At 38.2% G+C, this 72,089-nt stretch overlaps 2 protein-coding genes across 2 annotated transcripts in view; one reads left to right on the top strand and one right to left on the bottom strand.

Moving 5' to 3' along the window:
- The window catches only part of GJE1 (gap junction protein epsilon 1), a 4,108-nt gene extending 1,388 nt beyond the window's left edge, over positions 1-2,720 (bottom strand). The window contains exons 1-2 of the mRNA XM_036316944.1: positions 2,682-2,720; positions 1,848-2,030 (exon numbers count right to left, since the gene is read on the bottom strand). Coding sequence (XP_036172837.1) covers positions 1,848-2,030; positions 2,682-2,720 — 222 coding nt within the window. The remainder of the gene's footprint in view (positions 1-1,847; positions 2,031-2,681) is intronic.
- Positions 2,721-40,950: 38,230 nt separating this feature from the next.
- NMBR (neuromedin B receptor) lies at positions 40,951-58,779 on the top strand. The gene is made up of 3 exons (XM_036316176.1): positions 40,951-41,372; positions 55,580-55,928; positions 58,378-58,779. Exons 1-3 carry the CDS (start codon positions 40,951-40,953, stop codon positions 58,777-58,779), a joined length of 1,173 nt encoding a protein of 390 aa, XP_036172069.1.
- The last annotated feature ends 13,310 nt before the right edge of the window (positions 58,780-72,089 follow it).

Raw genomic sequence — 72,089 nt, 5'->3', positions numbered from 1 at the left:
AAATAGCCCTCAGCTCCTTACCCAGACTGGCCAGGCACCCCAGTGGGGACCCCCACCCTGAAGGGTGTGTGACCAGCTGCAAACAGCCATCATCCCCTCATCCAGGCTGGCCAGGCACCCCAGTGGGGACCCCCACCCTGAAGGGTGTGTGACCAGCTGCAAACAGCCAGCATCCCCTCACCCAGGATGGCCAGGCACCCCAGTGGAAACCCCCACCCTGATCCAGGACACCCTTCAGGGCAAACCAGCCAGCCCCACCCATGCACCAGGCCTCTATTCTATATAGTAAAAGGGTAATATGCCTCCTGGCACCGGGATCAGCGTGACAGGGGGCAGCGCCCAAACCCCTTGATCGCCCTGCGGCTCTGTGTGTGACAGGGGGCGGGGTCACAACCTCCCTATCCGCCCTGCTCTGTTCGTGACAGGGGAAGGCGCCCCAACCTCCTGATCAGCCCTGCTCTGTGCCTGATATGGGGGAGCTCCCCAACCCCCTGATTGTCTTGCGGCTCTGTGTGTGACAGGGTGCAGTGCCACAATACCCCCCCCGCCCCCCTCACGGACCCTGCTCTGTGTGTGACAGGGTAGAGCCATAACCTCCCCATCGGCCCTGTCCTGAGTGTGAGAGTGACGAAGCCCCAACCCCCAATCAGCCCTGTTCTGTGGGTGATAGAGGGCGGCGCCCCAACCCACCCCCCCCCCCATGGGCCCTGCTCTGTGTGTGATGGGGTAGAGCCATAACCTCCCCATCGGCCCTGCCCTGAGTGTGAGAATGGCGGCGCCCCAACCCCCTGATCGGCCCTGCTCTGTGGGTGATAGAGGGTGGCACCCCAACCCCCTGATCCGCCCTGCTCTGTGTGTGACAGGCGGCGGTGCCCCAACTTCCCTATCGGCCCTACTCTGTGAGTGACAGGGGGGAGCTCCCCAACCCCCTGATGGGCCCTGCTCTGTGAGTGACAGGGGGGCACTCCCCAACCCCCTGATCGACCCGACCCTGCTCTGCTCTGTGCGTGACAGGGGGGAGCTCCCCAACCCCCCTGATGGGCACTGCTGTGTGCGTGACAGGCGGGGAGCTCCCCAACCCCCTGATTGACCCTGCTCTGTGCATGACAGGGTAAGGAGCCCCAACCCCGCTGATGGGCCCTGCTCTGTGCGTGACAGGGGGCAGTGCCCCAACCCCCCTGATTGGCCCTGCTCTGTGCGTGACAGGGGGTGGCGCCGCAACCTCCCCATCGACCCTGCCTTGAGTGTGACAGGGGGCGGTGCCCCAACCCCCCAATCAGCCCTACCCTGAGCGTGACTGAGGGTGGCATCGCAACCTCCCGATCCGCCCTGCTCTGTGCATGACAGGGGGCGGTGCCCCAACTCCCCAATAGGCCCTGCTTTGAGCCCGACCAGGGGCTGCACCTAGGGATTGGGCCTGCCTTCTGCCACCCGGGAGCAGGCCTAAGCCAGCAGGTCATTATCTCCTAAGGGGTCCCAGACTGCGAGAGGGCACAGGCCGGGCTGAAGGACCCCCCTCCCCCCCGAGTGCACAAATTTTTGTGCACCGGGCCTCTAGTTATCTAATATTGTTGAAATACTTTATTTTAGTAGCTATTTAATTTCCATTTTCTAATTACAGGCCTGGAGTATAATTTTAACATCAGTAGATAATAAAATGTTGGAAGAAACTCTCAATCAACTCAAATTAATTTACCTGAAATAAACAACTGGTTAAAAAGAGTAATAATTCTAGAAATTATACCTATTAAGGTATTTTTAATTTCATTATGGCATTAATTTATATTTAAAAGGAAACAATTTTATCTGGTGTAGAGTAAGGCTTATGGGCACACAGAAAAACTTACTTGTGGAGTGATTGGCCTGAACTGATTGTAACAGAAGAGGTTTATTTCTCTCCTGTCTGGATCACAGCTGAAGTGCAAAGCCTCATTCCCATAGACTGCAAAGCCTAACACCCCAAGAAAGAACATTCGGATGGATCCAAAGAAAAGGGTGTGGAATTGACCAATCACAGTTGGAGGCTTCACCTATTATAGTTTTAGGAGAAAAAAAAATCTTTTGAAAACAAACATTAAAGGAGGACATTTTAAAGGCTTTTATTCATTGTCACATTTTTAAAAATTTAAGATTCATAAAGTTTTGAGGCAAGAAAGAACCTTAAAGATTATCAAGCCCAATGCAAATCCTGTATTATGAGATTTCACCCCTTTTCACTCTGAAAATATGAAGGGCAACAGTGACATGTTACTAATCAAATGTATAATTTTGGAAATACTTAAGAAGCTTAACATTCAATTAATATCCCAAATCCTTTTGTAATAAAATCAAGAAAATGTTAGAATATCTAGGACCTCTTTTGGAAAAGTAAATAACAAATCTAATAATAAACTCATACACTAACTTAACAACCAAATAATGTTTATGTCGTTTTCATTACAGTCTATTTCCTACTACTTTATTGAATTGCAAGACAGTGAGCTACTTTAAACACCAACAGCTAAAAGTACTTCCTCAAATATCCTAATTATAGTTTTAAATTCAGAATATTTTGAAGTATATGGTTAACCTTTATATTACTCTCCATATATGTAGAGGAACTTATTATTCATTGACAAAAGAATCGTGTTAAAATACACAGACTGGACTAATACATTTTTTAAAATTTGTATAATACTTACACATCCTTCATAGAAGTTTTTGATGTAATTTAGAGACATGTCTCAGGAGATGTTATCCTCGCATCCCTGTAGGTTAATTCTTGACCCACATTGCCAAGTTTGCTTCTGCCAGAGTCAAACTCATGTTGTGTCAAGACTTTTACAGCAGAAATCTCTTATCACTGCACATTTCTTTCCCCTCCTCCTTCTTTTCTGTGTGTTTTTTTTTTTTACCCCCAGTCAAATTTCCTATCTCTGTCCCAAAACAAAGAAACAACAGCATAGGGCATGTGGTCAATCTAATAATAATGCCTTGATTTACACTGTCAGCACAGCCAGCCAGACGGGACTGCCAGCAAAGCAGTAAGCCAGACTGACAAGGGCCCCAAGCATTCAATGCTTCTCAATTACCTGGGAATTGCTCAAATGTAAATCAGCAAACTGTGGCTTATAATTTTCTAAAAAATATATCATGATCTAGTATTATTTTGGCTTTCATTTATATGTGTCTGAACAAATAAGTACAAGGAAATATTCTTGATTCATTCTTGTTTTCTTCCATGGAATAGACCTAATTTCTGGGAAGTTTAAGAAATTATAATATAAGTTATGATAGTTATTACTTCATTAACTATTACTGATATATTGCTATATTTTTCTTTTGGCTAAATGCTTACCACAGATATGGGAAAATCTGAAGTTAGAGCTCTGTTCTAAGGAAAAAGATAGGGTACTGCTAACTAGGATGAGACCAGGATCTAGCAGAAATCATGTGAATAATTCCCCTTCTTTTGCCTTTCAGTAGATATACATCATCTGCTAGACGTTGTTACGGGTGCTGATGGTCAGCAGGGACCAATATAGATAAGCAGTTGCCTTCGGATCGATATATCTGATTAGTATCTTCCATCTACCCAGAATGTCATGCAGCCAATGGTGGGTCAAATCTGCTTTCTTCACCTGCCTCTCTCATCTTTGTTTTGTTTGTGATCTGCAAAAGTTGTGACTACAGAAAACTTCGTTGCTCTCTTCACCAAGTGGAAAAATGACTACATAACACATGTAACTGTCACCAACGGGCAAGGGACAGAGGCCTTGTTGAATCAGTGTTGTCTTGGATAGAAAAAATAAATAAAAAAGAACAACATAATGATCTTTCAGAGCTGTTGGATAAGCAGTTTGAGTATTTCTCCTCTTCTCAGAAACAGAATTATAAGTTTGTTATGTGTTGATGTCTTCAAGGGGTTCCCAAAAGTCACAACAAACATTTGCATGGAAGGAATTCTGTTGGATTTCTACCATTGTACAGTAATGAATTTTTTTGTTTAGACAAATATATACCAGTGTCAGACATGTAAAAACCATCAGTCTTCCTGTGTTCTTTCAGAGATAAACCATATAAACCTGAACCATAATTGCATGTGTAGAAGAGAAAAATGCAGCATCATTTTCATTGTTGGTAACTGTGAAGGACCAAGTAAATAATATCAGTCTTACTATTATAGAGCATTATCCAACTGAGTTGTAAAACAGAGGGATATGGCAGATATCACCTGATTATACTCTTATTACCATGAAGATTAGGTTGGAGGAGAGACATGGCTTGTCTCTTTGGGAAAGTGTCATTCTTAGATGCCATGCACACCTGGTCAGTGCCATATCATGGCTTCCTTTGCTTCATGGAATGCCTCCCTGACTGTAAGATTTATGCATGAAAAGAGCAGAACAGAACTGAAGACACTTGTGGACAACTTGTTCCTAAGGGGAAAGTGCTGCAAAATAAATGACGCATGCCCAGTTTTACCTTCCAGATGTAAAGTTAACTCACCATAGAAGATAGCAATTAATAGTGAAGCTGGCTTCACATGTATGGCAATTGGTAGGGCTGTTAATTAGGATAATAACCTTAGCTTCTTTACATGTGAACAGCTGCAGGGTCTAAAAGTAGAAAAATAGGGCAACTCTAATGTGCAGGCATTACTTAATCCTTTGCTTGCTTCATGTCTGCTATTACATTAGGCAAAGCAAGGTAGTGCCAACTCAGATTTAAGAAATAGCTTCTGCCTTTTATACAGTCACATTGCTTCAGGGATTGTAGCTAATTTTATATTTTACCACAGTGTGCCCTCTGATCACATATATTCATATCACTCCCACATGTCTTCACCCTCATCCCTGGATGTCAAAACTCTCATCTAATTACAGCATTAGGATTGAAGTCCAGGATTTTGTGATTTGTATCACGTTCAAATCTGGATATGACTCAGGTGTGGCTCTTTATCCAGAATCTAATAAAACAAAAGGAAAAGTTATCTTCCACACAAGATCAATGTATGATGGTGAAAGAGGGCTAGGATGACTTCAATAGACACTTTCTCTCCAAAAATGGAAGAGCGGGAGGCACGCTGCTATCACAAGTTTATAATAATTCTGAAATCTTTTGGGGACGATATTGCTAGTTCTTCCTTCTCTGGAGGGAGGGGAGTGTTCCATGAATGAGGCACAGTACTATTCCCTGAGAGCTGCTCTCTAGTCTACGGTACTCCAGTAGAGCAGGTGGGGTAAGAATAAAAACAAGCTAATCTGTAAATGCATTATGTTTATTAAATGGCCTGCATTGCTAACTAGTGTTTTAAACAAATTATCTCCCTGAATTCTTACAACTCCATGAAGTATACACTCTTACAGGTCTATTTTGCAGACAAAGTTTAGAGGGTTTAAGTAATATATTCAAACTTACAATTAGTAAGCGGCAAGACCAGGTAGTGACAGATAGTGACTGAGTTGCGTGTTGTTAACTGGTAGGCTACAGGGCACAAGAGAATATTGTTAGTTTGATTTATGGAGCCTTAAAACATGGGGAGTTAGGGAGAAATAAGCTCAGACTTTCTTCTGTGAAGAGCTTAGGGGATTATTGGGGTATATAGCATCTGGAAAGGGCTGCAGAGCTTGGCCCTTTGCCCATGCTCCTGGCCAGATCTCATGTGAAAAGGAAAGGCCAAACAGAGAACTAACTAAATATCCTATGTGCCAGGGTGCCGGGGTCCAACCCCAGCGGGTCCAGTGGTCCCCAAAGGTGTGGACGGAGTCGGCGAAGAAGGAATGACACGGATACAGCATTCAGTTGATCAGCAGCCTAGCCAGGATCTCTAGCCAGGATCTCCAGCCAAGTTCTGGTCTGGATCTCCAGAGAGGTTCTGCTTAGGATCTCCAGCTAGGTTCTGTGTCCATGTTCTCTTGCTAGGTTCTCCAGCCAGGTTCTGTAGCCATGTTCCCTCGCTAGGTTCTCCAGCCAGGTTCAGTCACCAGGTTCTAGTCAGGTTCTCTTGCCAATTTCTGTAGTCAGGTTCAGTCCAGGATCTTTTGCCATGTTCTCTCCAGCGAAGTTCTTCTGTCTGTAGGTTCTGGTTCTAAGCTCTGTATTCTAAGTTCTGTGTTCTAAGTTCTGTCTCTCTTGGTTCCGTATTCTAAGTTCTGTCTCTTGCTGTCTTATTACATCTGTATTTATACCAGTTGACTCAATCCTATCAATCTCTATTACAAAGGTTAGGGCGTTTCTTATCTCCATTCCAGGGAGTAAAGATTATGTAGCTTAAGCATGATTGTTTGTAGTTAAAGTGATTAATTACCCACCTGGCACTAGTTAAGAGGTTTTATTCCCTCCCTAACTTCAGGGGAAAATCCCTACCTGGGGAAACAACCTTTCTCAGAGACCTTGTTAAAACACATAGTGCCAAGAAGGTGAGCAAACATATTAAGAACAGTATGCCATATATGCCAGGTCCCTTGAAACAGCAAGCATGGACCGGCTCCCGGCAAATTCCCCCTTTTTTATTTTTTAAAAGCAGGCATTAAAAAGAAAAACCCCAAATGCTCTCTTGTATCCATTTTAAGAGTAGGATTGGCGCTTTCCGCTATTACCTGAGTCCTGATCTATCACCCCAGGGAGAGCTTGCCAATCCTGCACTTTCCCGGGGTGGAAAGGCTGCAGTGGGGTTAAGGATAAGGCTCCTTGGGCCTACCTCTTCCCATGCCTTTACATTTACCTTTCCTTCCTCAGAAAAGCATGGACATACTTCTTGTATAAAACGTTCTGTCTGACTAGGAGTAACCTTAATTCCTCTGCTAGCAAGCATATGTGTTAAAAGATCAATACTGAGTCTTTTTTCTTTAGACTCAGTATGGCACATCTTCTTAATCTAAAGATCAATACAGAGTCTTCTTTCTTTGGACTCAGTATGGCACATCTTTTCAATCTAAGAATCAATACAAAGTCTTCTTTCTTTGGACTCAGTATGGCACATCTTCTCAATCTAAGTTCTGTACTATCCACCTTCTTACCCTACTTATCCTCTATAGGGGGGTCTGAAGTACCCTGGTGGAGTCCTATCCGTCCCGAATGTGGGGGTTCTAAATGGGGGGGGGCTTACCTAGGGGAATCCTGTTACAGGGCTTCCCAAAGGTGTGGACGGAGTCGGCGAAGACTATCCACCCTCTTCCTATGGTGGAGTCCTATCCATCCCGAGTGCAGGGGGGCTTACCTAAGGGTCCCTGTTCGGGCGCCAGATGCCGGGGTCCAACCCCAGCAGGTCCAGGGGTCCCCAAAGGTGTGGATGGAGTCGGCGAAGAAGGAATGACACAGAGACAGCGTTCAGTTGATCAGCAGCCTAGCCAGGATCTCTAGCCAGGATCTCCAGCCAAGTTCTGGTCTGGATCTCCAGCGAAGTTCTGCTTAGGATCTCCAGCCAGGTTCTGTATCCATGTTGTCTTGCTAGGTTCTCCAGCCAGGTTCTCCAGGTTCTCCAGCCAGGTTCTGTAGCCAAGTTCCCTCGCTAGGTTCTCCAGCCAGGTTCTGTCCAGGTTCTCCAGCCAGGTTCAGTTACCAGGTTCTAGTCAGGTTCTCTTGCTAATTTCTGTAGTCAGGTTCAGTCCAGGATCTTTTGCCATGTTCTCTCGCTAGGTTCTGTCTCTAGGTTCTGAGGCCAGTTTCTGTCCAGGAACTTTTGCCATGTTCTCTCCAGCGAAGTTCTTCTGTCTCTAGAGAACATTCTGTGTAGGGTCTGTGCCTAGGTTCTGTCTCTCTTCGTTCTGTCTTCTTAGTTCTGTGTTCTAAGCTCTGTATTCTAAGTTCTGAGTTCTAAGTTCTGTCTCTTGCTGTCTTATTACATCTGTATTTATACCAGTTGACTCAATCCTATCAATCTCTATTACAAAGGTTAGGGCGTTTCTTATCTCCATTCCAGGGAGTAAAGATTATGTAGCTTAAGCATGATTGTTTGTAGTTAAAGTGATTAATTACCCACCTGGCACTAGTTAAGAGGTTTTATTCCCTCCCTAACTTCAGGGGAAAATCCCTACCTGGGGAAACAACCTTTCTCAGAGACCTTGTTAAAACACATAGTGCCAAGAAGGTGAGCAAACATATTAAGAACAGTATGCCATATATGCCAGGTCCCTTGAAACAGCAAGCATGGACCGGCTCCCGGCACCAGGGGATCTCTTGAGAAGCATGAAGGACTTCACAGAAATGAATTCAGCACATGCTTCTTTCTCATTTGGAGTCAATGTGAGGGAAAAGGAACATATGGTACCTAGATCATGGGCTCAGGAGTCATAGAAACTATGTTTGAATCCTGGTTTTACAATTTGGCTTGATTTCAAGTCTCAAAAAAATATTGACCATCTCTGAGTCTGTTTCTCCAATGGGGGATGACAATAGTATTTGCCTCATAGGGTTTTTGTATGTCAATGACTAAAGCATTTGGGGGAACATTCCTCTTGTCTTTAATGAGAGCCTGAGCCATCTATTATTTTGTTAAAATATATTTTTATTGACTTCAGAGAGGCGAGGATTGGGAGAGATAGAAACATCAATGATGAGAGAGAATCATTGATCAGCTGCCTCATGCACGCTTCCTACCCAGATTGAGCCCACAACCCAGGCATGTGTCCCAACTGGGAATGAAACCATTACCTCCTGGTTCATAAGTCAATGTTCAACCACTGAGCAACACTAGCCAGGCGTGAACTATCTATTATTTTCTATTAATTTCCCTTTTGGTGTAGATTGCAGAAAATTAAAAAAGTAATCACCTTTCTTAAGCAAGGAAGAGTACTACTTCTCCAAAGAACCTTCATGTTTATGAGAGTACAAAGATTTGATGTCTTTTTACAATGTCTATCTATCTCTTTTTGGGAGGGGGTGTACCTTTCTTTAGAGACTATTAAGATGCCAAGACATGGACTTCTGTTCAGAATGGACTAGTGGATCGAAACCTGGGAGTGCTTTGCGTAAATTTAATCATTACAATTCTGTTTTCCCAGCCCTAAAGATTTAAAAAATGACCATAATATCTCCAGCAATTTTCTGAATAAAAGACTAACATTTGAGGAAACCACATTGGCTTGCTTGCTCAAATTTGCTAAAAGCTTTTCATTTCAGATAGAGGAATGAAGGCGAGCTCAGATCTGCCACTTCTATGATGAACACACACACACACACACACACACACACACACACACACAAATTGCTGACATTTCTTGATCACCACTATCTTCCAGTACTACTCTAAACCCTGAAAGTCACATATAGTCTTTGAATATATATTCTTGGGGTCCTAAAATTTCTGAGATTAAAAACATTTAAGGCTTGTTTGGTCTAATCCTGAAAGGGGATAGACTTCTAATTTCATGCAGAACCCAAGACAGGGTTGACTGAACTAAAAGTATAGAAAAGCACTACCCATGATGGCTAACACACGAAAATCAATCTATAAATGTTATTTATTATTGTCATTTGCAATCTTTTCTAATTAATACTTTAAAATCTAGTTACATGTATTGCTTTAGATCTATGCTTTTCCAAATGTTTGTGCTTTTTCACTCATTTTTTTTTTCATTCACCCAATAAATATTGAGCACCTACAGCCACCAGCTGCCCAGCTGCTATGCAAGGTATTGAGAATGTGTGAGAATAATGCAGCCCCTGTCTTCATGGGGCTTACAGAGCAACATATGTGCCTGAATCTATGTATGTATGTATGTATGCATATGGTTGACATATATTTTTGATAATTTGCTTAAAGTAAAACATTCATATTTAATTCTTTAGAGTATAGTCACAAACTATTTTGATTATTTTACATGTGGCAAAAAAGGGAAAATCACCTCTCTATAAGTATGCTTTTTAACATCCTTTGATTTTCAGAATTTTGCATTTTGTTACTTTACCTTCTTCTTAATGAACTACCCAATGACTGTTGAATAGGATGGAATAGAGGTCAATTTAGATAGTCAAAATAGTATGTTTCACAGAAGGACAGCTGAGATAAGGCAATCTGGAAAGCTGCCTCAATTCATACATCACAATCCTGAACCAATTCACATCTCATTGAAATCTCTGACCTGCCAAAATTGGGTTTGTCTTTCTGCATGAATAATTTATATTTTCTGCAATGAAATTGGGGACTGCTTAGAAGAGAGGGTCAATAACCAATGATGCTATTTTAAGTAAATGATACAATCTACTGGGTTGCATTTCCATTGCTCCAAAAGGAATAGACTGAATTCTACAATCTGTAAATAATTTCACAATTCTATGGTTTTATGGTTCTAAGTATTATAGCCATACTGGGAGCTAGTGTACTAGCTCTGAAATTTATTGTCTGTAATTTGTATTGTGCCAGTGATTGCTTGAACTAATACTAAAATCAAAGGCCTCATTTCCTCCTTTATCATTAGGTTTCTATTTCAAATGTTTCTAAACTACATGATTTCTACTTATAGAATGCATATGCCTTATTTCCTTTTCAAGTACTCTATCCATATAGCCAAGTTTTACAGGAGAAGAGTGTCTGTAAATCCAGAAGACCTGAGGTTTATTCTACCTGTCTTTTTCTACCAGGACCCCCCCCCCCCCCCCGGCAGAGTCCAGCCTTAAATGGAGCAATACCATGATGTTTCAGACTGGTCGTTTCTAAGCATTCTGTGTTAACTCTGTGACTCTAAACTTTCCCATCTGTCAAATGGGGAAATTATTCTTATCTAATAGAGATATTATAATTGAATAAAATAGTATATGCGATAACATCTAGCACAGCACCTGATATATAGCTGGTTTCTCAATAAATATGATTTTTCCCTCTTGTTGTGAAGACTAGACTCATACCATCAAGCTTGAGAGGAAGTATAACAAATAAGTAAAAACTTGGGTTTCAAATCATCAAACAGATTTGAATCCTAGCTTGCTATGAAAATGCCTCCGGAAAATAACCTAACAACTCCAAGCCTCAGTTTTCTCATCTGCTTGGACTTTGTTGAGCTTTCTGAACTGTGAATTTGTTTTCAACAAATTTTAAGGGGGATATCAGCCATTATTTCTTCAAATATTACTTCTGGCCCCCCCTTTTTTTTTATTCTGGGACTCTAATTACATATATGTTAGACTGCTTGATGTGGTCTCAAATGTACCTGATCCTATCTATAAATGTTTTTTATCATTGTATTTCATTGTGAATAGTTGTTATGCTACTTTCACTGATCTTTTCTTATACAGGATTTCATTGGAAGTTAATTCTATTAGGGCACTTTTTATTTCTGACATATTAACCTCTAGATCAAGAGTCAGTGAACTATTGCTCATTGATCAGACACACCCTTTGTAAGACACCATTTATTGCAGCATTCATCTAGATATTGTCTATGGTCGCTTTTGTGCTACAAGGAGAGTTAAATATGGGCAATGGAGATCATATGGCCCATAACCTTGAGATATTTACTATCTGCCCTTGTAAGAAAAATTTTTCCATACTTTCAAGAGTCAACCCATTTCTAGAAGTTGAATTTGATTATCTTTTTTTTAAATTTCCATTTTTCAAATTAGAATAATAATATTTTTCTCTACCCTAGTTCCATCATTTCTATCTTTTGTGCATGTGTCCATTTATAATGACCATTTTATCTTCATCATGGGTTTTATATTCCTGTATGTGTGTTTTTTTAACCTGGTAATTTTTAACGGAATGCCTGACATTTTGTTGGCTATTTTATTTTATTGTCTTCCTTTTAATAGTGTTAAAATTTTCTCTGGCATGCAGATAGGTTACTGGAATCAGTAGGATACCTCTGAGGTTTGATTTAAGCTTGGCTCAGATAGCTTTAGATTAGCTTGTGGTACAGGGCAAGTTTAGGCTCACAACTAAAGTAACGTGCTTCTGAGCATTCTAAAGGATGAGCATTGCATGACAAGGTCTTCCCACTCTGGCTGTGTAGACAGAACTATTCTCAGCCCAGTATATATTTATGAGTGTTTCTTTCTCAGGCAATGGTATCATTTTCTCAGGTATGAGTTGGTCAGTACATAGCCAGAGCCTCAAGTGGATACCTGCAGACTTCTGGAGTTCTCTCTGTTTGGCTCCCACTTCTGTAGTACTCCACCCTTCCAATTCTATCCTTAAACACTGATCTCTGGTTCTTCAGTTCAGTGCCGACACTGGGCTCAGTTAGGGTTTCCATTACCTGAGCAGTGTGTGGCCTCTTAAAGCTGGCCTTCCTGAAAGCTGCCTGAAGGTCAAAAGCTCAATGCAATCAGGACTGGCCTGGTCTGCTTTCCTCTTGCCAATGATTACAGTCCTGCTTGTCTTCTAATAGCTGTCTTCTATTTTAGAATGATTGTTACGTTTTGGATTCAGTTTTATAGTTTTTTAAAGCAGAAAGCAGAAAAGAACATCCAATTCTCTTTACTTCATATCTACCAGAACAAAAATCCTTTCAAACTGGTTTCATGTTTTTCAACAATTCTGAAGAGTTAAGATCATGTGACCCCTGAATAAATGTAATATCAGTTTTGTAATATTTGTAATATTATGAAGTAGATCTGACTTTGTACTTAAAATTAAGATGTTAACAGAGTTCTGTTCAAGCATCAAGTAGTATGTGATCAGTAATACGTCAGACTGTGTAGATCATTTAAAAAAAGTTCTTATAATGAAGACATCTGAAACCTTTCCTTTCAATTTTTGTTATCAAGTTATCAGTTGTGTGATATTTGATGCATTTCTGTTTTTAGTTTCTGGATTTAAATTTCCCATCCTTAACAAAAATAATAATAGCCACCTCATAGGGTTGCTGTTAGGATTAAATGAGAAGGGTTATTTTAAGTATTTAACACAGTACCTGGAACTATAAGTACCAAATTAACATAAAAGATTATTATTATTATCATATTGTTGTTACTGATGTGGTTGTTATTTAGAAGTTGGTCATGTGTTGTACTCATGTGAAGATGAGTCTATAAACCTTTAAGTGCCCACATGCTAGAATACACAGAAATTTTTTGTGCTTTATGTTTTGGATGAAAGCAGACCAGTTTACTTGGCCACATTAGACCAGACCAGCTCTTAGGGCACTAGCCTCACCTTATCATAAGATGCTGCAGAAGGCCAGGCCCAATGAGGCATTCTTATTTCATTGGGGTTAGCCTGACCGAGTCACAACTCCTTTCTTGGTGTGGTAAATGCTATGGTGCTTTGCCTATGCACCATCCCTCTGCTGCTGGGAATATTGGCTGCTGGAGGCACACAACATTCTTCACTGAACATGGCCTCCACTGCAGGGAACTAGCTCACCCAAGCTTATGTCCACCCCCAGAGGGTGACACACAGCCAGAAACTGCCTGATGCAGCTCTAAAAGGCCTGCTTCCATCTCATTTCAGAACAACTCGAAACAGCTTCAGGGCGACCTTTGGAACTGCTAAAGACTTCAGTTGCAACCACATTGCAGGTGTTTTTTCATCTGCTCTGTCTTACCTTCCTCATTTTCTTATAGGGTCAGCTCCTTAGAACATTCCTCAGTAAACCTCCTACACACCTGTTGTCATCTCAGAATCTGTTCCTATGGAACCCAATCTAAAATACGTGGGAAGTTTGAATGTGCGACATATGCAAGAGAGAGAAAGTTGTATTTCGAATTCAGATAATACATTACTCTGGCTCTCTCTGAGAACTGAAATAAGTCTCTGAACTGGGAGTATTGAGACCAAAAGTTGTACAACTGCTAACTTAATTTCCTATGTCTCTCTTCCCTGTGGTTCTTAACCACAACCTTTTGCCAATGAAAGAAACCTGAAAATGTTTTATTTTTTTAAACTAAAAATCTTTATAATATATGTGTTCCTGACTACATTTCAAGCCTGCTGCACATGAGCTTAAAGAGGAAGAATGGATATGGAGAAAGTGGAGAAAGAAAGGCAAGAGTTAGCCTAACTACCATAGTCCCTTCTGCAGTAGAAAAAAATATATAGCTCAAGACAGCTGAGGTGTTCATCCTTCAGGTGTTTCAGAAGATTGAATATTTCTTGGCTCTTAGATTCACATCAACTTCCCAAACACTTCTAGGTCTCCTGAATTATTTTTGAATAATTCACATCTTTCAAAATATCTTTAGACATGGACATTTCTCCTAAAAGTGATTCTGAGATAAACCTGAAGAGTTATTAAGATAACTCTTCAATTAATAGATTCTTCTAATAGGAGGTAATCTACATCATATAAACCTGTCATTGGAAGGCTCTTATCTGAAGTTTTCACAAATTGCTATTAGCAAATGAGAAACTTAGGTATTAAGCTTGGCTGCATGAACACAGTTAATATTTTAACAACTTAGTGATGATTACAAATATTAGTACATTAGTGTATACCTTCCAATATGCTCAAGTTTTCAGATTATTTCAATTTATTTCAAGGAGTTAGTGAACATTATGCACTGTAACTAGATCCTTTAGGTTTATTGGTTGAAGATAATACTTATCTTTCTGAAAAATACTGAATTTTTAAAAACTTATGGTTGCCCAGTTTTATTTTTTGCTTTCTGTGAAGCAGGTATCTATAGGGAGGTAAACATCTGACAGTCAATGATTTCTGTGAAATTATTTGCTATAGAGTCAAACTCAGAAGCTCAGGCTTAATCCTGTTCCTTTGTCGATGCTTATTCCTGCCTTCACCCCAATTTTCATCAATGTAAGTTCTGTAAGTCAACAATTTGTTATAATTCTTCAGTGTTGGACATAATGAGAAAGTATTAATGCTTTTGTTGCATGCCTTAATGTGGGGAAAATTAATGATTATTTATGTTTGGCAAAGCAATATACTCTGTTTCTTAATTTCAGTACATGTTGAAATCATATTTTGTATTATAATATACAGAGCGTTCCTTTGATTTATGAAATGCTTGTAGAATCAAACGTAAGTGTATGTACAAGGTATGTGATGAACTCCAGATTACTGAATTAAAACTCTGTGCTAAATTGCTGGGCTATCATAAGAACTTCCGTTCCTTATTCCCTTTGTGACATGTTACCAGGGAAAATTCATTGCTTTGAATAGTAATGAGCTTGAGACAAATTTAGCTTTTGAAAGCTGATTAATGTATTCCCCTGTTATGAACACCCAATATAAAACCACCTTTGCTCCCTTTTACAAGGAAAATTTAATGTCCATTTTTCTATGAATTTCTACTTATTAAGTATTAAGATGTGCTAATTTATCTTTAAAATGTTAATATAGATCTTGGGATGCAAATGTACTAGAGCTGGTTAAATATGAAACCATATGTGAGATGATTATATTAATATTCTACTGACTATAATTATTTGAGTTTTATGAGTCATATGAACTAAAACTGTCACATATTCTCTAATAGTTTCGGATGAAATTACTTTTTCAGCTTTATATGTTAAAGGTATATAGTTTTCAAGGTGCAATGAAAGGTCTTGTGAATGTCTAGTGACCTTATCATCACAAGCATTCTTGTACACTACAATGAATGAAAAGCAATCCCAGCATTTATGTTATTGAGATACAAATATTTAAGATGAATTTATGTGCTGAAGGTTTATAAAAATGTATATACGGGTAGAACTTCCTAACTTATTTTGGGTGAGGTGGCAGGTTTCTAATCATGATGTTAGAAGTTAATAATTTGTTAAAAGCAATTGTGCTAACAACAAAGGTAGTGATTATGGGGTTATTTGGATAACAGTGGATAAAATTTACAGTAATAATAATCTGAAGGGTGATTTTATGCCAATAGACCTGTTAAAATTATGTAACACTGACTTATGAATGGAAACTTGAATGGATAAGAAAATTAAAAAATGTCTAAATAATACATGGCTGAAAATTGCTAATCTATTGTCAGATGACACCGATCTTGAGAAATAGCGAAACCCTGCTGGAATGGATTCCCTTGAGTTGGTAGATGGAGTAATTTGGAATCAACTGATATCACTGATATGATATAGAGATCTTCCACTGATTCCTGATAGGTCAGAACACAAAAGCATTCGGCTTTCAGTATCTACTCAAAACCTACCAGGGTTTCAAGACTGTTAGTGGAAGTACGGTTTAAGGGTGAGTCCATAAATGGCTCTAAAAATTGAACTGTTTGAAGACATTTATCTGTGTCCACAGAAGATTTTAATAACTCAAATATCCCCTTTAAGCCAAATATTCTATGTCCAGGTTGAAGATATGTTTTTGTGTAGGTGTGGGTATATGTGTTTGAGTAGGTATATCTTTCTGTGGGGTTAAGAGGGTACAGCCTTGGACCATATGGCTCAGTTAACTGGAGTGTTGGCCTGTATACCAAAGGGTGGTGGGTTCAATTCCCAGTCAGGGCACATACCCAGATTGTGGGTTTGATCCCCGGTTGAGGTATGTACAGGAGGCAACAGATCAATGTTTCTCTCTCTCACTCTCCCATCCTCTCTCTAAAATCAGTAAAAAATATCTTCAGGTGAGGATTAAAAAATAAAAAAAGAGGATATTGGATATTAAAGTTCCTTCTTTGATTTAATAATTCTACTAAATTGCAATTCAAGATCTTTAAATAAATTTTCATGATCATTATCCCTATGTCAAATTCCAAAAGATCTTAGTGTTTTAACTTGAAACCTGCATGGACATATATTAGAGCTAATAAGTTTTAAAAAACACAAACTAACGCTCACAGGAAGACAGAACAAAACTGCATTTTTAGTATAGATTATCCCTCCTCTTCACTTCCACTACTTCTATGCTAGTGTGGTTCAGGTCTGGTATAATAATTTCTCAATTGTCTTCTTACTGCCATATTACCTGCACAAAAAGTTATGCGCCCAATATATAATCATCTTATATCTGGTTTTATTGTTTCCCTCCAAAATTCTCTATTGCTTTTTAAATCTTAATAACCATAGACTACACACCTTCATATAGCATTTTGAGTATTCCACAAGTTGTCTTTTTTCCATGGGATCTTAGATCTTTCTAGAAAAATCTATGCTTCAGCCACTTCAGACTATCTTGTATACCTTAAATGTGCCTCATTTTTTCAACAAATGGATCCTTTGAATTTTCCAAAAGACCCTACTTTACCCACTCCCCAACCCACCCACACACTGTACTCTTAATCTTCCCCATTAAAATCCTATTTGTTGTTCAGACTAAATTTATTTTTTTTATGTCTATGATCCCACTCCTAATAAACTGAGCCAATAGCAAACTTTTCTGTCTGGATTTTTAGAACATTTGGCAACGCGCAGGGCTTAATACTAGGCCACTTGAGGTCTTTGTGCAAATTGGAAAAACTCACTCCATTTGAGACAGCAGTCCCACAGGGACACAACTTAGTGAACAGACTAACTTGAAGTGAATTAGAAAAAAGGAACTCTTATTTTTTTAGAGGAATGGATAAAAAAGCTGTGGTACATTTATACAATGGAATACTACTTGGCCATAAAAAGAAGGAAATCTCACCTTTTGTGATAGCATGGATTTACCTAGATAGTATTATGCTAAGTGAAATAAATCAGTCAGAGAAAGACAAATACCACATGATTTCACTTATATATTAAAACAACAACAACAAGAAATCTTAATTCTTGCACATGCAAGGATTAGCAAGTAGAGATTCACTAGACTTCAGTTCTCTTTTTTGTCACCGTGTAGCTGGGTGACCTTCGATATATTGCTTTACCTCTCTAGATTTAGTTTTATCCCTCATAAAATAGGGATAATAATATGGGGTTCATAGTGTTGGTAAAAATACGACATTAGATAATGAATGTAAACCGTTTAGTTGGATATTTGACCTATACACTCTAATCAGTAAGTAGTACTGACCTTTACAATTATTATGTTTTATGCTGCCACCCTTAGTTTCAGGGCTAGTCTGTTGTTTTTCATTGAATTGAAGTTTCTGATAAGGAAATGTAATATATTTGTAGACACAATGCATTTTTTGGCTAAAATTTTTACTGATGATCATTATCAGGCTAGTACCTCTTAAATAAATATTAGCACAACTACATTTCTTGAACTGTGATGCATTTTTATCTGCTGTTGACATTAGCTAGACACATATGTACATATGAACCCAGGGAGAGACAATAGATATGAGGAAGGTAATAGTCTTATTATTACCCTGACCTTGACTTAAAATTATGATGGATTTTGAGAAAGACATTTGTTAGCATGATCAGTTATTCCCATTCAGCTAATGAGAACACTTTCCATTTTCTGAAAGACAATGTGTGAAAAAATATCAGATCACTGACCACAAAAACATCAAAACCACCTAGTTATCTGGGATGTGTGTGTGTGTGTGGCGGGGGTGGAGGCAATAGAGATGATTCTCCATACAACACCAAAGTAAAAGGTTTTATCCATGACCCATAGAGACTGCCTTCAAGGCAATAAGGTAATTTATTTTTTAGCCTAGACTCATTCAAATTCTTGTTTTCTCTGGCAATATAGCTGCAGGTTATATTCAGTGGACCAAATTCCTATCAGTCTTTTAACCTCTCCAGAGCACTTTGTAACGGCATATATCAGCTTTGAGTGGAGCTTTTCCTATTTTATAATTGGACTCTATATGGTGAGAAACCTTTGGGGGATTCAGAGGGGCATCCAGGAAAATTTGAATGTAGAAGGGACTTGGGAAAAGGGAAATGTCTGTTAAACATTAATATACTTGCATGTGCACAGTATAATTGACTTTAATATTTTGGCTAGGTGTTTATTTACAATATATCAAAATCTTTATGTGGAAAGGAAACATTTGGGCAAAATTGACAATCCAGGCAAAAATGATAAATATTTAAATGTTTACAGATACTTAGATGTTTCCAAATTGGTAAGCTGCTTGTTATACAGGTGGAGACTACAGATAAGAGGATATGCAATGTGAGCATTGTTTGATTTCTCAGTGTTCTACCTGCATTAGGAATATGGTAGGAAAAAATGACTGTGATGAATATCCTTAATCAGATATATGAATTATTTTATTTTTACTTTATTCTTAATTATAATGTTATGCTGTATTATTATTATTATTATTATTATTATTATTATATTACTTCAGACAAGGTCTACATAAAAGTAATGAAAGAGCTAAAGTTTGTGAGAAGAACTTTTCTTATCTAGAATCATTCTGTTTTATAAAACTCACCAACAGTTGAATATCAGTGACCTTGATACTTAACCACATTAAGTTCTTCATGTACTTCAATAATTTCACAAAACTCAGAAGTTTGAATTACTAGCTTTTCATAGGTCATGTTTGGTGTGTATGAGTCAATGCATCTTTAGAACTGAAAAATAAGTGACTTTAAGCTATAAAAATAACTCCTTTATTTTTGTTAGAAATGAAAATTTACCAACAAAGCGGTTCTAAACCATCAAATGTAAGAAGTCTCTTTCCAATGAAATGAAATATTCCAGCTTCTCCAAATGTTTAGATCAATTGAACCTAAAGTAGCAACCTAGCTTGGATAAAAAATTCAGTTGTAGCATTTGGAAAAAATTAAATAAACTTAAAATGTCACTTCATTATGGGTTACATCATATAGAATGTTTTACATTTTTAAATCCTTTGTAGTTACCAAATATTTTTTACATGCATTATTTTATATAGTTGCTATTATAAATCTGTAACATAGGTAAGGCAGGTATGGCTTAATATTTGCTTTATTCAAGCTAAAGCCTCTCTTAATCAAATTAAGTATCATACTTACATAAATGAAATTTAAAGCTAATTCTTTCCTGACATCCATTGCTCTGGCTACTGGACCTATTCTCAAATAGCTTGGATGAAAAGAAAATGCTGGAGGTATAATCATTCTCTTGTCTTCCTTTTGTTACTTCCACTTAGTTCTTTTTGGGTGTACATAGCAAGTTGACTTCTGAAATGTGACCAGCGCTCGGTAGGTGGCACTAATGAGACATAGAATACTGAACTGTCAGCTACTGTCAAAGATTTATTTGTTATTGTAGTTTAGTAATAAGGATGTTAGGGGTAAAGACAGGCTGATCGTACTGTCTCCCATTTGAGGCATGCTGATGCCACATCAAATTATTTTAGAGATTTATTCAATTCCTACTTTATACTGGATTTGAAGATAGTGTTGTCTTTCTTGTTTACTTCATAATATTTGAAAAATATATATAATAAAGCACCTTCTTCCACTGAAAACTAAGCCTAGTTGTTTGCCTACACGAACTGCCTTCTGATCACATATTGCAAGAGGGGAAAATAATTGATCACATTGTGGTGATTCCGTTAAACTCAAATATACACTTCAAATGAGGTTCTTAGGAGCTACTAACACAAAAAAATTGTAATCCTCTTTACCTCTGAGAATACCTAGCAGATTATTAGGCCAAGGGTTTCAAGTTGGAAAATTTCTTTTGATTTTTGGCTCCACAACATTCAGAATGAAAATCAGATGTTGTGGCAATTAAATGAACCTTTCTGAATAAGAAAATACTATTTAACGAGAAAGGATTGAAGTATTTGCTTACTTGGTCAATCTAGAAACACAAATAACATGCTTTTGTATCAGGTATTGCCTTGGGGGCTTCTGAGCAAGTTCTTTAAGAGATATCCCACTAAGAGAGAATGAGCTGAATTTTAAATGGGAATTCAGTGGAATTTTCTAGGAACAGACTAATGCATGTTTCTACACGGATTAAATTATCATTGACATTTCTGGTATCCTAAGGTTTAATTTTTTGCTAATAAAACCCAATGTCATTCCAATTCTATGTTCTAATTTGCATAAGGTAATTCATTTCACATTGTGTGAATCTTAATTGAAACTAATGGATAGATAATACTATTTTAAATAAGTTTTCTTTTAAAGGACAATGGTTAAGAGACTGCTGCATAAGTGAAGGTCTAGTTAATTTTTTTATAAGTAACGTTAACAATTGGAAAAATCATAGAAATTGCATTATTATATAACCAAAGCAAATTTTTTCTTACTAAGAAAAGTATTTAATGTTTTGGTTTTTATTAACATTTCAGAAATTATGACTGTTGCATTTACTGCCCCTTCCCAACAGAAATGACCTCCTCCCAATACTAGGTTTTGTTGTGTACAGTGAGTAAACCAAACGCTGTGCATCAGTGAAGTCAGGGTACAAGTATTTGTGGGCATAGCTACATATCGTTTTATTGTTTCATAGGATTCATTTGAAATAGTTTCCCTTTGAGAGGGGTCTTCTAAAAGAGTCAACCAAGTTCTCAGTGGGATTATCCTATACAATAAAAGCCTAATATGCAAATCGACCGAACAGCAGAATGACCTACAGAATGACCAGTCACTATGATATGCACTGACCACCAGGGGGCAGATGCTCAATGCAGGAGCTGCCCCAGCCCCCAGGCACCAGGCCAGCCAAGGTGGGTGTGAGTGGGGCCCCCCGCCGATCACCCTGCTGGTCGCCCCTCAGAGGCAGGCGAACAGCGGTGGCGGTGGGGGTGGGGTGGGGCTGGTAAGTGGGTGGCACCAGGCTGGCCAAGGCAGGTGCCATTGCCCCACAGATCAGCCCTGGTCACCGGCCAGGTTTAGGGACCCTACCCATGCAAGAATTTCATGCACTGGTCCTATAGTCTGAGATAAATTTACTATAATTCCTGTCCCCACATGGTCAACAATTTCATGTGACTTATTTGTATTTATTCTTTTTTTTTTTTTGAAAACATGATATTTATATGGGGGGAGGTACATGGGGATGGGAAACTGGATAGATATCTTTGATTATTTATTTATTTATTTGCATATCTATGATAAGTGACTTATATTTGCATGCTGGCTTGGCAATATGCTTCATTATTATTCATACTAGTCACAGTGACATTATGAAAGATATTTAATAACAGCAATAGTCTCCAAATGGGTTTCATACCTTTCTTGAAACCAAGTTGGTAAGGAGAATGATGTGAATTACATCCCTTATTTAGAAACTTCCATAATTTAATGGCTTCATAAATTTTCTATAAGTGGAGCAAGCAGTAAATATGATAAGTTGATGATCCTCTTCTTCCTCCTCCTTCTCTTCTTTCTTCTTTTCTCTTAACACCTTTATTAATATATAATTAATATACCATAACATGAACACATTTAACTATGAATATATTATAAAGCATTTAATTAACACATACAATTAAATGCTTTATAATATATTCATAGTTGTGTAACCATCACTACAATAAACTTAAAAATTGTTACTGCTCCCAAAACAAAACCTATACCCATTAGCAATTTTCCAAATTTCTTTTCATTTTTCCCTAGCTTCCCAGTCAGGAAAATACTAAATTATTTTCTGTCTCTATAGGTTTGCTCATTCTAGATGTTTTATATAAATTTCCTGAATTATGTTTCATATACATACTAGAGGCCTGGTGCGTGAAATTCATGCACTTAGGGGGGAGGCAGATCCCTCAGCCCAGCTTGCACCCTCTCACAGTCTGGGAGCCCATGGGAGCAGGCCTAAGCTGTCAGTCGGACATCCTTAGTGCTGCTGTGGAAGTGGGAGAGGATCTCGCCACCACCACGGTACTTGCCAGCCATGAGCCCGGCTTCTGACTAAGCGGTGCTCCCCCTGTGGGAGTGCACTGACCACCAGGGGGCAGCTCCTGCAGTGAACGTCTGCCCCCTGGTGGTCAGTGCACATCATAGCAACCGGTTGTTCTGCTGTTCGGTTGATTTGCATATTAGTCTTATTATATAGGATATAGAATCATACAAAATGTTGGTCCTCTCAAAAGTTTATTTTGTTGTATGAGTCACACTTTTCTAATTTTTGCATTTCTCATAATTTTGTTGAGACTTGGACATTTTAGATAATATATTGTAGCCACTTTGTATACTAATCCTTTCCCCTGCCACTTGTTATTGTTTGCTTATTTATTTGTTTAGTCACTATGTGGGGCCGTTTCAATGTAGTCTGTTTTCCCTGCATTGTGCAGCCTCTGATATCACTCCTTACCAGGCATAGCCTTTGGTGTATGTACAGTCACACTGGGATGAAGTGGTTTTAGCAGTGCTCTCTTTTCCTGATCCTTATGTTAAGCTATCTGCCTCTGTAGGTACAACATGGAGCTGTTAGCTTCCACTAGTTGCTGGCTGGCTGCTGCCTTGTTTTCAATAATTCCTTAATGGCATAAATCCGCCCACAGTATGTTCCAATTAAATCTGGCCTCTTTGCAAGAGCATTCTTTAAGACTTGCTTTTTATGTTTGTTTCAACTCCACAAGGATCCTTCTTCGCTTTCTCCAATTGTAAACTTGTACCTGGCTTACATTTTATTTTGCTGCTCTTACAACCAACCTCCTCTTAATTTCTTGTCACTATAATCTCCATTGTTTTTAGGAGCATCCTTTAGCTTGAATTTACCCATACTCTACTCCCAGTAAAGTCAGTTCCCTTAGGAAAAGTTTTGGAGTTCATTTTGGGGTCAGAGACTATGGCTCTTTTTCTTTGAGTGACACCCCTGATGTATTAGCATGGCATTGGGCAGGGTGGTAGCTTCTGGTCTCCTTGGCTTGCCTCTTACAGCACAGAATCTCCCCACTACAGCCACCTAGGGTGAGGTGAATTGGGGTGCAATATTCATACCTGCTGCACATGGGGTAGAATTTCTGCCCTAGTAGTAAGGATTGAGTGTGATAAAGATAGGTCCCCTGCTTTTTTCGGGAAGAGAGCCTGGAAAGGAGAAGGATGAGGATTGCTCTGTCCTGCCTGCCCCTTTGGGAGGGATACCACCGCACTTGATGGGGAGCTTTGGGGAGAGGAAGCCCTGTGTTCTTGGCTGCTCTCACATGGAAAGTAGCTTCTGTTGTGCTGAGCTGGCAGTATAGGGGATGAAGTCTCAAACTGAGTCCTAAATGCCAGATGTTGAAAGTTTTTTATTGAGATTAAGTAGGTATCTTACCTAATAATAGATAAACATGTAAATTGACTGTCCTCCTGCTACACTCACCAGCCGATCAGGAGAGTATGCAAATTAACCCAACAAAGATGGCAGTTAATTTGCATACATAGGCACGAAGCGACGGAGCGAAGACTGAAGGCTCTGGCCAGAGCGAAGGCCTGGGTCCCGGGTGCTGGAGGAAAACCGGTGGCAGTAGCCAGGGGAAGGGAAGGCCTATTGCATGAATCTCTTCGTGCAACGGGCTTCTAGTTAATGAATAAAATTTCTTCATTTGCTATATGCAGTTTGGACAATTTCTAGAGACATTAGACAGCTTCTTATGCTTATTTATAATTTTAACCAGTTCTAGATGCTTCACTGGAGCCCTTTATGCTGCCATTTCAAAAGTTGTCCTCCCACCCTGGGCTGCCTCTGCTTCCATTTGTAAGGGTATATCTAACAGCCCTGCTGGATTCAGACTACAAGTGCCTCCACTATTTTTGTTCAGCCATGTTTTCTTAACATTTATTCCATTTAGAAGAATTTAATTAAAGCTTCTTTACCAGACTAAAAAGCTTGCTATCATTTACCTGCTCCCTGGAATAGGATAACCATGGGGCATCTTCTCTGGGCAAGAAATTTCTATCCTCTTAATGTCTCTGCATTAATGGTGAATCCTGTTAGTGCTGATTTTCTTACGTCTAGTCCTACCTTCCCTAAAAGTCTTTTTGATCTGGTAGTCAATTTTGCTTTACCTACCACATATGTTGTACCCATTGTATGCTAACTGCCCGAATAAAATTATGAAATGTTATTGACACACAAAATTGTTGTGTTTTCTAAGACAAACTCATGCAGTAGTGGTTACCCCTAAATATCCCTTTATCTATGTATGCCTGAGGGTCTCTCATAGACCACCTGAATTACAGGAACTGTGGTTAGTCTCCAGTGTGAGTCCAGTTGTGTTTCTCATTAATCTGTCTTCTTGAGTAATATTCATGTTATATATTCTTTAAAAAAAAAGATAAGATAAAAAGTGTTTTGACATTTATGACCTGCTACGTAAGTGGCAGACAACTTTCAACCACAACTTGGTATTTTTGTAAGAGATGGTCATCAAAATTTATAGTTACGCAATGATCTTTAGCTCAACAATTGAATAGGCCTCTTAAGGGTTGATCAGCAGGGAAGTCATTCTTATAGATGTTCAGAAGGGTTTGTGGTAGTGCATGTCATTGGTAAATTGAGAGACAACAGGTAATCACATTAGTGTCTCTTCATTTAGCCAGTGTAAGAGTTTCTGTGGTTTTATAAAATAAATATGAACTAAGTCACTCTAATAGCAATGTTTCACAGGTCTGCTGCCCCTCAGGCCATTGCATTTTGTTTCAGTAATGGCAGAGGCTTCAGCCAAGAAAGTAATTTGCCCTGATAGGAATACAATTCAAGATTAAGAGACAAAATTATTAGTATCTTCCTAAATGTATCTCACAAGACACTGAAGTTATGTTTACTTTTTCCTCTTAAATAATTGATTTGTTAGCTCCCTTCTTCAATTATAATTCACCTTCTTTCATTAATTTGCATAATTTATTTACCTAAACATATCCTCCCAATATAAGTCCAGTTTGTCAGGTGATTTAGTTTGACAGCTGAACTACCATCGTACCCCAACTCCTATACATTTCCTATCATATGCATTAACAAATCTGTATGTCTTTTCACTGATTTTCTTGCCTTAGTGCAATATCTCTATAACAACATTAAATTAGATGTGGTAAGATTCTCTCTCTCTCTCTCTCTCTCTCTCTCTCTCTCTCTCTCACACACACACACACACACACACACACACATCTCAGGAGAAAGGCATTTAGTCTTTCATCCATAAGTATATAGGGCTCACTACAGGTATTTTTTATAGATTTTAAAAATCATATTGACATAGACCCCTTCTATTTCTTGTTTGCTGAGAAATTTTATTGTGAATAGATGTTGGATCATTTCCAATGCCCTTTTTGCATCTATTGAGATGTTAATATGTGGGGTTTTTTTGTCTGTTAATAGTGAATTGCACTGATTTTTGAAGTGATAAGCCAATGTTGCAATCCAGGGATAAATTCTACTTGGTCATCATGTATTGGCTTTTGCTTTCAGTGGTTCTCAACCTTCTGGCCCTTTAAATACAGTTCCTCATGTTGTGACCCAACCATAAAATTATTTTTGTTGCTACTTCATAACTGTAATGTTGCTACTGTTATGAATCATAATGTAAATATCTGATATGCAGGATCGTCTTAGGCTATCCCTGTGAAAGGGTCGTTCGACCACCAAAGGGGTCGCGACCCACAGGTTGAGAACCGCTGGCTTAAATGCATAATTTTGGATCTGATTTGCTAAAATTTTGTTAAGAATTTTCATATTTGTGTTCATGAGAAATTTTGGTCTACAGTTTATTTTATTTCCTTGTACTTTCAATATCTGATTTCAGTATCAAAGTAGTGCCTGCTTCTTAGAATGAGTTGGGAAATATTCCCTCCTCTTCCATTTTATAAAATATTTTGTTTAAAATCAAATCATTCCATCATATTTTCTTGACCTGATTTATTTCTTTATAGCATTTACTTTGTTTTTTTGTTTTGTTTTGTTTTGTTTTGTTTTACTTACTTGAATAATCTTTGTTTAAAATTGGCATTATTTCTTTCATAAATATTTGGTAAAATTTAGCAGTAATGTTATCTGAACCTGGAATTTTCTTGATTGCAAAGTTTTCAAATGTAATAGCCTATTTAATATAAGACTATTTAGATTATTAATTTTTTAAATGTTATCTTTGGTAATTTGTTTCTTTCCAAAGGAATTTGTCTATCTCTTCTCAATTGTTTAATTTATAGTCATAGAATTACTCATTGTATATACTTTAAAGTATCTATAGAATGTATTGACTTCATTACTGGTATTTCTAATTTATGTCTTCTCTATTCTGATAAGTCTGGCTAGAGGCAAATCAATGTAATTGATCTCAAGCATTTGCTTTGATTGATTTTTCTACTGTTCTTATATTTTCTAGTTCATTGAATTTTCTTTTACCTTGTATTCTTTCTTCTACTTACTTTGGGTTTAATTTATTATTTTTGTTCTAGATTTTTAACATATAAGCAAAAGCATTGATTCTGCTCTATTATAGGCATTTAGTGCCATAAATTTCCCTCTAATCACTCCTCTATCCTATACATAGAATGTGCTTTTGTGAATTTTATTAACTGGAATTACATTCTACTTTGCCTTTTGATTTATTCTTTGAATAAGTAATTTAGAAATGTTTTATTTTAGATAGATTTGAGGATTTTCCAAGTAACCTTTTATTATTGAGTTCTAATATAATTCCTTTGGTGTTATTGAACAGAATTTTAAGTTTTGAATGCTTTTATATGGCCTAGAATATCTTTTATCATTGTAAGTTCTCTGTAGGCAGTAGAAAAAAATGTACTTACTGCCATTGTTTAGATAAGTAGTTTATAAATGCTAATTCGTTCAAGTGGGTTGATAGTATTGCTATCAACCTACATAGCCTAATTATCCCAGTCAGTTTGTCCCAGTCAATGTTCAAGTAATATTGTACCATTTCATATATAGATAAAAACCTTGCAAGAGTATACTTGCATTTCCCCTCTCCCCTTTTTATTATTATCATGTTTTATTATATCTGTTATTATTATGTTTTACTTCTGTGTATGTTATAATTTGCATAATATGTATATATTTTACTTTTGCTTATTCAATTATCTTTTAAAGAGATTTAAATAATAGCAAGTTAATTTACATACTTACTATTTACATGATTTTATTCATATTTGAAGATAAAGATAGAATCATTTTACTTATAGCTGCAGAACTTCTTTTAGCCTTTTAGTGTGGGTCTGCTGGTGATACATTTTTGACCTTTTGTATGTGTGCAGTTATGTGTCAAATCTTGTTTTTCAAAATTATTTTTTTTAGTATAAAATTTCAAGTGACTTTTTTTTTCTTTTAGTATTTTAAACAGACTGCTCCACTGTCTTGGGCTTGCATTGTTCCCAGTAAAGTGTCTCCTGTCATTGTTTTATTTATGTCTCTGTACACGGTTGTTTGCTTATTATTTTATTTATATTAATGGATGATAGTAATATTTTTTATTTGTCATTGTGATTTGATATGATGCTTCTTGGTACAATTTTTTTAAGCCATAGGTGTAGTCTATTTAAAATTAAAAACAAACACAAGTCCCGGCCAGCGGGGCTCAGTGGTTGAGCATTGACCTATGAACCAGGAGGTCACTGTTTAATTCCAATTCCCAGTCAGGGCACAAAACAACAACAACAACAACAACATAACATCAAGTAAGGTTTCTCTTGACAGTAAAATTTAAAGCAGATAATCCTAACAAGTAATTTTCATAAAGATAAATATCTAGGTAAAATGCAGCACCTTATTAATAAATATAACTTCTTTATATTTATCTTTTTAAAATTAGATTTTAATTTTTAGAGCAATTTAAAAGCAGTTTTAGGTTCACAGAACAAGTGAGCACAAGATACAGAGATTTCCTATATGCCCTCTTTCCTCACACATGCATAGACTCCCCCAGTATCAGTATTCTGCACAGACTAGTACCTTTGGTATAATTAATGTACCTATATTGACACAGTGTCATCACCATTTGCATTAGAGTTCACTCTTGAAGTTGTACATTCTATGGATTTTGACAAATGACACATGCACCCACTATTATGATACCCTACAGAGTAGTTTCACTGTCCTAAATGTCTTCTGTGAACTGCCTCTTCCTTCCATCCTCCTTAGGGTAACCCCTGGCAACTATTGCTCCTTTTGTTCTCGCTGTAGTTGTGCCTTTTCCAGATGTCATGCAGTTGGAATCATGCAGTGTATAACCTTTTAAGATTGGCTTTTTTTTCACTTAGGAATATAGTAATACGCATTTACATTTCTTCATGTCTTTTCATGGTTTGTTAGCTCATATTTTATGGTAGAGCTGAATAATATTCCATTGTCTGAATATACCACAGTTTATAAATTCACCCACTAAAGGGCATCTTGGTTACTTTCACATTTTGATAATTATGAATTTTATAAATACCCATGTGAAGTGAAGGATTATGTGTAAAGTAAGTTTTCAACTCATTTGAGTACATATCACAGAGCACAACTACTGGAATGTATTGTAAGAGTATATTCAGACTTGCTAGAAATTGCCAAACTGTCTTCCCAAGTGGTTGTACAATATAACACTCACACTAGAAGAAAATATAGGCAGTAAAATCTTGGACATAATCTCATAGCAATGTTTTTTCTGGTATGTCTCCTTAGGCAGGGAAACAAACAAAAAAATAAGCAAATGGGATTACATCATTGTTGTTTAATTTGCAATTCCCCAATGACATATGATGTTTAGCATCTTTTCATATGCTTGTCATCTTTACATGTTCTTTGGTAAGGTGTCTGTTCAGATAGATCTTTTGCCTATTTTTAAATTGATTTATTTGTTTTCATACTGTTGAGTTTCAACTGTTCTTAATAATTTTTTCTTCCAGTGTGTGACTTGTCTTCTCATTCTGTTGACAATACTTTCAGCAAAGCAGAGTATTTAATTTTGATTAGCTCATTAAGCCATGCTTATCAATTCTTTCTTTCACGGATTGTGCCCTTGGTTTGTGCAGTCATGCAGTGCTTAACAAATGGAAATGCATTGTTAGTTGATTTTGTTGTGTGAACATTACAGACTGCATTTACACAAACCTAGATGGTATAGCCTCCATTTTCAGAATAGGGTTTTATCCCTACTGAATATTTGCTCTAGCAAGTACTTTTCTCCAAAATCAGCTTATCTAAAATTTTCCAAAAATTCTTCAGTTGCTTCTACATCAGCACTCAAACTCACCAGTCACATGCACATTATGTAATAAGTAATAATTCTTGAATTGTTTAAAGCACCCAGAACTAGCAGTAAGTCTAGCATTGTAGTCAGATCCAGACTTTTCTTTCAACATCACAAAAACAAACTTTTTGATAGTGATTGTCATGGTGCTGTGAGGGATATGTTTCTGTGTCTGGTCTGCAATCCAGGTCATTAGCATTTTGTCCAAATTTGATAGAGGATCTTTCTGAACTTTCTTAGTCTCATTGCCTTGAATGAAGCAGACCCTTTAACAGCTTCCATCATTTTCTTCTTGTTTTTAAGATCATAGCTATGGTGGAATGGGACATACCTGACTGGTGAGCCATAGCCATCACAAATTTTCCAACTTCCTAGTCCTTTATCACTTTTAATTTCACTTTCAGGTCAATCACTTGATGTGGCCTCTTACTGAAAACATTAGCACTGGATTTTGTGTGCTTAGGGGCCATGATAAACTAAACAGCACACGACTGACTCAAGCACAAGAAAAATAATGCAATCAAGAGCCATGGTAAACAAGAGATGTATGAAGTTGCTGCTGGTCCAGCATCACATAAATTAGTGTTTTACAGCAAACTCTTTTTATAGGTAGAAAAAATATACTTTAGGAGAACCAAGATGGTGGCATAGGTTAACGCTGGAGTTTGCTGCTTTGAACAACTATTTCAAAAGTGAAACTAAAAGACAGAATGGACATCACCAAGAACCACAGGAACGCTGGCTGAGTGGAAGTCCTACAACTAGGAGGAAAGAGAAACGCATACGGACACTCAGAGGAGGCGCAGTGCTGAAGGCAAATTCTGAGGTGCAGAGTGCGCGGAGCGGGCTGGCGGCGGAGGCGCGGTTGGCGTTTTCAATCGGGAGGGAGTCGCAGACTCTGAACTCCAGATCCGGGCCAGTCTCTAGGGACCCTGACTCAAACGGGAGAAGCGGGACTGTCTGGCTTCGGTCAGAGCGAGTGCAGCTTTCTCTCTGAGCTTTGCAGCGGGTGCTGGGACTCAGAGAGGCGGAGCCCCTGGGGACAGGACTGAAAGCCGCCATAACTGCTCTCTCCGGCCCACCCTGTTGATCCTGTGCGACCCGCCCCGCCCAAGCCCTGCACACAGGCATTTGCCGGATAGCCTCAGGCAAAGGCTAGATTAGCACCTCCCTAGAGGACAGAAGTTCTCTCACTGCTGACACAGCTGATTCTCATAGCCACTTGGCCTGGAGGTCAAACCCTCCCTGGTATTAGCTACAACAAGGTTTAACTATAAGACTGCGAACAAAGACCATTGGGGGTGCACCAAGGAAGCATAACAAAATGCGGAGACAAAGAAACAGGACAAAATTGTCAATGGAAGATATAGAGTTCAGAACCACACTTTTAAGGTCTCTCAAGAACTGTTTAGAAGCCGCCGATAAACTTAATGAGATCTACAAGAAAACTAATGAGACCCTCGATGTTATATTGGGGAACCAACTAGAAATTAAGCATACACTGACTGAAATAAAGAATATTATACAGACTCCCGACAGCAGACCAGAGGAGCTCAAGAATCAAGTCAATGATTTGAAATGCGAGGAAGCAAAAAACACCCAACCGGAAAAGCAAAATGAAAAAAGAATCCAAAAATGCGAGAATAGTGTAAGGAGCCTCTGGGACAGCTTCAAGCATACCAACATCAGAATTATAGGGGTGCCAGAAGATGAGAGAGAGCAAGATATTGGAAACCTATTTGAAGAAATAATGACAGAAAACTTCCCCCACCTGGTGAAAGAAATGGACTTACAGGTCCAAGAAGCGCGGAGAACCCCAAACAAAAGGAATCCAAAGAGGACCACACCAAGACACATCATAATTAAAATGACAAGAGCAAAAGATAAAGAGAGACTCTTAAAAACAGCAAGAGAAAGAAACTCAGTTACCTACAAGGGAATACCCATACGACTGTCAGCTGATTTCTCAACAGAAACTTTGCAGGCCAGAAGGGAGTGGCAAGAAATATTCAAAGTGATGAATACCAAGAACCTACAACCAAGATTACTTTATCCAGCAAAGCTATCATTCAGAACTGAAGGTCAGATAAAGAGCTTCACAGATAAGGAAAAGCTAAAGGAGTTCATCACCACCAAACCAGTATTATATGAAATGCTGAAAGGTATCCTTTAAGAAGAGGAAGAGGAAGAAAAAGGTAAAGATACAAATTATGAACAACAAATATGCATCTATCAACAAGTGAATCTAAGAATCAAGTGAATAAATAATCTGATGAACAGAATGAACTGGTGATTATAATAGAATCAGGGACATAGAAAGGGAATGGACTGACTATTCTTGGGGGGGAAAGGGGTGTGGGAGATGCGGGAAGAGACTGGACAAAAATCGTGCACCTATGGATGAGGACAGTGGGTGGGGAGTGAGGGCGGAGGGTGGGGTGGGAACGGGGAGGAGGGGAGTTATGGAGGGGAAAAAAAGAGGAACAAATGTAGTAATCTGAACAATAAAGATTTAATTAAAATTAAAAAAAAAATGTAAAAAAGAAAAAGAAAAAATATACTTTAAAAGTAATGATAAAAAGTATAGAATAGTAAATACATAAACCAGCACCATGGCAGTTCATTATCATTGTTATCAAGTGTTATTTACTATATATAATTGTATACTATTATATTAACATAATGTATTACCTAGAACATTGATTCTAATAAAAAAATCTTATTTCTTTAATGGATGTTTATTTCTGATATGCATTGATTCTATACAATTGAGACAGTGCCCATGTACTTATAGATAATTTGATGATGACTCTAAGTAATATTAACATAATTATAATAACTTTATAACATTTTAATAAAAATTAATAAGGCTATTGCTATTAAAACATTCATTATATTCTCTACTCCCATTAATCCAACACTTTGAGTAAAAACATGTGAATTCACTAGACAGGAAACAATTCAATAACCCAGATGCTTATTTCTATAATGCCAGACAGTTGGATATTTGTTAATCCAGTTTTTAGGCTCAATAATTTTTTTCATCTAAAATAAACAATTAGCATAATATGGAAAACATTAGAAGAAAATATATATGTGTATGCAGCAATTTAGACTGCAATATGTTTTCATATAAAATAGATTAAAATAAGATGGTTATAGTTTGAAAGTTTGAGAGATTTCATCATTTAGAAGATTGCTTTAGTAATACAATTTGCATAATGTGATTGGATGTTAAAATAATAAATTTAAATAAACATGAAATAGTTATAGACTAAAATTTATATTTATGATAAATATGAATATAATCTATAATAATAAAAGAGTGATATGCTAATTAGACCAGACATCCTTCCGGAGGTCCTTCTGAACGACCTTCTGGATGAGGCAGCAGCAGTGGGGGCTGAGGCAGTCATGGCAGTGCTGGGGACCAGGCCCCTTGCATGAATTTTGTAATTTTGTGCATTGGGCCTCTAGTGTTTATATATAGTCAGTTTTATGTATATGAACATTCTATTTAGCCAACTTTCACTTAGTAACATTATTTTAAGTAATGAAATCCAGAAGACTATATTGAGAAGAGTATCCAAGAAGAGGCGATTGAGTTAGAAAACATAACATTGATTACAACAAAAATGTTTGCCTTCTCCAACACACACACACACACACACACACACACACATATATATATATATATATATATATATATATATAGAGAGAGAGAGAGAGAGAGAGAGAGAGAGAGAGCTGGCATTACAAAGTCATACATATGTTTAGCTTTAAATGATATTCTCAAGCAAAAAAGTTGAAAATTTCTTTGAAAAATTGTCAATTTCTATTAAAGTTGAACATAATCACTGTAACCTAGCAAATTTACATCTGGGATCCAAATATTCACCAGAAGAGAGGCACAAGAATATTTAAAGAAACACTTCAAATTAGCTAAAACTATAAAGAGTCCAAATTTCAATAGCTTTAAATGGGATAAACAGTGGTATATTTATAATGGAATATTATATAGAAGTGAAAAATTTTACGTACAAAAGCATGGGTGGATCTCACAAATATAATGTTGAGTGAAAGAATCTAGTCACAAGATTACATACTGTATAAGTCCATTTACGTTATGCTCAAGAACAGCAAACTAATCTTAGATGAGACAAGGCAGAACCAGTACTGGTTACCTTAGGGACAGTGTTTAGCTTGTAGGTTCTGAATGGTGGTTAGTTTGAACTGTACATTTAAGAAGTGTGTATTTTATGCATGTTACATTTCAATAAAATATGAGTTTAATAATAATATTCCAGTTGTAGGAAATGAGAAAATTGGATCAAGGAAGAAAAAGTGACTTTGGCAGGAAGATGGCGACCAGCAGGAAGGTAGGGAGGGAGAGAGTGTGTAGATGTGTGTGGTGTGTGTGTGTATGAACTGGGGAGAGTTAGATTCTGCAGGTCTTCCAAGGGGCTGCCAAACTGGGCAGTCTTAGACGGCGGAGCCCCGCTCCCAGTGCGGACACTCCTGGGCGGCCAGCACGGGCACAGAGACCATGCCATCGTGAGAAACAGAGCTGCTTGAGACTAGGATCCTGGCCTCAGCACCACCCAGTCTGGTCTCAGACGCAAACTAGGACCCTGCAGCCTCTGGGGACAGAGACCTGCGACCACAGCTACAGATTTATAGACACCAAGAATCAAGACATTCCGGCAGCAGATTTCTATGAGTAACAGAGCCCATCCTCCTCCCTGCAGGCTCGAGGCAGTGCCATAGTGACTGATAGACCTGCCCCTCACACGCGTCTGTCATTGCAGGAATTTGAGCCTGAGAGCTTGCAGATACTGGGAATCTGTTCCCCGCAGCACCTCTGCAGGAATTTGAGCCTAGGAGTGCTCAGACATGGGGAATTTGTTCCCCACAAGGCAATCGGGCGACCAAACCCGAAGCCCATGCAGGGCTGTAATGCCACCTGACTTTGATTCTGGACAAGTGCTCACTGAAGTCCCCCAAGCTGACCGGGACCCAGATTCTCCAGGCGGGATGCAGCACTAAGCACCAGTGACTTGACTCTGTTTCTTATCTCACATGCCTGGGATCCCTGATTCCCAGTGCATTCACACTAAGAACCAGTGACTCCAATTCTTGGTTCATGTGCACACAGGGACCCTGAATCTCAGCAAGAGGCTGAGATACTGGATTCTTGACGAACTCTGACCCCTGGCACACGTTAGGGGGCTCTGATTTTCAACACACGCCAGGGGGGTCCCTACTTCAGTGTGGTGCAGGAGGGGTCCCTGATTCTACGTGCGTGCACCAGGCCACACTGAGTGCTGGTAACGCTGCCTCTGGGCGAGCCTGGTTTCAACCAACCCATGACAGTCACACATCTTAGTGTTGGAGCTCTTCAGTGACACTAGGGTGGTGCGAAGCTCCCACTGCACACGGCCCAGGCCCACGCAACTCGACGTTTGAACCTTCTGGTGATAGTCAAAATGGGGAGATGACACAATCCCCAGAGGAAATAAAATGAGGAGTCACCAAGAAAAGAAATTAGTGAAATTGAAGCATGCAACATGACAGAAAAAGAATTCAGAGTAATGGTTGTACAATTCATTCACCGGATGGATGAGAAAATCAACAACCTATGCAAGAATCAGGAAGAAATGAAAGTGATATAGCTACAATCAAAAACACCATGGAAGGTTTCAACAGTAGACTAGAAGAAGCAGAGAACCAAATTAGTGAGTTAGAAGATAAAGTGGAGAAACAAGCTCAATCTGAACAGCAACTGGAGAAAAAAATTAAAAAGCAGGAGGAGAGCCTAAGGGAGCTTTGGGACAACATGAAATGAAATAACATATGCATAATAGGACTGCCAGAAGGACAAGAAGAGCAGCAAGGATTAGAAAATCTATTTGAAGAAACAATGATAGAAAACTTCCCAGATATAGCAAAGAAAATAGTTACACAAGTACAGAGAGTCCTAAGCAAGATGAATCCCAAAAGACCCACACCAAGACATGTCATAATTACAATGGCAAATCTTCACAACAAAGAGAATCTTAAAGGCTGCAAGAGAGAGACAGAGAGTTACCTACAAAGGATCCCCCATCAGATTATGAAATGATTTCTCAACAGAAACACATCAAGCTAGAAGGGAATGGAAGGAGGTATACAAAGTGTTGCAAAGCAAAGGTCTGAATCCAAGAATACTCTATCCAGCAAGAATATCAATCAAAATTGAAGGAAAAATCAGGAGCTTCACAGACAAAAAAAGGCTAAGGGAGTTTATCACTACCAAGCCAGCAATGCAAGAAATGCTAAAGGGAATTCTGTAAAAAGAAGAAATAAAAAGGTAAGAAAGAACACAGGCACAAAAATAGAAATGACTACAAAAAAGTACCTTTCAATAATAACTTTAAACGTAAATGGACTAAATGCTTCAATCAAAAGACATCGAGTGGCTGAATGGATAAAAAGACATGACCCATATATATGCTGTCTACAAGAGACCCACCTCAGAACAAGGGACTTACACAGACTGAAAGTGAAGGGATGGAAAAATATCTTTCAGGCAAATGGAAATGAAAAAAAAAGCTGGGGTAGCAATACTTATATCTGACAAAATAGACCTCAAAGTGAAGGCCATAACAAGAGATCAGGAAGGCCACTTCAAATACTAAAGGGATAGATACAACAAGAGGCTATAACCCTGATAAACATATATGCACCCAATGCAGGAGCACCCAAATACATAAAAAAAATTCCTGGAAGATATCAAGGGAGAGATTGACAACAATACAATCATAGTAGGGGAGTTAAACACACCACTGACATCATTGGATAAATCCTCTAGACAAAAAATCAGCAAAGAAACAGCAATCCTAAATGACTCACTAGATCAGATGGACTTAATTGACATCTTCAGAACATTTCACCCAAAGCCAAAGAATATATATTCTTCTCAAGTGCACATGGGACATTTTCAAAAATAGACCACATATTAGGTCACAAGCAAAGTCTCCCCAAATTCAAGAAGATTGAAATCATACCAAGCATCTTCTCAGACCACAATGGCATAATATTAGAAATAAACTACAATAAAAACAATCCAAAAAACTCAAACACTTGTAAGCTGAATAGCATGCTGCAAAATAATGATTGTGTTACCAATGAGATCAAAGAAGAAATTAAAAGCATCCTGGAAACTAATGACAATAAAAACACAACAATCCAAAATTTATGGGACACAATGAAAGCAGTCCTAAGAGGGAAGTTTATAGCTCTACAGGTCTACCTCAAAAAATAAGAACAAATGATAGTAAATCATCTAACTCTACAACTCAAAGAATTAGAAAGAGAGCAACAAGAAAAGCCCAGAGTGAGCAGAAGGAAGGAGATAATAAAGATCAGAGCAGAAGTAAATGACATAGAGACCAAAAAAACAATACAAAAGATCAATGAAACCAAGAGCTGGTTCTTTGAAAGGATAAACAAGATTGATGAACCTCTAGCCAGACTCACCAAGAAGCAAAGAGAGAGGACCCAAAAAACAAAATCAGAAATGAAAGAGGCGAAATAACAACAGACCCCACAGAAATTGAAAGGATTGTTAAAAAATACTATGAACAACTCTACTCCAACAAACTAGACAACCTGGAGGAAATGGACATATTCATAGAAAAATACAACCTTCCAAAACTCAATCAGGAAGATTTTAAAAATCTTAATAGGCCAATAACTATGGAAGAGATTGAAGCAGTCATCAAAAAGCTCCCAGCAAACAAAAGCCCAGGGCCAGACGGCTTCACAGGGGAGTTTTACCAAACATTCAAGGAAGAACTAAAACCTATCTTCCTCAGACTATTCAAAAAAATTCAAGAGGAAGGAACACTTCCAAGCTCATTCTATGAAGCCAGGATCACCCTAATACCAAAACCAGATAAAGACAACACAATGAAAGAGAATTATAGGCCAATATCCCTCATGAACATAGATGCCAAAATACTCAATTAAATTCTAGCAAATCGGATCCAGCAATACATCAGAAAGATCATACACCATGACCAAGTTGGATTTAACCCAGGAATGCAAGGATGGTACAATATCCGCAAATCAGTAAATGTGATACATCACATAAACAAATTGAGAGATAAAAATCACATAGTCATATCAATTAATGCAGAAAAAGCATTTGACAAAATCCAACACCCTTTCTTGGTAAAAACTCTCAGCAATGTAGGAATAGAAGCATCATGCCTCAACATAATAAAAGCCATGTATGACAAACCCACAGCCAACATCATACTCAATGGTCAAAAACTAAAACCATTTCCCCTAAGAACAGGCACAAGACAGGGATGCTCCTCTCACCACTCCTGTTCGACATAGTACTGGAAGTACTAGCCATTGCAATCAGACAAGAAGAAGAAATAAAAGGCATCCAAATTGGAAAAGAAGTAAAACTGTCCTTATCTGCAGATGACATGATACTGTACATAGAAAACCCTAAAGATTCCATCAAAAAGTTATTAGACTTAATAAAGGAATTTGGCAATGTAGCAGGATACAAAATTAATGCCAAGAAATCTATGGCATTTCTTTACATCAATAGTGAACTTTTTTAGTAAGAGAAACTAAAAAAGCAATCCCATTTACCATCGCACCAAAAACAATTAAGATACCTAGGAATAAACTTAACTAACGAGGTAAAAGACCTATACGCGAAAAACTACAGGACACTGAAAAAAGAGATAGAGGAAGACATAAATACATGGAAGAACATACCGTGTTCATGGATTGGTAGAATCAACATCATCAAAATGTCCATACTACCCAAAGCAATCTATAGATTCAATGCAATCCCTATTAAAATACCAATGGCATATTTCACAGATCTAGAACAAACATTCCAAAAATTCATCTGGAATAAAAAAAAGACCTCGAATAGCTGCAGCAATCCTGAGAAAGAAGAACAAAGTAGGTGGGATCTCAATACCAGATATCAAGCTGTATTTCAAAGCCACTGTTCTTAAAACAGCTTGGTACTGGCACAAGAACAGACATTTAGATCAATGGAATAGAATGGAGAACCCAGAAATCGACCCAAACCACTATGCCCAATTAATATTCAACAAAGGAGGCAAGAGCATACAATGGAGTCAAGATAGTCTCTTCAGTAAATGGTGTTGGGAAAATTGGACAGATACATGCAAATAAATGAAACTAGACCACCAACTTACACCACACACAAAAATAAACTCAAAATGGATAAAAGACTTAAACATAAGATGGGAAACCATAAAAATACCAGAGGAATCCACAGGCAGTGAAATCGCAGACATATGCCAAAGCAATTTCTTCACTGATACTGCTCCTAGGGCAATGGAAACTAAAGAGAAAATAAACAAATGGGACTACATCAAAATAAAAAGCTTTTGCACTGCAAAGGAAACCATCAACAAAACAACAAGAAAGCTACTGCATGGGAGAACATATTTACTAATGTTATCACCGATAAGTGTTTAATCTCCAGCATTTACAGGGAACTCATACAACGTAATAAAAGGAAGATAAACAATCCAATCAAAAAATGGGCAAAGGACCTAAATAGACACTTTTCAAAAGAGGACATACAGAAGGCCGAACTACATATGAAAACATGCTCAAAGTCATTAATTATATGAGAGATGCAAATCAAAACGACAATGAGGTATCATCTCACACCTGTCAGAATGGCTATCATTGACAAATCAACAAACAACAAATGTTGGAGAGGATGTGGAGAAAAAAGAACCCTTTTGCACTGCTGGTGGGAATGCAGACTGGTACAGCCCCTGTGGAGAACAGTATGGAGTTTCCTCAAAAAACTAAAAATGGAACTCCCATTTGACCCAGTGATCCCACTTCTAGAAATATATCCCAAGAAGCTAGAAACACCAATCAGAAAGGATATATGCATCCCTATATTCATAGCAGCACAATTCACCATAGCTAAGATTTGGAAGCAGCCTAAGTGCCCAGCAGATAAGTGGATTAGAAAACTGTGGTACATATACACAATGGAATACTACGCTACGGTAAAAAAAGGAGTTCTTACCATTTGCAACAGCATTAATGGAACTGGAGAGCATTATGCTAAGTGAAATAAGCCCGTCATAGAAAGATAAATACCACATGATCTCACTCATTTGTGGAATATAGTGAACAACATAGGCTGATGAACAGGGATAGATCCAGAGACAGAGAAGCAGCGATAAGACTGTCAAACCTCAGAGGGAAAGTAGAGGAGGGTGGGGGTAAGGGGGAGAGATCAACCAAAGGACTTGTATGCATGCATATAAGCCCAACCAATAGACGCAGACAACAGGGGAGGGTGAGGTCATGAGTGTGTGTGTGTGTGTGGGGGGGGGGGGGGAGTTATGGGGAGAATGAGGTCACATATGTAATACCTTAATAAAGAAATTAAAGATTGAAAAAAAAAAGTGGGGAGAGAATTCCATTCATTTACTTCATCCTTTGTCACTCGCTCTCTTCTCTGAATTCATTGTTACAGCATCAGATAGTTGCCAGCCTCCCGAATCCTTAGAGGTTCACAAACTTCTGGCTGGGGCTCCTCCTGCTCCGAGGCTGGTATTGGTGGATGGGTGTAGGGACACTCTGTGAGACAGAGAGCTCCCAGATCCCCTCCAATCCCACACAATGCAACAGGAGCTGCGAAAACAGGAGCGAAGCCCTGGGATGAGCAGAGTGCCAGCCGCCCCACGCTAGTTCCCAGTGATTCAGCCGCGGTTCGCTGGACAGCGACAGGATGACTTCCGGCCCTCCCACAGACCCCGCAGGCAGGTACTTTTAGTAATCCCAGAGGGACGCATCTCTGTTCACCAAAGAGCCTTTCTCCCGTGGAGACTGAAACAAAGACGCAAATTGCTTTGCTTTTTTTTAAAATTCGGAGCCAATGTGCCTCTTCTAGAAGCGCAGGAGCGTGTGGACAGATTTCTCACACGCCCGTCCCCTCCGGGACGCGCAGTGTGACGCGTTCCCCACAGGCAGTAAACTTGTCACGGAAATCCACTTTTCAGGGCACCTGCGCGCACGAAGACTCCAGCGCGCGCACCTGCAAAGAAGACCATGCCCCCCAAGTCTCTTTGCAACCTCTCCCAGCCCGCCGGCCAGAATCAGAGCGGGTTCTTTCCCGGGTTGTTGGACGGGGATTTCCCGCCCGCCTCCCCGGGGACCACCGCGGTGCTGGTGATCCGCTGCGTGATCCCGTCCCTCTACCTGTTCATCATCACGGTGGGCTTGCTGGGCAACATCGTGCTGGTGAAGATCTTCATCACCAACAGCGCCATGAGGAGCGCCCCCAACATCTTCATCTCCAACCTGGTCGCCGGGGACGTGCTGCTGCTGCTCACCTGCGTCCCGGTGGATGCCTCGCGCTACTTCTTTGACGAGTGGATGTTCGGGAAGGTGGGCTGCAAACTGATCCCGGTCATCCAGCTCACCTCCGTGGGGGTGTCCGTGTTCACGCTCACCGCCCTCAGCGCCGACAGGTAAGGGAACAGGTATCCGTGGGGCTGCCTAAAAAGTGCTGGAGGGGGGCGGGGAGTGCACCCGGGAAGGAGAGTGGGGCAGAAAGGAAAGGCTGGAAGGAGGAGAGGGAGTGTGCATCTGGGAATTAGAGTAAAAGAAGGTAAAGAAGACTGAGATGTGAAGCTTGAAAAAATAGGAAAAGTATTACTTTTAAAAGAACTAAAATTGCATTAGTTTGAAAGTAGCTTTAAAATTGCATATCCTAGTCTTCCTCTTCCCTTCCACACACTTTGGGAGTTTTTATTCTATTTCACAGAACAGCTATAGAATACATGGGCAATAGTGTAGCTCCCTATTGTTTTTTTTAACCTTACAAGTTTTTCAGCAACTATGGCTTTAATATGGTTTTATTGGTTTTTAGAGAGAGGAATGGAGAGGGATAGAGAGAGAGAAGCATCAATCGGCTGCCTCATGCATGCCCCCACTGGGGACCTAGCTGAAACCCAAACCTGGGCATGTGGCCTGATCAGGAATCAAACCAGTGACCTCTTGGTTCATGGGTCCATGCTCAACTACTGAGCCACACTGGCTGGGCCAATGTAGTTATCTTGTATAGGTTTTCTCTGTGTGCTTAAAAACTTAGACGTGCAGTTTTCTTATTTGGTAGCTTAACAACCTGATTAGTAAGAATGTCTTCCTTAATATTAGGGAAATGCTTGATTTCGACTTTTTTCCAAATAAGGAGAAACATCATTTACACTTAACAACTAAATTATACTATTTACTTGAAGCACAAACAACTAGAATGGTAACTGTTCTTCTGACAGATGACTTTAACATTTTGTTTGTTTTAATACCTCAAGTCAAATGATATGTTGTTTGTTTGTTTTTTCACGAACAGGCAGGTACCAAATACTTGTATTTTAAAACAGTATTGTAAAAATATATCTTTGGCATCAAATCTGCTTTTCACATATTTTAAGGGTGGGAAGTGTCCATTACTCTACCTTGCAGATCAACTAGTCCAACTGGACCATTTTCCAGGTAAGGATGTTGAGGCACAAGGAATGTATAGTAATTTCCTGGGCAGAGCTGGGAGGAGAACCCAGGCCTGCTGGACCTGGGTCTAGTGCTGCTACTGGAAGTTCTCTATAACCATGCTTTTGGGCATTTATACAGAAGGGATGAGCTGGATGGGAGTGGGGGCAAAACTGGGCATGTCCAAATTTGGAGTGATGTTCAAGTGGGCATCTTTGCATGAAGCTATAGTCCAATTCCCTTGGGGATGGAGTGTTGACTTACGCTATTTAGATAAACTATTTAACTCTGATGATTAAGGTGCTGTTCATCTTCCTCTTTAATTTACATATTAGGCTACTAATGAAAAGTAAATGCATCTAAATTTTCTGGTATTTGCAATAATACCCTTTCATTACTTTGGTTTTAGGAGTTAATTTTAATTAAAGGAAGAAAATATTCAGTGGCAATTTGAGAGCTATTGTCTTTTTAAACTGAATACTTTTGTTTGGCTTTTTGGTTTGTGTAATATTTTCTCTAAAATCATATTTCTATGAAGATCTGTGCCTTCGGATAAATTATCCATCTCATTTTGATTGACATGATTTCTATTATCTTTTTTTTTTTTTTTGGAGATTTCTTTGGATTCCATAATTAAAATGTGACTTTTTATTTTAACTACCATTCTTTAGGGAACCCATTTTAAATAGAAAATTTGAAGAAATACTAGGTAAGGACTGAGATAAAACTTAACAATTATTATTGCAATAGTTAAAATTACGATCATTATGCCTTCATTTTTAAAGGTAATATTTGGAACAAGATCCAGGGCTTAAATTTATTTCACACCATTTTTCTCTCTTGTCATGAAGACACGCAGATAAATTGGCCCTGACAAAGGTCAGAGAAAATGCTATTCCTCACACATTTACTGACTTTCAGTTTGTTATGTGAATCGCGTACTCTGTGAGAAAAGCATGGACCCTTTAATAATAATGATAAAGAAAAGTGGGTTGTCTCTTCTCCTGGGCCCAGAAGCTACTCTTGCCTCTCAGTGTGTTTTGGAAATATAAATTGAGGAACTGAAATCACTGGTGGTGAAATCACACGCTACATTCCAAAAAGTCACGCTAATGGCTTGGAAATGTTTTGTTTTATGTTGTGTGCACGTCTGTTGTTCCTCCAGAACATAGTAATCTAGGTGTTGATTTGTACCTGATCTCCTCATACTTTATCTCTCCAAACATTTTTAATTTCTTGTGGATTTGGAAATAAGAATAAGATAAATTGCACACAGCACTGTGCTAAGTGTTTTGTATGAGTGTATTATCCTCACAATACCATGAAGTGGGTACTATCATCATTACCATTTTAAAGTAAGGAAAATTAAGACTTGAAAGTAAGCAACATTTTCCTGATCTCACAGTGAAGCTAGTATTTAAAACCAGTTCAAAGCCTGCAGTCTTCACTATTAAGCACATTACTACATTTCCTCCAGGAATAAGAAATTACTATTTTTTTTTTTCTATTTAATGACAGACTAAAATATTACATTTAAAACATAGCACCAAGATTAAAAAAAATGCCAAAGCTTATTCATTAGATTCAATAGAATGGAAAAAATGTAATAAATGTAACTGCCAAATACAAAAACACACCCTGAATTCAAAATTAAGTAGTAATTGCAGCAATAGGAACACTTTAAAAAAGCCGTTATTAGAGTTTTTAAACAACAAATGCAGTTGTTTGCTAAACCAAACTAAATATTTTATTCTCATGAGATGGCTTAAATAAAGGGAGAAAAAGAAACAGGCAGATAATTAGATTTTAGCAAGCATATCCCAATATGAAGTGGAAAGTTAATTATATGTCATTGATGACAGTATCACCAAATAGCAGAGACTGAAATAAAAAATAAATATTTATGAATCTACTTTGAGGCCTAAATCACCTTGTTTGATGTGGGTGGTATGGATAACACTGTGTGGTAGTTCTGGTTATTAATCTTTGACTTCCCAAATTCTTTTGAGGAGTTTCAGCTGATTCATCCTTAGGAAAGATTGTTGTGCCCACTGGAATGTTCCTCAGAGACACTGCATAACCAGAAGGGGAGGAAAGGCTGTGCATAATCTGAAATGGTGATAGTGGTGTTACCAGTTTACTTTTAACTTTTATGTTGAAGAATTTTTTGTTAGTATATAAAAAATATACTTCTTTTGCTTGCTTGCATTAAATAGCTAATTAAAAGTATTTGCATATTCTGCATTGTGTCATTTTTACACACACACACACACACACACACACTTTCTCCCCTCTCCCACTGTTGAGACTTGTGTGCTATGTTACTAGGTAGGGGGAACCCCATAAGCCACACTTTGCTTGTGATTGACATGACAGAAATCTTCACGACCTATTACAGTAGCTGTATTCTAAACCCGGGATATCTTTCTTGAACTCTTAAAGACATTTTGGCCTCCAAAATCCCATATTTAAAATGGAAGTAATTTTTAAGAATGAGTTCTCCTTTTTCCTTTATAGCAAAAAAATTCTTACAGACTTCTAGTTCTAAAGTATAAACTTTATTATTTTGTGTACTTACAAATGTAAAACTAGAAATAAATTTCTTATGCTGTTTTTTAATATAAATGTTAACTAAAATTCATTTATAAATTTAATTCTAAAATTCTATAAGACAATAAAAGTGAAATTAATATTAATTTAATCTATCAGGTTATGTTGTTTTTCTGATACTCTATAACCAATGTTGGATTGAATACAAAAATAATGTTGCATCTAATCAGACTAAAGTGCTAATGTATTATTTCAAGCCTTTGTTTGATAGTTAGGATAAACATATTTAATTCCATAACTGAACTCATGCTCTTAGGTATGAACCCTTGAGTCATTAACATTATTTGCATTTATATCAGTGCAAACATATATTTCCTTTAGTATTATTATTTGTTAAAATGTTGAAACAGATCAAATGCAGGCCCTCTGTCTAACACTCAGGAGGCCTTGGGAAGCTTATCAGTCTTTGTCCAGTGGTGAAAGGGAGTGCCGTTATCTGTTTGCTGGTTTCTCACCATAGCTCCTCACAGAAGCTCAGGTGTTGACTGAATAGCTGGCTTTTGTTTTGTTTTTTTGGTGCATAGCCTGGGGCAGTATGCTGAGATTGGCTCAGAGTGTGCTTCTAAAGCTCTTTTGAGGAGTTTGGGCTGGCCATACATACCTAAGGCAGTATTCCACACTCACCCTACCAATAACCCAAGTTTCCAAAGTGATTGTTATCAGAGAAAAAAGTGCCTCCTCTTCTCCCGTTGCTAGTGGGAGATGGGTTCTTGGAGTTCCACTGTAAGAAGCATTTCCAGAGGCCCCATGGGAGAATGAGATATGGTAGAAAGCTTTATTTTCAGGGAATTATACCTCATTTCCCTTAGTCCAGTCATAGAAATGTAGCTCGAGTTTCAGTAAAGCTAACAGCAAAACTGTTGTTTCCTTTCCATATCGGAGCTGGGTCCACACACAATGCCAGAGAGCAGGAGCAAAAGAGCCCCACAAGCCAGGAGTCAAGCGCAACACACAAGGGGCACTAAGAAAGCGGCCTTCTTTGTGTAGGAGTGTATCCCAGATCTTCATGGACTTGCAGTGGCCATGCCCATCTGGCCAATGACCTCTGCTCGCAGGTGTGACTGACAGACCTCAGCTTCCCTAGTCATCCAAACTTTACTGGACAGGCAGCTATCTTTCCTTTATCCAGTCCCCTCCTTTCCCCCAGTGCTTTGCAGGGAACATGCCTTCCCTGTCTCAATGGTGGGAGAGGGTTGTTTCCCTTTGTTCTTTTCCTGTTATTAATAACTAGGTAATTACAAGGGTATCATGATAACTTACTTATTTTCAACTTGTTTCAAAAGAAGTTAAGGCATCTAAAAGATAAAGGTACAACTATAGTACAATGAGTATAAAAAAGGGAGGAAAACCAGGTATAGGGAAATAAAAGTTGAAAAACAGAAAGTGACCCATACTTTCACGCAATGTGAGTCCTACGGTACATTTGTCTGAGAGCCTTCTAGCTGCCAATTCAAAAGGAAAATTTGTTTTGCATAACAAGTGCCCAGTTGTTGTTTTTACATGACCATAGAAACAGGATGAATTGTAATCTGCACTTAATTTATTAGTTAATTTGAATTTATATAGATTCTCATTAGATAAAAGCTGTTATTTTTGCCTCCAATAATCAGATATATTTTATTCATTAGTCTCAAATACTTCTAGCTTATTTTCTTTTCCCTTCTAATTCACACATTAAATTAGGTGCTGTATAGTCCTTATAACATTCACACTATTGCTATTATTTATATATTGCTATCTAGGTTTTAAAGATTATTCATCCACCTTGATTGAAAACCTTTGGGACACACTATATAAAAAGAGAGAGAATGCACCAGCCTGGGGCTTATGGCATCAGGGTGCTAGTTCTGACTCTATTATGTCCAAATGTTCAAGTTGGAGAAAATGATAAAATGGCACTAAAGACATGCCCACAAATAAGTATTTTATTTATTTGCAAAATAAAAATAATGTCTTCAACTGTCGCGCTAAGGGTCTTAAGATGGGACCCTGTTACCTCCTCTCTGAGCATTGAGCAAACAGTGACGCAAAGAGAACAAGGGACACTGATAACTGGTGAGGCAACCATATGCTCAGCCCAGAGCTCCAGTGCTTGCCACTACATCTCAGACAAGTCTCTCACTTAATAACTTATGCTGGCTCTATTTGTACACTTCTCAGTGGGAAAAATGACCCTCTAAGATGTCCCTCTCAGTCTTTTGCTGGTAGTAATGCATTTGACATCTGTTCTGGCTGAGCCATAAAGTCAGACAGTCAAGTTCAACGTTTTCCTTCTTGTTAGTTGTCACCGGCAGTACAGTTCCTATTGGTGTTTTTCAAAACCCAAAATAACTTACCTTGGCCCTTTCAAATGCAGATTTCTTAGGAGGACTCACCAATTTCCAAGGTCTTGTGTAGGTTGTAGATCATAGTATATGTAACCAGATTACTTTCAGCTCTTTGGAGAACCTGACCCACACCCCCAATTCATGGACAATCTGGTATTTCCAAAGTTTATTAATTTTCTGTACCAAAGGACCCATGTCTTCATTAGATATCCTTTTATTTTTAATTTATTTTTAATTGTTGTTAATCCTCACCCTGAGAATAATTTTCCACTGATTTTTAGAGAGAGTGGAAGGGAGAGGGAGAGACAACGAGAAACATTGATGTGAGAGAGACACATTGATTGGTTGCCTCCTGCACACACCCCAACTAGGGCCAGGGAACCTGAAAACAAGGTACTTACCCTTGACTGGAATCAAAACTAGGACCCTTTACTCCATGGGCCAACGCTCTATCCACTGAGCCAAACTGGCTAGGGCAACAACCATTTATTTTTTATTGTTTGTTGTTCTTTGTTTCTTTATTATCATTCGTTTCCATATGATCAAGGTTATTTTCATTTTTATGCTCCAAAGTGATGATCCAACTTAATTTTGCTTGCTTCAAACTTAATGAGCTATCTTAACTTATTGTTTTAATTATTGATATAAAATATTAAATGTTATTAGTCCATACCCTACTCCTGATGAACACTACTGATTTATTAAGGCTCTTGGTAGTATCTTCTATTTCCAGTTACTCCTAGGTCTCATGGGGAGGAGAAATTAACACTAAACCTTCACTTCTCCCTAGCACTTCCCTTGACTCCCTTGAGTTTTAATTTTTTTTCTTATACAGATTTTCATTAAGAATCTTTTAAAACTTTCAATGTAGACCTCCTTCTTCACAGTTATTATTTGTGAAATTTTGGAGGGAATATTTAAAAAATTAAAATTTTATTAAATGTGGTTGAATTCAAATTGATTTTTGAAAAAGAACCACATTTTAAGAGAGAATGAAATGTTTACCATCTCATTTGGAACCAGATTTAGATTATGAGAGTACAACCTACAAGTGATTATAGACATTTATATAGAATCTATGAAAATGCAGTTTTAAGAGATGAATAAAAGAATATGAAATAGTACTTGTTGATACTGTTGAGGCTTAGTTTCTCTACTATAAATATGATCCATTAAGAAAGCATAATTACAGATATAAGTTAAGTCTTTGCAGTTAAAAATACCATTGACTTTATGAAGATAGCAGATGAAATGTCTAAAAATTGGTAGATAAAGCATTTAATGCTTCAGTTGTATTCTCTGTAATATGCTATAGTTGAAAAGATATCAAATCTATAATCGCAACATGTGAGTGAATTCCGAGTTTTATGCTACTGGCTTTGTAATCATTTAAGCATCATGTAATCCCTTAGTCTTGATAAGCTTTTCTGTAAAATGAGCACACTAATCAGTTTAGCAGCACAGGACTATTTTAGCAAGGGAAATAATGTGAAAGCATTTTTAAGCTGTGGGTTGCTGTGTAACTACTTCCATGTCACCTATGAGTCAAGATGACAAATGACTCACTAATTCAAATCAGTATTTATTCACACATGCAGTTAATTATCAGAAAATAGGCACTGAAGTGGAGAGCAAACTGGTTCTCTTGTACAATTAATGATGATAATCTCTTTAGCATCTATAGCCTTTCCTCAATTCCTTTATAATCATAGACTGGCTAGTTCCAATCATTGCCTTCATCAACATAAATTGTCATTATCATTCTCTTTCTTATCAAACATTTGTGTCATTTTAACGAATTAAGAACAAAGTGATTTTTCCCCCTGGTAAAGAACAATTAGAATCGCTGACCTCTCTGTAATGAGAAAGGTATTTCTCATCTTTTCCTAAGTGACATCCATATATTACATTATTTTTTTAAAAATATATTTTATTGATTTTTTACAGAGAGGAAGGGAGAGAGATAGAGAGTTAGAAACATTGATGAGAGAGAAACATCGATCAGCTGCCTCCTGCACATCTCCCACTGGGGATATGCCCGCAACCCAGGTACATGCCCTTGACCGGAATCGAACCTGGGACCTTTCAGTCCGCAGGCTGACGCTCTATCCACTGAGCCAAACTGGTTTCGGCTATTACATTATTTTTAATATGTTATTTATAATTTTAGCCATTCTACTGTACAAATATGCTTAGATATTTTTAAATGATAAATTTAGTAATTTTGTTCAGAATAAGAATTACTGCTAAAAGTTATCAATACTCTTAAAACATGATATGACACACTATGAAGGCATCTGATTCTCAAACACTGAACTTCTGCTGGGTTTCTGCTCCTCACAGATGCTGAATGTGTACGCATCACAGGGAGCCTGTGGAGAGATGCTCACTGCCACAGTCAGTCTTCCGGAGAGGTGGTTTCTAAACTTGGTTATAGTGAGAATCACTTGAAAATCTTATAAAATGCAGAATTTCTCCATTTGCAGGCTAGAGACTCTGTGCTAATGCTGTAATGTACCCCGTGAATTGCACAAAGGATGCCCCAAGAAGTCAAATTAAGGAATCATTTATTCAAAAGCCGGCGGCTACAAGGGGGCATTAGCTCTCCAAATCTCGTAGCCCCAAGTGATGACAGTAGCGAGCTTATAAAGGTAAAAACCACATCCTGCTAGACATTGGAATGTGAGGCTATCTTGTGAAAGCAGATTGGACAGAAGCAGAATTGAGCAAAGTTAATAATCTCTAAAGGTCATCTCTACAGTCTCAGTTCCTGGAGCCACTGAGTCAACGGGAAGCAATCTTTTGTGGTTCTGGTTCTCAGGCACAGAAGAATAACCTCTGTGATGTGGGCTGGCAACAAAATGGGGTGATTTATGTGAGTTTCCAGGTCTCAATCTGGAAACTGAGGTAAATACCCTATTGTTAAAGCAAGCAAGTGTGTATAGAAGCCAGGATAGCAGGGTTAAAATTTAAACAACAGTTTTTACCTGGGATGAATGTTACTATGCTGCATTGTTTCACTAGTAAGTCTGGGAGGAAATGTAATAATACTCTATTTTCAGTGCTCTCGGTGGTTCTGGAGATTGATCCAGCTTGGGCATCAGTAGACTAGACTGTTCCCATTTCTCACTTCCATACTCACAGCAACCTAATAGCCAGCAACTACCACCCCACTCTACCAAAACTGCTCTTAATAAAATCATCTCCTTGTTGCCCTGTTTCTACATAAGTTCAGTAAAGATTCATTGAGAATCTACTATGGGTCAGGCACTGTGTTACACATTACAGATAACAGCAGAGAGCAGGACACAAGCTCTGGTTTCAAGAAGATTTTTGTCTACTTTAGAGTATTTGACACAGAGGCCTACACTGCTTTTTGAAAGTCTTTTTTTAAAAAATATATTTTTATTTATTTCAGAGAGGAAAGGAGAGGGAGAGAGATAAAAACATCAATAAGAAGAAAGAATCATTGATCAGCTGCCTCCTGCACGCCCTGCCGTGAGGGATTGAGCCCACAACCTGGGCATGCCCTGACTGGAAATCTAACGGTGACCTCTTGGTTCATATGTCAGCACTCAACCACTATGCCACGCTGGCTGGGCCTTTTTGAAATTCTTTCTTTTGCTTCCATGAAATCCCCTACTGGTCAGATAGTTCACCTTGGACTTTGTTCGTCTCTGATAAATAAGTTTGGTATAAAAATAGAAACTATGGGAGGTATAACTAGAAAGCTTTGCAGACATTTATAGATGGAGATTTTTAGATGTCTTGATAACTTTACTAGTATATGAGCTAAAATGATCTAATTTTCATTATATATTGTGTAATATGATTTAATTTAATTACCTCTTTAGATTCAATTAAGACTGTATACAAATATAATAAGCAATTTTCAAAACAGGCATCAATAAAGAAGCATATATATTTACTGATATTTAATATGTGAATGATGATTATGTCATCTTTATATGAATTTTGATTGATTAGTTTCCAGTTTTCAGTTAAAGATATCTTTCTAAGATTATCTGCATGAAAAAACACATGTACTTTTTATGCATACTACTATGCTACTAAATTCAATGAGAGAGAATACTGAGGGACTATTTCATTCCTACATTTTCATAAATATTTAAAGGACGTGTGATTAAATATGTTCATATTAATTTGCACTATGTGTTTTTACTTTAAAAAATGCACAAAAGGATTGGTTAGTGTATAACATTATTTGACAGTTATAAGCTCTGGTTTAGTAGTAATAATGACCCTTTAGTAATCTGTGTTTTCAACTATAATTTCTGGTTATAAAATTTGGAATATTCTTTTTCGTTGTTGTTAATCCTCACCTGAGGTATTTTTTCCATTGATTTTTTTTTATTAGAGAGAGAATGGGGTGGGGGGGCACAAAGAGAAAAACATCAAAAACATAAATGTGAGAGAGATACCATGACTGGTTGCCTCTCAAACACAACCTGACAGGCCCTTGACCAGAATTATACCTGGGAAACTTCAGTCCACAGGTTGACGCTCTAACCACTGAGAAAACCAGCGAGAGCAATACCCTTTTTGATCAAATGTGTATCATTTAGAAGATCCATGGGATCTATTTTCCCTTTCCTGCAGGAGGTGGCTAAGGATCATCCTATTGAAAATGTGTGTCGTGACCCCCACTAGGTACTCCTTCTCCACAAAAAACTCTGGATGTGTTGCTAGCTTTACCATGACAATCTTATCAGGAAGGGAGAGTCAATACTTTTATTCCTATTTGAACTTTTCCCATCATCCTTAATGATTGTAGTGCTTCTGCAAATGTGCTTTGTTATGGGGTAGAAGTGAGAGTAGGGAAGTGACCTTTTCCTCCCTTTTAAAATCATGAAAGCCCTACCTGTTTTGGCTCAGTGGATAGAGTGTTGGCCTGCTGACAGAAGGGCCCTGGGTTTAATTCTGGTCAAGGACACATACTTCAGTTGCTGACTCCTCTCTTTTAAAATCATGTGTTTCTATCACATCTATGTTTCCTCTCTCTTCCACTCTCCCTAAAAATCAATGGAAAAATATCCTAGGGTGAGGGGTGAGGATTAACAACAACAACAACAAAACAACCATAAAGGAAAATTCAGAATATTCTTTGTTCTTTCTAACAATCTAAAAAGAAAGTCTAGTTAACTAGTCTATTTGTAGTGATCAACAACACCCGCCTCCCGCCCCATATTTCTGTCTTTCCCTATTGTTCCACGTACAAAAGAATTTTAATCAGCTTTTTCTTACTTTGATCTTAAATATGAATTGTCAGGCAATAAATATTTAACTTTTGAGGATTGGTTCTAAAATAAAGAAACCAAATAACAACAAAACAAACTTGAAACTATTCTAGAAGGAAAAGAAAATGAAACATTTTCTATATTATTTCCATAGCCATATAATAACTGGAAAACTAGAAAGAACTTCTAGAATTTGGGCTATAAGGGGTCAATGGGAGAAAAAAAAAGAGACATATGTAATACTTTCAACAATAAAAATTAAAAAAATTAAAAATATAATAAACAATCTAGAAGAAAGGAAGTAAGCTAAAGATAATAATACAGCTTAGAAAATAAAACCCCAAAGAAGATAGAGATGAGTTTGATAAAGTAAAAAATTAAGAAAGAAGAATAATTGAGATTCAATCACTGGGACTCCAGGAAGTTGATGAAATGGCATTTAGAAAAGGGTTAAATTCAGGTTAATGGAAAATCATACAAATGAAAAAAATTATTAAGTAGCAACTCTAGGAAAATCAGACATGCATATAAGAAAGAGAATGTCATAATATACCACTTAACTAGGCAGTGAGTGATATTTGTTTAGTCATAATAATCTATTGACCATTTTACTAGTATAAACAATATAACTTACTAAATCAGGAAGCTGGGAATGGGGAAAATAGAGGTTGCAGGGAGAAAATCTTCAATTACCACAATGGGATATCAAGAGCTAATATCTACAATATTTGATCTAGAAGACAGTGGCAGATTTATATTTCCTATATACATGGAATGATGTGAAATTTATTTTAATATAGGAGCCAGGTCTGAGATGTTTGTTACAAGGGACTTCTATTTTTCTTTATAGTACTCTTAGCGCTCTCTGAGTTTAAAAACAAGCAAATAAACCTCTCTGAATGTTATCAATCTGATAAAAAATTTAAACAGCAGAAAAATTAGCTCATTCTAGTTACTGATTGTAATTAAGTTTCTTAAGAAGAATGTACAAGTAAACAGAATAGTAATCAAGATGCTATGTGTGAAGTCTGGGCAAAATGCATGACTCGTGCTATTTTAATTTGGTGTTGAGGCCCTTTGCTGTTGTTCTACTTTAATTTCTATGCTTCCTATTTCACATGGAAGATCCTCCAGATCAAAATGCAAATGAGCTTCTTTCTATTGAGGGTCTGGGGATGACACTCGGATTCAAGCCCCAAAGGAGAAAGAGGCTTCCTCAGAGTGGGATTGCGGCTGAGGCCGCTCTTCCTCTCCTGGGGGAAATAGAAAGCATCCTCACAGAACCTGAAGGAGGCCTTAAATGATTGTTATCCAGCTTGAAATATTTTGAAATTTTAGGACATCAGACTAAATCAAATGTAAATAAGGAGAAGGCACAGGGTCATCACATGGTTAATATCTGCTAACTGCCAGGCACTGTAACAGGTACTCTATACATTTTTTTCTAATCATAAAATTTTGAGGGAGATGTTTTGATCCCCACTCCACAGAGGAAAGGAAAAGACCTTAAGTGATTTTCCAGTGGTTATCAGAGATACAATAACACTGCAGGTTTGTTTGACCAAAATCACTTTTATCTGTATCTTGTTAACCATGTAGGTATACTCTAACCCAGTGATGGTGAACCTTTTGAGCTCGGCGTGTCAGTATTTTGAAAAACCCTAACTTAACTCTGGTGCCGTGTCACATATAGAAATTTTTTGATATTTGCAACTATAGTAAAACAAAGACTTATATTTTTGATATTTATTTTATATATTTAAATGCCATTTAACAAAGAAAAATCAACCAAAAAAATGAGTTTGCGTGTCACCTCTGACAGGCATGTCATAGGTTCACCATCACTGCTCTAACCTAACGTATCTTCAAAGACAAATATAAATAATTTGAGGTTTACATACAATTTTGGTTTGTTTGCATTATTATTGCCCTAATGTGCTAAGTTAGCTGATGAGGGTTTGGATTGCTAAAGCCTTTATGTCCTGGAGTGGACCCTTTACCCTATGATGGTGGCAGGTGGGATGAGAGAGGACTTCATGAGGTCTCCATATCAAATAAACTTGAAATTTAAAGATAGAATATTATTCCATTTCTCTCAGTCCTTATAACTGGATGATGGGAAAAAAAAATCCCCATTTAAATTAGTCTCTAAGATTTACTGATCCTATATAATAAAAGGCTAATATGCAAATTGACTGAACAGTGGTACGACTGGTCACTATGATGTGCACTGACCACCAGGGGGCAGATACTCAACGCAAGAGCTGCCCCCTGGTGGTCAATCCACTCCCACAGGAGGAGCATTGCTTAGCCAGAAGCTGGGCTTTTGGCTGGCAAGCTCAGCAGCGGTGGTGGGAGCCTCTCCCAACTCCGTGGCAGTGCTAAGGATGCCTCGGGGGATGTCCAACTGCCAGCTTAGGTGGACATCCCCTGAGGCAGCCGGACATCCCCCGAGGGGTCCCGAACTGTGAGAGGGTGCAGGCTGGACTGAGGGACCCCCCTGCAGTGCACGATGTCGTGCATTGGGCCTCTAGTATCCTTAGAAAATAAGTGGGCGACTCAGGTTTATAAGCTAAAGAAGTGTATCAAGGTAGAATTTAATAAATATTTTGTGGGCATTTTATGGTTACTGCATATTATAGCAATTATAGTAGCAATAGATTTTTCAACAATAACAGTATTTAATTAAAAGTATTCAATAAATAATGACACTTATTGTGTAGATTTAGAAAAAAAACTTGTGAAAGCAGTAAGCAAATTACTGCAATTTGGGAAATAACAATTTCAGATATTTTTTTCTGTCTTCTTGTCTTTGGTGCTAATAAGCAATAAATAAGCAGACAGAAATGCCAGGGATCTCAGTACAAAACAGCTAGGGCATAATGGAGTTTGGCATCTCTCTCTTAGCAGGTAAGATTTCTCTTTCCTCCCTCCCCACTCCCTCCTTTTTCACTTCCTTTCTTAAGAGTAATTTGTGGCATGTTGTCTTCCCAGGTACAAAGCCATTGTAAACCCCATGGACATCCAGGCGTCAGGGGCGGTGCTGTGGACCTGTGTGAAGGCCGTGTGTATCTGGGTGGTCTCGGTGCTGCTGGCTGTTCCCGAAGCGGTGTTTTCGGAAGTGGTGCGCATTGATAGCTTGGATAATGGCAGCTTCGCAGCGTGCATACCCTACCCTCAGACTGATGAATTACATCCAAAGATTCATTCAGTGCTCATCTTCTTGGTGTATTTCCTCATACCCCTTGCTATTATTAGCGTTTATTATTATCATATTGCAAAGACCTTAATTAAAAGTGCGCATAATCTTCCTGGAGAATACAATGAACATACCAAAAAACAGGTAAGCTTGGTGTGTGTGTGTGTGTGTGTGTGTGTGTGTGTGTGTGTGTGTGTGTGTGTTGGGGGTGCCCTGGTCAGCTGCAGTACTGCTATTTTGTGTTTAATTTCATGGGTTCTCAATACCAAGATGGGTGATAACTGAGGCAGAGGGCCCTGGGACATGCACTGGCCTGAACTGGAAGGGCATTGGGGGGTCTCTAATATGTGGCCATGTCCCAGCACTGAAAAGGCCTACTAAGGTCCTGCTACTGTGCCTTCTGGGCCTACAACCATTAAAATGTAATGTCTCAGAAGAATTTTTTTACATGCAAGTGTTTATGCAAAGAACCACACAAAAATACAGAAAATTTTCACAGTTTAAGTGTACATTTATTTAATTATTGTCTTCTTCCATTAGCCCTCTAAGGTAAGGATGACAGGAAGTCTGGGAGAGGGATGAATCAGGAAAGGGCCATAGGACACTGCCTGGGGCTGGGGATGAGGGTTGGTAGGATGCCACAGTGGGAGGCTCTGGATACAGGGCAGCAGAACAAGAGTATGATCAAAGGGAGGCTGGCGTTGAAGTCATTACTTGGTCTAACTCAGCTTTATATATTTTCCTATGAAGATTGTACATTAATTTAAAAATTGCAACATGTACCTTACATACTCTTTCTTCCTTAAAGAATATGCAGATGCAGCCCTGATAGAAGGAAAACTTATGTTAATCCACAAAGAGATGGAAATACTGTCCTTATGGGGCAAAGTTTCAAATTGTGCATTTGTGCACTCCTAGCGAGGGCCTTCTTCCACAGGCCCAGCGAGGTGATAGGTGACTGCTCCCTAATTTGAATGAAGACAAGTTGAATGGCAGATCATTAGAACTTGCAGGACTGTAGATGGAGACGCAGGCTGGGGCGTCAGGCACTTCAGCAACAGCAGCGTCTCCTAAAGGTTTCTGGCTTGGAAGGTCGCCTCTATTTATTGATGACCATCAACATCAGAGATCCATGTCTGCTTCAAAGTCTTAAAAAAAATCACCAAGCATTAAAGCAATTGTTAGATAAATTAATAGATTTATTGTCTAAATATCTGGCATAATTGAAGCAACAATGTCCACGTCATGTGCTTTTCCTTTTTATATAATTCTTTAATTCAGAGCCTGGGGAGCTGGTTTCTAGAGTTGGGTTCCTCTTACCCACCCCACGATCATTTTTTTCTTATTGGCCTTAGTTCTGCCTTGTTTTTGTAAATTTCCCTAGTGAGGTTTTTAAACTCAGGGTGGGTAATTGTGCTTGACATCTGTTGAGAAGTAATCTCAATGCAAACAGCCTGCCTGTGCTTTTGACCGCCCAAGTATAGATTGCCATGAAATTCTTGCACCCAAGCTCCACCTGCTAGGAAGGACACGGCTCAGTAACATAAATTTCACATTGACCCTCTTAATATTGCCGGGTTGCCTAAGATGCCCCAGGGAAACACCGGGAGTGCCACGTTCTGCTTTCTAAACTACACTCTTCTGCACTTGCCCCTTCCTTTGCTGTCGCCGCTTATCCCCTATGCCAGACCTGTTTGATTCCTAAACATTTCCAGTCTCCTCTGGCATATTCTTGTTGACTACCATTAGTTTTAGCTCATGTTGCTTACTACTAATATCTTTTGATAAATTGTTTTCACATTCATGTTGGCTTATGTAAATATTTGAACAAATCAGGCAAATATCAGCTAACCTTGGACTCTAGAATATCAGAAAATGATATTTAGATTTAAAAAGATCAATATCCAATATTTGAATTGTGTCTATTTATCACATTCCTGAAAACCTGCCTATAAAATAATAAACCCAGTATGTAAATTTTATGAAAATAAATAAAACGATATATTTTATTTTTAAAGGTAACTAACCCAGTAATACTTATTGACAGTTATGTCAGGTGTTTTGGATTTATGAATCTGGAATTAAATCCCAAGGTTTTAGTGTGCGCAGTCAGGGTTAAAAAAAGTTATACCTTATTTTAATAGGTGTATTTTTCCTACTAAAATACCCTGATTTAAAAAAGAAATTCTAAGGTTGACTATATTCTACGATTCATTAATCCAATGGATTTAATACAAATAGAAGAGGTTTATAATTAAAATGAACAAAATAACTTTAAGCTAGAGGAAAGTATTTTAAAATAAGAGACTTTTTTTTTTTTTTTTTTTAAAGATCACAGTTTTCACATAAAGACATGGCCATTTCTTAATATTTTATTATCTAGTCTTGTATAAACTGTGAAATTTTATGAGTGGGAACAGTGTAGTGACCACAATAGGCTGTTGAAATCATCCCATTGTTGAGGAAAATAAATAGTTTTGGTATTTTGGGTGTGTTAATGTGCTAATAAGCTTACCCCTATTATATCATGAGTTTGGGATGTGTCTGGCTCCCCTTTCATTTTAACCAATGGGCCTTTTTCCTGTATTTGCAGATGGAAACTCGGAAACGCCTGGCTAAAATTGTGCTGGTCTTCGTGGGCTGCTTTGCCTTCTGTTGGTTTCCAAATCACATCCTCTATATGTATAGATCTTTCAACTATAACAAGATTGATCCATCTCTGGGCCACATGATTGTCACTTTAGTAGCCCGGATTCTGAGCTTTTGCAATTCTTGTGTCAATCCATTTGCCCTGTATCTACTCAGTGAAAGCTTTAGGAGGCATTTCAATAGCCAGCTCTGTTGTGGGAGGAAGTCCTATCCAGAGAGATCAACCAGCTACTTAGTCAGCTCTTCTGCAGTGCGTATGACATCTCTGAAAAGCAATGCTAAGAACCCGGTAACCAATTCTGTTTTGCTAAATGGGCACAGCATGAAGCAGAAAATGGCACTGTAATTTTGGCCACGCAGCTTGCTACCTGGAAATAACTTACTTGTTTTATTTCTACTGAGCAGAGCAAAACTAAATAATTTTCTTTCTTAATATTTCTGAGTGAATTCATTAGACAATTTATGGTTGACTTAGAAAAGGCAAGACAAACATAGCTAACATTTTTCTCTGAAAAGAACTGGAAATTACATAAATATACAGAGTGGCCAGATTATTGTGTCCACCTGACGTTTGTAGGCAAATTAGCTATAATTTCGTGCTGAAGTTGCTAGAGGGCCAGATCATTATAAACATCTGAATAGCACAACATACCTAAGTATCGTTGCTGATCAAGTTCATCCTATCATGTTGATGGCATATCCCAATGGAGATGGCTTCTTCCAACAAGACAATGCGCCATGCCACGGTGCTCATATTGTGCAGGAGTGGTTTCAAGAACATGAGGGAGACTTTACCTTGCTTAGGTGGCCCCACAATCACCAGATCTCAATCCAATTGAGCATTTGTGGGACAAAGTTAAAAGAGCCATCAGGCAGCTGGTTCCACAACCATCAAATCTCACAGAACTGGACAGTGCTATTCATCAGGCATGGTGTCAGATTCCTTGCATTACCTTTCAACATCTCGTGGAGTCAATGCCAAGAAGAATTGCCACAGTATTGAAGGCAAAAGGTGGCCCAACGAAGTATTGATGAGGTGGTCATAATAATTTGGCCACTCAGTGTGTGTGTATATATATATATATATATATATATATATATATATATATATTTAACATTAAAAGGGATTCAAACACCAATTCTACATGAATATAAATAATCATTGCTTCAGGATTTAAGCTGTTGCTAGAGCCAATGCTAGTGTTATCTTAAATTTGTTTTATCTTGAAGCAGGAAATAAATTTCTATATTGACTCAATGATTTAATGAGTCTAATATTCAAACGTCTAATCTTTGAAATACAAGTCATGTTTTTGGGTGAATTTTATTTATACTTAATGCATGTATGTATTTCCTTTGTTTGAATAAGATAATAGGAAATCCAAAGGTGGAGCTTAATCAGAAGCCAATATTTATTGTGATGTTTTGTGTGATAAACCATGATTTCTAGAAATAACCTATCTGTAACTTCTAGGTTTGCAGGTATTTATATTATAAATAGTAAAATAGAGGTCATCTGAATAAGATTTACATTATGAATGTAAAATAGGTATCATATGTTCCAAATGTAAAACTGTGACACAAAAATTGGCACGGCCTTTTTTGAATATATTGCTAAGTCCCTGACTATTTGGATGATTCTGTATAGCTATGATAAGATTTGTGTAATTCTGGAGAGTTCATCCATCTACTCTTCTTTTCTTGTAACAGCCACCTGACAAGGCAACTTTACTCTGCGTGGCCTCGTAGCTTTATCTGAATAAATGTCTTGGGTTTCTTTTGCCAAAATAAAATTCTAAAGCTAACCCTTCTTAGTATTATCAATAACTCTAATATTTGAATTAATGTATTTCATACTATTTCTCTTTCCGAATTTGTTGAGTAGAAAGAAAACTTGGCTAGTATACTAAGCCATTTATTAAACAACCCTAACCTACACTATTTATGATATAAAACTCTCAATTGTATGCAGCAATGGGAAGAATAAACACATACAAATTGCCAATCATGAGAATGAATATTAATGAAATGTTTTCTGTGTTCTTAGCTTAATCCTAAAGCTTTACATGTACTATCATATAATCCTTAAAAAAACTCCTGAGGCGAAAAAGAGAAGGATCCAATATTGATAGTGTATGAAGTTACACAATTTGGAATGTCTCCATTACAAAACACACACACACACACACAATGTTGCAAATTTTACAAAAATACTTGATGATATGAGCACATTTCCAGGGCTCTGAATTTAAGCTTAATAGACTTCATAGTAAATCCACTTCTGAAATATGTCTTGTTATTATCTTTATTTTTAAAATTAGGAAACTGAAGCTCAGATATTACAAAACTTAAAGAGGATTACACAGCCATTGAAAGGTAGGATTTAAGACTGGTTACCACACTGTGGTGCCTGCACCCACTATTCCACCACCACTCAGTCATGGCTTTCTTTTGTCTTGAATAGTTGTTCTCAATCATTGAGAAAGTTGTAGATCCACTCATTAGAAAGGTGCAAGATATTGCACACAAATTTTGTATTGACTCTGGGTATTATAAATTTTTAAGATTCGTCCATTAAAATTTAAAGAACGAAGGCTAATCTTTGGCCAATGCAGAATCTTTTTTCTTGCTGATATTACATTGATGATAGAAATATACATATGAAAGACTGCAAGATATATACATTTGCAAGACCCCTTTAGTTTCATATATATATATATATGTATATATATATATATATGACACAAAAATTGGCATGGCCTTTTTGAATATATATACAAATTACTTTAGGTAGATATATGAAGCTAAGGGACATACATCTTAAGTATAAAGTACTGATAATTTAAAGTTTAAGAGAATAAGATTTTCAGATAATCTTTTATCTGATTTGATTTTCAGGAATGAAATATATTTATTCATTATATACTTTAGAAGATTTTATTTATACATATTTTGTTAAGAATATTTTTCTATAGTGACACTAGTGAAGTAAAAATGGCAATACAAATTTCAGTTTTCTCTTTTAAAAAAAAGAATTTTAACAGTAGCCAAATAAACTCTTGGCTGCATTTAAAATTTTTCCTTCTGGTCACTATTTATATTAATAGTGAAAGTCAGACTTTCTCTTGAGGTTGGTCCCTGTTTTGTTAGAATCAGTAAATACTTACAACTCTGTTCATAAATTAATAGTTATAGGACTGTGCAACTTTTTTTGAATCTGGCTGCTGTACTCTACTGCTGAGTTAGAATTCCAGTTAACTCACTGTTATGATTTTTTATTTTCAAGAAGTCCTGTGAATTGTACCATTTTCTTAAATATGTCCTTTCTTAGAAATGGATACCCGAGAGGTAATATATTAGTACATATTATATACTTAGTATGACAAAGGCAAATATTTAATACTAGAGGCCTAATGCACGAAATCCATGCAAGGGTAGGCCTTTGCAGCCACAGCTGCCGGGGCCAGCCCCCCCCCCGCCCCCCCGCCTGCACCCACCTTGGCCTGGTGCTGCCCCCATCTACCGCCACACACCCCAGGTTCTCCAGTTCCACGGAGCCCCCCTATCAATCACCTCGCAGAGGATGTCCTGGGCCTCCTTCTGTGGGGCAATTGTGGGGCGATGGTGCCCTTCTCCCCAACCAATCGCATCGCACCCACCTTGACTGGACTGGCGCCAGTGCATGTCATAGCGTGGTTGTCCAGACGATCAGTTATTCCGCTGTTCGGCCAATTGGTCAATTTGCATATTATACTTTTATTATTATAGATTTTCTTTTATTATAGATTTTTCTTTTATTCTTACATATTTCAAGTCACACAAAACTCTATGCCTTACACACACAAACATACTCTCAAACTCATGAGAATGGGTTCATTTTAAAATTGAAATTAAACTTTTGCATTGATTGAATTTTACATATTTAGTTTATATATACATGTTTTACATATTTATTTTTTAACTGTTTATTCTGGACATTTAAAGATTTTATTGTTCTTCTTATTAAAGAATAACATAAAAGAAATAACCCCCTAAATTTATTGGTGAAATCAAAATACAGGAGCAAATCAAACTAATCATGCATATTGGTGAGAGTATAAAAAAATGTCAAATTCCAAATCTGGTCCAAACATAGAGTGAAATGAAATAGACCTTTAAAAAAGTAATCAATTTCCTGATAAATTCACTCTAAGGGTATCTTGAGTCAAGAAAAGTTAGGAAAAAAACCTAGGAAAAAATATGGTAATATCTGCCATAATGGAGGGAGATATCACCAAATTATTGTTTTTAATGTAAGAATAGGATTTATCCTTTTATGTCAATTTTCTCTTTAAACCAAGAGTTGTTGAAAAGAACTACAACATGCTAGGATCCTTGGAATGCTTGAACTGGAGAATAAAATGGGTTAACGTTATGTGTTAAATTAGATAGTGCATGTTAAGTATTCATTTGGTGCCTGACACATTAGTAAGTTGCCAGTAAAGGCAGCTTTTATCATCATGTTTTAAAGTTATTTTTCCTCATGTAGCAAAATAGTAATAAAGTTTATTAAGCATTTACTATGTGCCAGATCCTGTGTTATGTCCTTCACAGGAATGCTCTTGTCAGCTCACAAGGCAGGCATTATCCTGATTTCCATTCCATGAATGAGGAAACTGGGGGTAATAAGCAGATAACATGACGGTGGAAGAGCCTGTTGCTGAACTCTTGTCTATCTGCATTTACATTTATATACCGTTTTTAGAGTCAATACTTGCAGTAATTCACTGGAAGATAGAAATAAGCATGTCAACATTTTCCTCCTTGAGATGCAAAGATTACCTGAAGATAAAGGATAAAAAAGAATAGTTCTCTGAGTTTACTTTAGGTAATAATAATAATAATAAACTAAATTCCAGGCCACCCATGTGAATAACTTTACAACCACAATTTCTGCCCCAAATTTGTTTCCCCATTTTGTGCTTGCTATGTAAAAAGAGGGGAAGAGAATAATAAAAATTAATGAAACATTTTTTGATATCCAGGCAAATATTTAATTTGATTATTGCGTGTTAGGACGTGTTTTAAATTTTTATATGATTCCATAGAGCTGTAAAATAGTTAATGGATTTTGAACAAGTATAATTTTTCCATTTACTAATGTTTTATTACTAGTTTCATTGCACACTTAGGAAATATTTCTATTAAGCTTCTGACAAATGAAATGTTTCAAGCACCAGGCTTCTCTTAAAATAGAACAAGCATGTGTTCTATTTTAACTCCAAATAAATTAACCTGTGTGCATATTTTACTCATATTTTTTCAAAACAGGGGGCAAACTGTGCGTAAATACGTCAGTTTTGTTGCAGAAAGCAATGTTTTGGTCATTGCAGGATAAAAAGAAGAATGCTAAAGGAAGTCTGGCTTCACTGTATCTTTAATGATTATGGGAGGAAGTGTTAACTATAGACCGTGGTTACAGCATTTTACACCATTTTATTTTCTAAATTATTTTACAAAGTTATTCCAGGAGCTCGATTTCCCATATATTGTATTTGAAGTAGCATACAGAAAAATTTAACCAAGATTTCATTTCTAGGGATTAACTCTCCTCTTGGGCAATAAACATAATAATTACTCTGCATAGTAGGAAAAGAATATAAATTTAAACCACTTACAGACTTAAAAAGTATTTTAATGGTACTTAATAGAACTATTTGATATGGGAAACCTGTAATCTTTTGGTGATCTTAGCATTGTAGTTAACCAAATCTGAAAGTGAAATTCTTGAACATTCATATTATTTGCATATACTGCAAAAATTTAATTGAGGAATATGAGCCTATGCTTAAAACTTCTAATTTTCTGATGAATGTTAGAAATGTACCCATTTGCTTTGAGTGTGTGGTATTTAGTTACATTCTTTAAATCAAAAAGTGTAAGTGCGCAGCAGTATGACCCATCCGCTACCATTTGCACATGTTTGTTAATGTGCATGTATAATAAAGGAAATAAAGAAAAAGAGTATGTAAAGATGGTCCTATTAAAGGGCAAAAGTACAAGAAAAGAAAAACTCATTTTAATATGAACCTGTTGTCTCCATTGGACTTGTTTATCCTTCTAAGTTCTAGTTTTCAATTGGTAAGGCTTCTTTAAGGCAATGGAGGAAGAGTTTGGTTAAATAGCTATATGGTGTCTTGCAGATACTTAATACAATCTAATAGGAAATTGAATTTAGTGACACTCCTAATTCATTTTAAAAATGAAAATTTATCCATATATCAAATTGCCAAGAGTAGTGTTATTTCTGCTTATAAGTTCAATCCAGTAAATCTCCTGGAATCAACAAGGACCATATAAGAGTGTACGGTAGATTTCAGGTGTGCATGATCCGCCTGCATTAATTTCAGCCTAAGCTATAACAAGCTGTCTAGAGTATTTAAAAATTAGAACTGGTTTCTCCTCTCCAGGCAGTTTTCCAAGAAGCATATTAATGAAGTGTATTACTGTTGGAAAAAAATGATCTGGCCTATATGACTGCATAGGACAGGAAGATATATTTTTTTGGAGAATTTATTATTAGTAAGTGAAATAAAAAAATAGAAAATAAAGATACATGTTCAGACATTTTTAATGCTTCTAGTTTTTTATATTGACCTTAGTTTTAGAATACCATATTGGCTTCTTTTTAATGAATAAAATCAGGGTGGAAAAAGTACATATTTGAAGACAAAAATCACAAAGTTCTGGAGTCCAGTTCTACAGTCTGCTTAGAATACTATTTTGGTGTCCAGCAGAGAACTTTCATTTAAATTATCTTGTAATTATATGCTTTTCTTTACTATCATTTCCTAATATCATTCAAAATCTAAATATTACTATATGTGTAACTTTAGGTTAAGATAATGATATAATTTGTAACTTAAAACTAAAATCCTGCTAAGTACTTGTGAGGATAAACTTCCCGGATGCAACTGTAGAAGCAAGAGTTAGAAAGGGAATTGGTGTCAGACTGTACACGGTTTGAGAGGCACACCACCACTGGATTCTGTGTTGCAAATCAAGGGCAATTGCTGACATTGAGCAAAGGGATGTTTTAATTGGAGTTGTTCTTTCAGGTGATTAGTATGAAAGTAGCCTGGATAGTTTGCTGAAGGGGAAAACAGTTAAAGACAAGGTAGAGATTATTGCTCAGAGCAGTGCAGGTAAAAACTGGGAAGACCTGAACTAGGATTTTGAAAGTGGGACTCGAAAGAAGATGGTGAATGCCAAAAATAATTTCAAGATAAATTGAGCCCACATGGGATTCAATGCAATATATGGAGTTGTACTAGGTACTTATTCTTTACTGTAATAGTTGCATGCATAGAAGACTTCTGATTGGTGCAATTAGCTTTCTTATGGAGGGAACCTGTGAAGTAGAAATTTTCTTGACCTGGAAAGAAAGCAAGGGCACCCAGACCAAGACTCAACTTTCACACAGTGCAGAGAAATCTACCTAGCATCACCAATTGCAGGTAAATGTTTGTAGCCTTGCAGGGTAAACTAACCAGATACAATTAGAAATGGATCAGAGCTGGGGATTCATGCTGGGACAGCACTGAGCAAGGAGCCAAAACCAAGGGCTAACTATAGTATTTCAACTCTCCTCATAGGGGTATGATCTGGAGTAAGTGCTTTAAAGTCCCATTTTGGTCTTTTTGAGTCAGTTTTACTTGAGGCAAATGGTAGTGATATTGTTCAAATAAAATAACAGTTTACTACTATCACTGCACATTATAATGTTCCATAGTTACCTCAACCTATTATTGATGAGCACACTCTAGCTTACATTTGGGACAGCCTACATATAATCGTCCAATTCATAAATGAAAGGTTTCATGGAACCATTTTTACTTTGTGAGTCTGAAATTCCACAATTGCGCTGGATTTAATCATAGGGAAATGTTTTTCTTTGAGGAATGGTAACGTCAGTATTGGAATAAGTAAATCACTCATTCAAGTAATTATGTGTTGTGCCTAATATTGTAAAGGACAGATATTGCAACAATAAACTATTCTGGTAGAACATAGATCTGCCTTATGCATTTAAATTTTAATTTACTGTTATGTCTGAAATAATGAAAATTCAGTGTTGAAATATATATACACTAATTAAACTACTCTTTACTCTCTTTAATCTTTGATTTGGCTGGTGTCTTAACGTTTTGGACTGATGATTACTTGCTACCCACAACCAGTATTTAGTTTCAATGACTGTGTCAACTTTGCATACATTTTAATCAGCTCTTGTACCATGTTAGAGTATAGTTCGATTCTATTAAATAATTTAATTTGCCATTAAATTCACCTCTCAGTGGTGGTGTTTATTAAATATGGTGTCTTGGAGAAAATCCATATTACTAAACGTTCACTGGTGACATGAATTATCTCCCAAAGATGGTGTTGTGATTCGATGCCATAAGTTACTTGGACAGCTCTTACGGTAACTCTGTTTTACTCTGTAACACCTCATAACTCACTGCTGTCAGCTGCAAAGGGTGGGAGGAAGTCCCCAGATCCAAATGCCCTCTCCCATTAGTCCTCCTTGCATTCTTTCCTTGGACAGAAACACTCTGTCATAGTAATCACTGGCAGAATTTCCCTTTGAACCTCAAGGCTTATATGCTTTAAGTTTTTTGAACTAAAATAATTAAATAACCTCTTGAAAGAAGTGGGAAGATCCTGATCCTTTCAATCCCCAGTGTATCTATCTTTCAACTTTCTGGAACAAATATTTGCATCAAGACATCCTCACTTCTTCATGCTCACTTTGGGACAAAGGGCTTATTTGCAACTTGATGAGGTCACTCATGGACTGTCTGAGTGTGTGTCACCTCATTATGCTGTTAGAAATAGCAGGAGAAAATATGCGGGGGGGGGGGGGGGGAGGGAAGGAATCTTATGGTTAAGATGCATAACTGATACAATTATCTGTCATTTCAGAAAATGCCAGAAGATGGCAGTCCTATTTGTTCAGGACTTTATGAATTTTGCAAGACCCATGGGTCCTCTCTGGTTTCAACATGATCATAGCTCATGAAGAAACCCAGAAATTAGTTTTTGTTACTATAGAAACCAAAGTGAATGATCTTTAAAAAAGAAACAGTCTCAAAAAATCAAGTAAAAATAACAGAGTACAATATTAGAGGGGGAAAAAAGAGACAGTGAAAACAAAACACTTTATTGTTTTATCACCTATAGTAGCATTATGAAACCCTTGGGCCCTTAAAAGTTCTTTTGGAGAGGTTTTTTTTTGTGTTTTTTTTTTTGCTGTGGTTTTTTTTTTTTTTTTTTTTTAAAAGAAATATGTTCAAAGTGGCTTTTGAAATCGTCTATTCCTTTAAAACAAATTAATTTAATCTGTATTGTTGTAAGTGCTGTAAATATATGAGTAGGAACCTGAAAGGATTTGTTTCACTACAAGATACAGGCTAAGATACTTTTCATGCTTTTTAGTTGGGTATAATGGCTTTCAATAAAGAAATAATCTAGAACAGTGCTAAATTTAGAAAACAAAATTGTTTTGTTTCTTCCTCCTCATGAAATTAGTAATTCAGATAATTGCTTTCATTGAATTTACTATGTGATCTGCAAGGTGCAATTGATCATTTTTGACTACTCCAATTAGCACCTTTAACATTAGGACACTCGAGATCTCTCCTTGTATTTAGGATCTGCTGGGCTTATGTCTATTACCTTTAAATTTCACATGGAATCTACTAACAAGTGAGCATAAGTAATACATATAAAAACTGCACTTTAAGGAAGTGCCTTTCTTCTATATCTTTGGAGTAAACAATGACATGATTGTACCATATCAATCATGACAATCCTCACAATCCTCACACGTCACCCAGGGACAGTGACGATTCATGAGGAAGATATGCTCTACACCACAGGATAATCAAGAGCGGCTAGTGCAAACAAGGTGCATACCGATTGTACTCTGAGACTCCCAGCCTTTAAAACCCTCCCTTAACCTCACCTGGGAGGCATAACCCTCCCCTAATGTCTTAGAGCCCTAGTCTATCATGTCCCAAGGACTGGATTGATCCCAGTGTTATATCGTTCAGCATTTTTGCCCCTAACTGGGGGTACTGTGTTGTTGTTGTTGCTGCTTTTTACTATCTTTAAAATATACCTCATAGAGTGCCCCTCATTTATTACTTGGGCTCCTTCCTGACTCATATCATAACCCTTGTTTAGGTAATCTAACCTTTTTATTTATTAACTAGGAGCCCGGCGAGCAATTCGAAATCGCACAGTGCTGTCCAACCTCAAATTGCCGGTCTGGCCCTGCCTCGCTCTCCGGCCCTTGAAGCAGCCTCGACTGCTGCTGATCAGGCCCTCCCCCAGCACAGGTGCGCACAGGCCCCTGCCAGCCCACCCCAGATGCTGCACACGCATCTGGTCAACCCGTTACGGCGTCCTGGTTAATTAGCTTATTTCTCTATTATATTTATAGACACTAAGTCACTTTATTCTGGGGAGACAAGAACCCTGATCTTGAATTATAGGGGGGATGTTGCTCACCGCCTATTATCTGATGGCTGATCCCAGCTACACCCTCTGTGACTCTGCATGTTATTCCAGGACTACCCTCCCCTTCCACACCTCTCCTCCCACATCTCTTAAGACCCATACCCTACTGCCTTGATCACCCCTGGGATCACCTAGACTGTGATCTAGCAACACAAATAGATTCTTGCCTGTGTTTTATTTTCTGATGGAATCTTATAGTTATACTTGCAATTTAATATGCTTCTAAGTTGTGCTCACAACTTCTATGAAGCACTCTTAGCTCCAGAATTTGGCTTAGTGGCTATAAGTGGAAATATTCCATAATTGGTGCTACTGCACATCTCTTATCTATTCTGTGTCATCATATTGGTAGCTTGAAATCAGCCATGGTGGGCTTACTTACCCATGTGAATTGGGGAGCTCTAAAAACCAGTGCCCCCACACACATACTGCAGAACAGCAGGTGTTAAACAATTATGAGAAAAATCACTATCCCTCAACCTTCACATGGCCAACATTGCCCTTTCCCTAAAAGTGATCCTTTGCCAGTGTTATTTCAGAAAATATTCCATTCACCCAGGGTTTCAAGCCAGAATCTTGAGAGTAATCTCTGACGTCTACCTTTGAAAAGCTCTTGACTGACACCGTGTACCTTCTCTGCTGCCTTGCTTGTACTGTAGCAACCACTTCTACATATCCTCCCACTTCTTCCTCTTGAAGTTGTTTCCCACTCTATAGTAAAATGAATTTTTTAGAAGCAGGTCTCTCCCCTATTGAAAGGCCTTCAGAGATTTTCCTCAAAACAGAGATTCTCAAAGAGTAAGTGTGGATCACAGGCATCAACGATTCCAGGGCATTTGCTGGCATTGCAAATTGACCCCATATCTATTGTAGCAGAAACTCTGGAGTTGAAGTCCAGGGCTCCAGTTGGAGAAGCCACCCAGGTGATTACAATTCACACCCAAGTTTGAGAACCACTGACTTAGGATGCCCTTCAAACTCCTTTCATAGTTATAGTCTTTTTTTTCTTTTTCTTTTTTTTTTTAATATATTTTATTGATTTTTTACAGAGAGGAAGGGAGAGAGATAGAGAGTTAGAAACATCGATGAGAGAGAATCATCGATCAGCTGCCTCCTGCACATCTCCTACTGGAGATATGCCCGCAACCCAGGTACATGCCCTTGACCGGAATCGAACCTGGGACCTCTCAGTCTGCAGGCCGACGCTCTATCCACTGAGCCAAACCGGTTTCGGCTTTTTTTTTTTCTTTTTAAAATATATTTTTTATTGTTGATAGTATTACAGATATTTCCCATCCTTCCCCTTCCTTCACCTTCTGCTAGGCCCCTCCCGCCCCCCAGGTTTCGCCACCCTATTGTCATGGGCTATACGTATCCTATCTAATAATAGACAAACATGGTAATTAACAGTATCTCCAACACGCTTCCCATTGGCTAATCAGGGCAATATGCAAATTAACTGTCAACCAAGATGGCGGCCAGCAGCCAGGCAGCTGAAGCGAACAGGAGGCTTGCTTGCTCTAGTAATGGAGGAAGCCAAGGTTCCCCACCTGCTGCTGCCAGCCTCTGAGCTGCACTCTAAGAAACAATGTTGCAATTATAGAAGCTAAACAAACCCCAGAAACCTGCTTTCAGCCAGCCGTGCCTCAGAGCTGGAGCTGCAACAGTGTTTCAGTTATAGAAGCCTAACAAACCCAGATACCTGCTTTCAGCAGCCAAGGTCTCAGAGCTGGAGCCAAGCCTCAAAGCTAAAGCCAGCTCTCAGTTCCAGTGACAGCCATAGAAGGTAAATAAATTCCAGAATAAAAAAAAAGAAAGAAAAAAAGGAGAAGTTGGGAGCTTCAGTCACCCGCCAGCCTGAAAACGGCCCTCAGCCCCTCACCCAGACTGGCCAGGCACCCCAGTGGGGACCCCCACCCTGAAGGGGGTGTGACCAGCTGCAAACAGCCATCATCCACTCATCCAGGCTGGCCAGGCACCCAAGAGGGACCCCCACCCTGATCCAGGACACCCTTCAGGGAAAACCAGCCGGCCCCCACCCATGCACCAGGCCTCTATCCTATATAGTAAAAGGGTAATATGCAAACTGACCCTAACAGCAGAACGACTGGGAATGACTGGTCACTATGACACACACTGACCACCAAGGGGCAGACGCTCAATGCAGGAGCTGCCCTCTGGTAGTCAGGGCGCTCTCACATGGGAGAAGCTCTGCTCAGCCACAAGGCAGGCTGATGGCTGCCAATACAGCGGTGGTGGTGGGAGTCTCTCCTGCCTCCTCAGTAGCGCTAAGGATGCCCGACTGCAGTTTAGGCCTGCTCCCTGGTGGCAAGTGGACATCCCCCGCAGGCTGCCGGACTGCCAGAGGGATGTCTGATTGCCATCTTAGGCCCAATCCCCTGGGGAGTGGGCCTAAGCCAGCAGGTGGTCATCCCTGAGGGGTCCCAGACTGCGAGAGGGCACAGGCCAGGCTGAGGGACCCCCCTCCCGAGTGCACAAATTTTTGTGCACCGGGCCTCTAGTCTACACTAATAAAAGAGAAACATGCAAATTGGTGTCACTCTGCTATGCCCACCAGCCAATCAGGATGAGTACGCAAATTAACCCAACAAAGATGGTGGTTAATTTGCATATGCAGGCATGGAGCGAAGACTGAAGACTGCAGACGACTGAAGACTGAAGAGGCTTGGCTTCTCTACTGCAGCCAGAGCGAAGGCCTGTGTCCCGGGTGCCAGAGGAAAACCGGTGCAGGCAGCCAGGGGAAGGAAGGCCTATTGCCTGAATCTCTTCATGCAACTGGCCTCTAGTCTATAATAATAAAAGCATAATATGCTAATTAGACAGGATGTCCTTCCGGACATCCTTCTTTCTGGACAAAGCTGCAGTGGGCAGGGACTGGGGCAGAGGCAGCAAAGGCTCCCGGCTGCTGCGGCAGTGGACGGGGCCCAGGGCCAAGGCCCTTACATGAATTTTGTGCATCCGGCCTCTAGTAAGTATATAAGTTCTTTGGTTTATCTCTTCTCCTCCCCACATCAAGGTATGTCAGACTGTTCCATGCCTCTATGTTTTGGGTCTTATTTGGTTATAGTCTTT

Source organism: Myotis myotis, unplaced genomic scaffold (assembly GCF_014108235.1).
Source record: "Myotis myotis isolate mMyoMyo1 unplaced genomic scaffold, mMyoMyo1.p scaffold_m19_p_7, whole genome shotgun sequence".
In the NCBI taxonomy this organism is placed as follows: domain Eukaryota; kingdom Metazoa; phylum Chordata; class Mammalia; order Chiroptera; family Vespertilionidae; genus Myotis; species Myotis myotis.
The sequence above is the reverse complement of the archived record's forward strand: the minus strand, read 5'-3'. Positions and strand labels throughout refer to the sequence as shown.

Excerpts from the sequence above, each read along its gene's own strand:
- NMBR (XM_036316176.1), top strand. The coding sequence starts at position 40,951 with ATGCCCCCCAAGTCTCTTTGCAACCTCTCCCAGCCCGCCGGCCAGAAT. Across the intron at positions 41,373-55,579 it reads ACCGCCCTCAGCGCCGACAG|GTACAAAGCCATTGTAAACC; the intron begins GTAAGGGAACAG and ends TTGTCTTCCCAG. Across the intron at positions 55,929-58,377 it reads ATGAACATACCAAAAAACAG|ATGGAAACTCGGAAACGCCT; the intron begins GTAAGCTTGGTG and ends CTGTATTTGCAG.